The sequence below is a fragment of the Dermacentor variabilis genome, chromosome 1 (assembly GCF_050947875.1).
Source record: "Dermacentor variabilis isolate Ectoservices chromosome 1, ASM5094787v1, whole genome shotgun sequence".
In the NCBI taxonomy this organism is placed as follows: Eukaryota; Metazoa; Arthropoda; class Arachnida; order Ixodida; family Ixodidae; genus Dermacentor; species Dermacentor variabilis.
The window spans coordinates 58,754,504-58,826,592 of record NC_134568.1 but is presented as its reverse complement, the minus strand read 5'-3'; the positions used below and the strand labels follow the sequence as shown (position 1 = coordinate 58,826,592).

General features: G+C 48.1%; 1 protein-coding gene across 1 annotated transcript; it reads left to right on the top strand.

Annotated features, from left to right (window-relative positions):
- Nucleotides 1–16,433: 16,433 nt before the first annotated feature.
- Nucleotides 16,434–37,250, top strand: LOC142571325 (uncharacterized). The gene is made up of 8 exons (XM_075679592.1): nt 16,434–16,626; nt 17,672–17,980; nt 21,910–22,644; nt 27,911–27,983; nt 30,605–30,768; nt 32,458–32,574; nt 33,460–33,645; nt 37,153–37,250. The coding sequence occupies exons 1-8, from the start codon at nt 16,600–16,602 to the stop codon at nt 37,228–37,230; spliced, it is 1,689 nt and encodes a 562-aa protein (XP_075535707.1). The 5' UTR covers nt 16,434–16,599; the 3' UTR covers nt 37,231–37,250.
- The last annotated feature ends 34,839 nt before the right edge of the window (nt 37,251–72,089 follow it).

Sequence of the window (72,089 nt, the reverse complement as noted above, 5' to 3'; positions counted from 1 at the left end):
CAGATAACTGCCTCTTGAAAGCCTCCCACGTTGTCAAGGACAGCTCCTGGTTCTCGTACCAGGTTCTAGCAGAGTCTTCGAGAGAGAAGAAGACGTTCCGAAGTTTGACTTCGTCAGACCAGTTGTTGAAGGTTGCAACTCGTTCGTAACGTTGGAAGTCTGTGGTAGCCTTTATATGTATCCAAACGATGAACATTTTAAATAAAGCAAGTTCGTGTGAGAACCACACGAACAGTTATTTCAACTTCGCAAGCTCGATTAAAATGGAACTGATTCTGAAAAAAGATCGCACATAGGGCTGTGGCGTCGTTCATGATGCAATGACCCCCTAGCCACGCTGGGATTGAGGGAAACGAGACGGCAGATGCCATCGCCAGCTCTTTTCTTCCGTACCTCCCTCTCTGGTGGCGTGAACCAGCAACTCCACCAAGAACAAGTTTCAAGGCCGCAGCACACTCTGAAGTCTGCGACGCCACGTCACCACCCGGAGGCGGCCGAGCGAACCCGACTCTCCCTGGCCGTCACGCTCGGCAGGTACGCGAGCACATTGCTCCAGCGAAGCCATGGCTCGTCAAACGCCGTGGGCAGTCGCATTTGTCGAGCATGTACCGGGAATTGATACCCAGCCAGGCTTTCAGGGTGAGGCTGTCCCCGCCGACGCAATATTGGTTCGCACCTCCGCCGTGCTGCCTTGGAGCGTGCACGAAAGCCGTCGTGATTTTGTCGTAATCGGCCACATTTGACCGGGCAAAGTGAGTCATAAGTGGAAATTTGGTAAAAGGAAGCGTTCGCTTTATTAATATATTCGCAAAAAACGTTTTACCATAAAATGAAGCCCATTAGCACCGACGAAGGTAAATTAAGCACACAGGAAGGGTCAGGAGCCCCTATCGAATACATGTGAACCGAGGAATTGTTCGTCTCGGCAGCAGCTGCACCAAAGCTGAATAGGTTTATTGTGTAAAATTGAAGGTCAAACTCTACCGAACACACGGAATACATACGTAACACCCCCCCCCCCACACACACACACACGCGCGCGCGCAAGCACATACAAAAACACACACATACGCACGCACAAACACGCGCGCGCACGCACACACAAACACGCGCACACTTTCCGCTGTACGCTGCGAATTTTTTGCGAGAAATCTTCAGCGAAACTTTGTTTACATCAAGTAATGCAAATAGCGTGAATGTGCTTCTTGATGCAAGATTACTGCGATTGTCAATTAATGCAGTTCCTCCTGCACGGCGCTAAATCACCGGCGTGAGTGATTCGCCGCCACCCCGCGACGTCACAGCGGCACTGTGGACACCGGAGAACAAAGACAACTCGATCGGTGGATGGGAGAGAAAGGCAGGAGCAGCTCATAAAATGGGACGTATATGCTAGTCCCACCACACCGGAAGAGCACCGCCTGCAGGGCAGGCTGTGAAGACGGGCGCAGACAAACACTTTGCAAACACCGCACTTCACACGTTACATACAAGAGAGACATAGAAGACGCCACATGAGGTATGTGGCGTCTTGTCAGGAATGCTCACGTGTTGTGGGAGTGGCGGGGCAGCCGCCAAGCGATAAAGGACAGCAAGGCCTACCGTCCCGGCAGGACAACTCCCTGGAGGAGTGGCTGACGAACTGCTCACCGAATACAAGAATGAAGAGACCGGAAGACCGGACAAGGTTTCTTTTTAAAATTAATTTGCCTCCCTCTCGCCACCCGCCGCCTTTCGTCACATTTGCCACCGTCACCAATGGAACGGCCTCGTGCGCCATTGTGAGCAGCCCGCATTCGTATCCTCTCTCCTTTCAATATTTCAGCTAGATAATGACGTGTACGGACTGCAAACCACTCGAGTGTGTCACTTGAGATTATTGCTGGTAAATATTACAGCTCTGTTAATTAACCACATTAGGCACAAATTACTCTTTATGTAGAGGCAATCAAGCTGGACATCCAAAATGTAAACACAGTGTCTCTCATATATATCGCTCTAATTAAAAATAATACTAGAAAATATTACAGATAGCATAGACACCTTGCATTTGCCGCCTTTCTTCTTCTTCTTATCATTATTATTTTACTTCAAATGCTCCTGACAGCTGTGTTCCGCTTTTAGAGGTGGATTTGTGGAAAAGGCGAAAATTATTTCCAAGAGATATTGCAGTGTCCAGGTGCCTAATTAAAAACATTCGCTGCCTAACTTTTCAAAATAATTCACTTTATTGGAGACTTCCCAATGGCGAAATTAATGCGGAACCATAGTGAAGTCATGCCTTCTGCGCAGAACCCCTAACTAAATGTGTTCTGAAGCATAGCTGCGAGTCGGCCTAGTTGGAACAGATTCATCTTAAAACTTTTTGTGCGCAATCAAACAGGGACGAAGAAAAGAAGCAACACAAGGAAAGCGCTCCTCCTTGTGTTGCTTCTATTCTTCGTCCCTGTTTGATTGCGCACAAAAAGTTTTAAATGCGTTCGTCCTTAAAATGCGTCACGAAATCTAACACTTCACCAAAAGCGTCCCTATATAGCAGTTCTGTATATAGACATGGACGAAGAGCTACTTGAAATGTAGCTGTACTAACTGATTCATTCATTCATTATAGCAGGTATATAAGGACGATATTTTACTGCACGGAACGTCAATGCGCGCTCTGTAGCAGATTTTGGGTACGGACACTTCGAAAGATGGTGCTAGTTCTAAAAATTTCTGCTGTGCATACATGACCCCACTATTTGTCAGATTGAATTTCGCAACATTCTCACGTGTGCCCTAAAGTGAACAATCTAATATTTCACTGAGCGCTGACTAACGCCGACGGTTTCCCGTCGGTGTCATCTCGTACATCGTCGATGCGCGGCGCCTTACACTAACGGCACCCATCAAGCCAGCGTTATGAAATGCCTGGCAGCTGCCAAGGCACTGTTTCTTCTGCCCAGCAGAAGTTTCCTCGTGTGCTTCGTCGCTCCATCATGTGGCACCCGGGCATAGTTAGAACGCCGTCCGAGAAGTTCATGCGCAATGATAAACCTTCGTAATGCTGTCAATGCACTGCCATTTTGGGCGAAACTGCCATTTTTTTTTTACATTTAGGCGAGCCTCCGCAATAGCGGACACAATCAGTTTAGTGCATACCTTAAGCAGTACAGTATAATCTCGGTAAACGGAAATCGCTTAAACGGAATCGCAGGTAAACGGAAGAACAGCCTCTGAATTCGTTGGTTTTGTACTGATATGATGGAAAAAAAATCTCGTTAATCGAAACCGAAATTTTCGTAACTGTCAGTAAACGAAACTACAGAAGCAAGCTCTAAAGTATTTTTATTTTTTTTCAGGAAAATAAAAAAAAACGTTTTTGCGACACCTGTCTTTTAGCAGAAAGCCATCCTTAAAAAAAAACGATGGCAAAGACTCAAGCAAGCAAACGTTTATTATAGATAAGATACTCAGTGTTTAGTGATAAGATACATAGCATGTCCAGTCCTGGAACTTCGCGGCACCGCCACTCGCTCCATAGACAGCCGAAATAAGAACAATCAGAATATCGAGCTCTTGCAAAGCCTCCCCCCCCACTCCCCAGTGCCCCCGGGGAGAGGGGTTCTACTCCGGTGGCCCGTGCGTATGGCGCGGCCCCGCGGGCCTTATCTTGAAAGCGACCTGCGATGGGGACGGAGTGCGCCGAGTGCGGATAGCTTCGTGTGCGCTGTATTCTGGCCGCTTAGTTCGTGTTGAAGCGACAGGCAGCACAAAGGTCAATTCGCTCGCTGCTGCTGCCGTGCTTTCTCAATGCAGCGTTTTGACAGCGAGTGTGCGCGCTCATCGAGTGAGATGTGTTCAAGTTGACTTGTGCGCGCGTGACACCATGCTTGTAAATTTAGTTAGTAAGTTAATGTTTGCAAGTTTATACGGCCGATAAAGCTATTATCCTTGCTTTGTATAGCTGTCTACTAATTTGCTATCGCAATCGATGCTTCGCCTTTTGGGGCGAAACGGTGACTTTCTTTTTCTTTACCTTACATCTTGCTTCATGTGAACCAAAGCGTTGCGAACAAACAAGATTGGCCCATTTTCTAACTCTTAACTGCCGTTCTATATACTACAATACCACGTATTGATGTAATGAGTGGAAGTCATCGACATCTTGTCATCAGTATACCGCTTAAGTATAGGCCTACTAACACGATTGCGTGTCGGTGAATGTGATAGAGCGTGACTATGTGCCAGAATACGTTTGAGATGACGTGAGTGTAAACACGAGTAAACACCAGTAAGTGGACGTGAGTATGAACATGAGTGAGTGTCGGTGAGTATAAGTGGATGTGACCGTTAACGCGTGTGTGGATGAGTACGGACGTGAGTAAGTGCCGGTGACTGTGAATGAATGCGTCTGAATGGGTGAATATGAAGGTGAGTGACTGGCTTTGAGCATGAGTACGTGTGAGTGCGAAGGTGAATGAGTGCCGGTGAGTTCTGGTGGACGTGTTTATGGAGTTTATGGACGTCAGTGAATGCCGGTGAGTCTTAGTAGGTGTGAGTGTGAAATTGAGGGAGTGCGAAGACTGAAAAAAAAAGAAGAAAATTCGGTTAGAAGAAAATTAAATGTTAGTTTTTAAGGCTCTAGGCCAATTTGTGCTCAGACAAGGTATTTCAGTTTTTGGTTCCTGCTCACAAACGAAAGTAGATCGAGTGGATAAGCTATTGCATAGGATAGCTGCGAGCATACTGTATGGCACCGCTTATGATTGTTCAGACAATGACGTAAGAAGTAATATTGCAGGTGTTGAGTCCTTCTCGGATCTGTTTGTACAAGTGATACTTCCTCGTAATATTTTCTCGAATCGCCACAAAATAATACAGAGTAAACCTAAAACGCTAAGAAAAACATGCCTTTATCAGTTACCGTGTATATATATGAACTATGGTAAAAAGTATTGAGAATATTACGTTCCTTTTTATTTTAACCAGTTGCCGAAAGAAATAATTAAACAGCATTCCCAAAATGAAGCCAAACAACAAATTAAATCATGGTTACTTCATCCTCAAAATACTTGACAGGTATTGTGTGCTTATGTTTTTTTAAACAGTTCCTATCATTATTTGCACTATTGTCTTGTAAACAAAAAGATTGTGATCTTTTTTATATATGTATTTTTTTACCTTTTCCCAAAGAAATAGAGGGAAATTTTATTTTTCAAATTAGTTTTTTTTCTCACGCTTCTAACACAGTAAAATATTCCTGTTCAGTGTTCTCTTCAAGCTGTTGCGATATGTAACATATACGTCGTACTTCTTTTGCTAGCAGCGAGCTGGCACCTCATGTCTGCCGTGACCCGCCCACAAGCGACTTGCGCTTATGCGGGCACGATATGTGTAATAAGTTGTGAGCTGCTGAAATAAAGATGTATGTATGTATGTATGTATGTATGTATGTATGTATGTATGTATGTATGTATGTATGTATGTATGTATGTATGTATGTATGTATGTATGTATGTATGTATGTATGTATGTATGTATGTATGTATGTATGTATGTATGTATGTATGTATGTATGTATGTATGTATGTATGTATGTATGTATGTATGTATGTATGTATGTATGTATGTAAAATAACGGTAAGTGAGCGGTGCCAACGTATGGCACTCGGCGACCACGCGCCATGATTACCTCGGTTCCCTCCGCACTCGCCGTATAGTTGGTTATTATGTAAACAGCATATCGAAGTGTTTACATCTTTCACAAAGCACAAACGCATTTAGCATAAATTTCCGAATTCGCGCCGTAAACGTACTGTTATGATTGAACTGTCCGGTGTGAGCAGCAATTCAAACGGGCTTCCCCATCACCATCATCATCAGCCTGGTTACGCCCACTGCAGGGCAAAGGCCTCTCCCATACTTCTCCAACAACCCCGGTCATGTACTAATTGTGGCCATGCCGTCCCTGCAAACTTCTTAATCTCATCCGCCCACCTAACTTTCTGCCGCCCCCTGCTACGCTTCCCTTCCCTTGGGATCCAGTCCGTAACCCTTAATGACCATCGGTTATCTTCCCTCCTCATTACATGTCCTGCCCATGCCCATTTCTTTTTCTTGATTTCAACTCAGATGTCTTTAACTCGCGTTTGTTCCCTCACCCAATCTGCTCTTTTCTTATCCCTTAACGTTACACCTATCATTCTTCTTTCCATAGCTCGTTGTGTCGTCCTCAATTTGAGTAGAACCCTTTTCGTAAGCCTCCAGGTTTCTGCCCCGTAGGTGAGTACTGGTAAGACACAGCTATTATATACTTTTCTCTTGAGGGATAACGGCAACCTGCTGTTCATGATTTGGGAATGCCTGCCAAACGCACTCCAGCCCATTCTTATTCTTCTGATTATTTCCGTCTCATGATCCGGATCCGCCGTCATTACCTGCCCTAAGTAGATGTATTCCCTTACGACTTCCAGTGCCTCGCTGCCTATTGTAAATTGCTGTTCTCTCCCGAGACTGTTAAGCATTACTTTAGTTTTCTGCATATTAATTTTTAGACCCACTCTTCTGCTTTGCCTCTCCAGGTCAGTGAGCATGCATTGCAATTGGTCCCCTGAGTTACTAAGCAAGGCAATATCATCAGCGAATCGCAAGTTACTAAGGTATTCTCCATTAACTTTTATCCCCAATTCTTCCCAATCCAAGTCTCTGAATACCTCCTGTAAACACGCTGTGAATAGCATTGGAGATATCGTATCTCCCTGCCTGACGCCTTTCTTTATTGAGATTTTGTTGCTTGCTTTATGGAGGACTACGGTAGCTGTGGAGCCGCTATAGATATCTTCCAGTATTTTTATATATGGCTCATCTACACCCTGATTCCGTAATGCCTCCATGACTGCTGAGGTTTCGACTGAATCAAACGCTTTCTCGTAATCAATGAAAGCTATATATAAGGGTTGGTTATATTCTGCACATTTCTCTATCACTTGATTGATAGTGTGAATATGATCTATTGTTGAGTAGCCTTTACGGAATCCTGCCTGGTCCTTTGGTTGAAAGAAGTCTAAGGTGTTCCTGATTCTATTTGCAATTACCTTAGTAAATACTTTGTAGGCAACGGACAGTAAGCTGATCGGTCTATAATTTTTCAAGTCTTTGGCGTCCCTTTCTTATGGATTAGGATTATGTTAGCGTTCTTCCAAGATTCCGGTACACTCGAGGTCATGAGGCATTGCGTATACAGGGTGGCCAGTTTCTCTAGAACAATCTGTCCACCATCCTTCAACAAATCTGCTGTTACATGATCCTCCCCAGCTGCCTTCCCCCTTTGCATATCTCCTAAGGCTTTCTTTACTTCTTCCGGCGTTACCTTCGGGATTTCGAATTCCTCTAAACTATTTTCTCTTCCATTATCGTCGTGGGTGTCACTGGTACTGTATAAATCTCTATAGAACTCCTCAGCCACTTGAACTATCTCATCCATATTAGTAATGATATTGCCGGCTTTGTCTCTTAGCGCATACATCTGATTCTTGCCAATTCCTAGTGTCTTCTTCACTGTTTTTAGGCTTCCTGCGCTCCTGAGAGCATGTTCAATACTATCCATATTATACTTCCTTAGGTCAGCTGTCTTACGCTTGTTGATTAACTTCGAAAGTTCTGCCAGTTCTATTCTAGCTGTAGGGTTAGATTCTTTCATACATTGGCGTTTCTTGATCAGATCTTTCGTCTCCTGCGATAGTTTGCTGGTATCCTGCCTAACGGAGTTACCACCGACTTCCAATGCACACTCCTTAATGATGCCCACAAGATTGTCGTTCATTGCTTCAACACTAAGGTCCTCTTCCTGAGTTAAAGCTGAATACCTGTTCTGTAGCTTGATCTGGAATTCCTCTATTTTGCCTCTTACCGCTAACTCATTGATCGGCTTCTTATGTGCCAGTTTCTTCCGTTCCCTCCTCAGGTCTAGGCTAATTCGAGTTCTTACCATCCTGTGGTCACTGCAGCGCACCTTGCCGAGCACGTCCACATCTTGTATGATGCCAGGGTTAGCGCAGAGTATGAAGTCTATTTCATTTCTAGTCTCGCCGTTCGGGCTCCTCCACGTCCACTTTCGGCTATCCCGCTTGCGGAAGAAGGTATTCATTATCCTCATATTATTCTGTTCCGCAAACTCTACTAATAACTCTCCCCTGCTATTCCTAGTGCCTATGCCATATTCCCCCACTGCCTTGTCTCCAGCCTGCTTCTTGCCTACCTTGGCATTAAAGTCGCCCATTAGTATAGTGTATTTAGTTTTCACTCTCCCCACCGCCGATTCCACGTCTTCATAGAAGCTTTCGACTTCCTGGTCATCATGACTGGATGTAGGGGCGTAGACCTGTAGAATCTTCATTTTGTACCTCTTATTAAGTTTCACAACAAGACCTGCCACCCTCTCGTTAATGCTATAGAATTCCTGTATGTTACCAGCTATATTCTTATTAATCAGGAATCCGACTCCTAGTTCTCTTCTATCCGCTAAGCCCCGGTAGCACAGGACGTGTCCGCTATTTAGCACTGTATATGCTTCTTTCGGCTTCCTAACTTCACTGAGCCCTATTATATCCCATTTACTGCCCTCTAATTCCTCCAATAGCACTGCTAGACTCGCCTCACTAGATAACGTTCTAGCGTTAAATGTTGCCAGGTTCATATTCCAATGGCGGCCTGTCCGGCCTGTCAACATAATTGCCCTCTTCTCCAAAACGGCGTCACCCTTTTCTACGAGCTGACACAAAAGGGTAGAAGAAGAAACCGACGTTCAAGAAGACGTCACCTTTTTCCACGAGCTGACACAAAAGGGTAGAAGAAGAAACCGACGGTCAAGACGACGTCACCCTTTTCAACGAGCTGACACAAAAAGATAGAAGAAGAAACCGACGGTCAAGACGACGTCACCCTTTTCCCCGAGCTGACACCAAGGTTGGGCAGAGGGAAAAACAGGCTCCGGAAGAAGACGGCGACGACGCCAGGATTATTTGAGGCCGTGCTGGCCCACGTGTTAATAAGAACCGCTCGAGACTCAGATGAGAGTCACATCCATGTACCAATGAAGTGAATACAATCTTTTCGACTGTTTTCATTGTCACGATGCCCGGCTTCGCTGTCGTTTCCTGATTCTTGCGGTGAAGACCCACCTAACCCGGTCGAGATGGTATCAGTGCGCATAGTTTGCACATACCTTCACTGCTCACGTAAGCACTTACTAAGATGTCACATTCAAGGTATACGTCCGATTAATAATTTCTCATGTTTAAATTCATTCATTAATTCAGGGAAATTTCGGACCTTGTCCCCAATACGGTCGTCCGTACAGTCCTCCCCCCTTGCCACCTCCGGGAGCGCGGCGCTCGGCGAACGGCCAGCGGTCGCCGGTTCGCAGACCCCGGCGCGCCTACGACGAGGATGACTACGATGGCGGGCGCAGGAACGGCGGGTGCGACGACGACGACGTCGACTTGGAGTACGCCGAGCGCAGCCGAAGGCAACTCTCCCCTCCGCGGAGATCCCGCTCGCAGAAGGATGCGGCAGGGCCAGGTTAGTGTGCTTTATGAATTGTGTCAACGCTATCGGGAATCACTGTGTTTTTTTTTTCTTTTTTTTTACACACGAGTGAGCGTTTTGTGTCGTACGTGCTACGCGTGCAGACAAGTCGACGATGAGCCGGTCGGGCAGCCGTCTACGGATGCTGCGAATCGAGCGCGAAATCAGCGACACCGACTCAACGCGGCGGGGCGCCTCCCCTACGGCGACCAGCCGGGTACAAGACGACGCGGAGGCGGCCGGCAGCTGTGTGTGTATCTGCGGCACGTCGCGCACTCCGCCGCGCACTCCGTCGCGGGGTCGCTTGTCGGGCATCTACATCAAGCCGAGGCGTGAGCCGGAGGCCGAGGAGCTGTATGTCATCAAGAGGATCAGAGACAAGAAGAGGAGGAGGAAGAAGAAGAAGCAGCCGCCACCCGCTGCCCCACCGCAGCAGCAGGGCCTCGTGGGCTACATCTGCAACCTGATGGGCCTCGCGAACGAAGAAGCGCCGCCCCCGCCTGCGCAGGTCGCCGCCACGGAGTCGGACACGGACGACGAGGAGGAGTACGAGCTGAGGAGGCTCGACCGCGCCGAGTTGGAGAAGCTGTGTCGCCAGATGGGCGTCACGAAGGGCGCCGACGAGCCGGAGAAGAAATGACCTGCCGCACTCGGGTGACCACAGGCGGGACACATTCATGGAAAGTACACTTCCCGCGCATTTTCGGCGTGGCATTGCTCCGCCATTTTGCTCCCGGAAGCAACCACACTGCTGTGGCCGGAACGCGTGCCACGGGGCGGTCGCCAAGCAGAACAAGGCATCGCGCGGCGTAAAACGGCGGAATGATGCCGCCGGCAGCAGCGTTTGCCGAATGCTCGTCGGAAATGCGTGTGTGCCGCTTTAGGGTTTCACCCAATGCATCTACAAACGAAACACAGGTTGTGCCTATAAACATGTACGGGGAAAGAAACAGGTGGAAGGAACGAGTGAGCGCTTGTACAAGTGTAAAGAAGACCACCGGAAATCGCATGTGATGCAGCCACTCGAGTGCACAGCGCTTTTTTTTAGCGGGAGGGCAAACTAGAGTTACTGTATATGGTTCCCGAGATGACTGCCCAAAGGAAGCCATATGCAGTAACTCTCGGGCAAACTAATTCTTGCAGCGCTCCCACCCCCTCCCCATTTGGTTTCTTCCGGGCGTGCTATTGTCCACCCCATCACATTTCGTGGAAATTCAACGAGAAATGAGAAGCCACACTATAAGAGAATATTTTTTTTATTTATTCAATAACCGCTAATCACACTTCTACATTGTAGTGTACATCGGCTGTGGTGCAATGTACATCTTGTCCGTAGCTTAACAGAGCCTGGGCGCGGGCTAGTTTGTACGACACCTTCATAGGGAAATAGTGCTAGAAAAACACGGACGGCAGAAGAACACAACGACGACGTCCTTGTGTTCCTCTGTCGTCCGTGTTTTTCGAGCACTCTTTCACTATGAAGGTCCGTAGCCTACGTTAAACAACCTGCGACCATGCACCAGGCAGTATGATACAGGTTCGTGCAAGGAAACAGTATTCATGACTTTCTCTTTTGCCAACCCCGTTGGCCAAAATGTACAAGGTGTTAATTGTAACACACAATGGCTGTGTTCGGGTAATTTGTAACCTTTACTTCAGTGTAGGTCTTGTACCCTTTTCAAGCACTGAAATGAGCGTGTTGAAGCGAAGAGCGGGGCGGGGGGGAAGGGGGGCATTTGTGAAACTGTTTGCACATCGTCACACATGTACTGCGAAAACGACTGATTGTCACCACGCTGCACATATATAACGTTGAGGTACTTCAATTCCATTTTATTTTGCAGGTTACAACTTGAGATGCTGGGCACAAGGCCCATGGCTCCAAAGCTATGTGAATGACGGAAACAGTACATGGAATGCGCCAAATACGCTGGTTACCCAAATAACAGTCAAAGAAAGGCAGCTCTAACTTTAATAAAAAAACAACACTTGGCCGACTCCAGTGACTGATTCTCTCGACTCAGTTATTGTGAACAGCATTTACAAGGCTCCCGCTGCCATATGCTGCTGCCTTTTCGGCCTTGGTCAGTGGCACTCGTACTTGCAAAGGGGGGGGGGGGAGGGGGGGGGCAAGGCTGCAGCTGTTGTAGAAAATGCTCAGCAGCTATACCGGAATTAATCGAAGAGCTATAAAAAGGCAAAGCGTGATGGCGTATACTGCACTGACAGCGAGAGCCGGCATGGAGATCAAAGCCCTTTCCTTCCTACAGCGCTTCCCTCTGCGCAGCCCGGGGAACTTGCTCAGCCGGAGACGGGCATGCGTAGCCCATGTCTATAACTTAGTTACAACCGTTGGTCGCCATGAAGCGCGGACGTGGAGCGGCAAGAGTGCTCGGCTTGAAGCCGCTGAACGCTGGCTCTTAAACGTGGACCTGAATGCAAATTCGCGATCTTTGTCTGCCCCTCCAACCCTTTCAATACAAACTTTTCGCCACGCTGTATTTATAGAAGAAAATCAAATGTGGAAAATCAAATCAAGCCCGCTCCTAAATAAAGCAATAAGGCGTAAAACCAATAAAAATAAACGAAAATGAATGTAAAACTACCCAAAGCGCGAGGTTCATAGAAAAAGGACAATGTAAAAAAGAATATGTGGGCACGGCAACCCGTGGCATCCTAAGGGTCTGGTCAGCGAGCACAAAGTACTCGCGCAGAGCGTTTATTAACGCGAAACGTGATGATGAGTAATGGATGGCATTAATGATGGATGACAGGAAGTGCAGACGCCCAGTCCGTGAAAGCCTCCGCAAGGAAGACCAGGTACCGTGAAGTCAGGAAGAGCGGGACCGGGTAAAGCGGGAGCTTGAAATACCTCAAAAGATCTAAAAAGTACTGACAAAGGCCGAGCGATGACTGCATGCGCGGTCCAGCACAAGACGCCGACCGAGCAATCATCGCAGGGGAAGCAACGAGCACGCAATCACTGCACCGGTAATCCGGAACCAAGACGGTCGGAAATAGAAACATAGAAGATGCGAGGGAAAGGAATAGGTTAGGTAAGAGGTGTGCTCGACTGGTCAATGTCTATAGCGGAGCAAAAGCTGTAACCTGATAAATAAAATAGTGTCGTGATACGGACAGGTGTGGCGGAAAGTAACGAGAAAAGAGGATGCGCTAATACGAAAGTGAACATAAATAACAAAAACGAGAAAAATAAATAAAAATAAATGAAAGGGAGAGCAAAAAAAAAAGAAGGAATGACCACGATGAAGATAACAAAAAGAAGAAAGAAAGGAAAGAAAAGAGGAGGGAGAGAAAAAAAAAAGAAACACATACGGGAAACAAAAGAAGGAAAAAAGAACAGAAGATCCTCGCGCCGCCCAAGAAACACAGCGCGCTGTAAATGCCAAGCTAAGTCGGCGTGAAAGTGATAGGTGAATGATGCAGGGTTACCTAACAGACGTGTCGTTGCCCAATACTGGGCTGAGCGAGCCAGAACACAGCCAGTCGTGCGCCACGGGCTTAACCCGTGACAAAGAAGGCGCCTAATTAACACGCCAGCTAACAACCGCGTCTCCGCGCGCACCACCCACTCATCCGCCATGGAAGGAGGCTCAAGGTGAACTGTCCTCAGTGACAAGGAAGAAGTGTCAAAGAGTGAGACGCCTGGATCAATAAAAACAAAGGGCGCATTTGATACATCGGCAGGACGATGTCAACAAGGCATCAGCAACGCCCACTCCATCAAAATATGGCCGCTGCGGCGTGGAATCGAACCTGTCACCTTGTACACAGCAGCATAACGCCACAGTCATTGCGCCACCGCGTCGGATAGATTTCAAATAGACGCATTTCCCGAAACTATAGAAGGCGCTAGACGTATATCAAGCGAATAGGTTGTAGAAAAGAAAAATAACAAAAGAAAGAAAAACCTCATAACTTCTGCAACGCTGCGTTTAATAATCAGTGAGCGTTGCTTCGGCTACCTGGTATGCTGCACTCGGAGAGCACGAACGAGACAACTATCGAAGTATTTTAGCGCAACAGTTTCTAACGATACTTTATCAAATTTGTTGCGCCCATCATATCTCCATGATCATTGGCAAAAGTTTCCAGGAGCAAAACTACTTGTCCCATGACCCAATCATGGAATTAGGTGATGATGATGCTTGCTGCTGCTGCTGATACTACTACTACTACTACTACTACTACTACTACTACTACTACTACTACTACTACTGCTACTACTTTCTAATTATCATGATGATGATGATGTCTGCAAAAATGAAAATGGAATCAACTCAACGTGGGTATTCCCCTCGTAGTTGCTTTCTTTTCTTCACTATAATGAACATGAAATCGATTTAGTCACTACATGATGATGACGGCTCCTCCATTCCGCATGGCAGAGGAGTAGTCTCTCGTTGTCGTCGTTGTCGCCTTTAATCGGTGGCAGTCGTCGCTGTCATTCTTGTTGTCGTCGATTGGGCCAACTATCGCAGTTTTCAGCTGTCACTTAAAGGGAAGCTGAAGAGTCTGTCGAATTCAATAAGACGCTCATATACGGATGCGGGAACCTTATAAACCATGAAGGTAAAATTTTGGGGGGGATTTTTCACTTAGGAGCGACGCAATCGTCGGTTAAAATTGCGCTGTAGCTCCGCCCCCCGTCGAGCGCCGCGCGCTGCTGCTGACGCTGACGATGCGAGTGGAGACCGGAAACTGCGGCTTAGTGACGTCAACACTGGTGTTCCGCTCCTTCGGAGTCTCCGCGACCGTGCCTGAACGGGCTTATTTCTACGTGCGTGCCGTCCTAATCTGCTTCGCTCGACCCTGCATTCCTTTATTTGTGTGCATATAGGAGTGGTAGTTGACGTGCGCAGCATCAATTGAACTTGTAGGCCGATCATGCCGGCGTTCTGTGCAGCCTACGCTTGCACGAACATCAGCTGCCGCGACGATGTTCCGACGTTCCATTAGTTCCTGCAAGACAAGCTTTCAGCTAAGTGGGAGGCTGCTGTGAAGCGAAACAACTTCAAGCGCTCAAGAACAACAGTGTTGTGCTCTAGCTAACCACTTCTGTGACGATTACTACCGGAGTTTATCAATAATGCGTGCTTTGGGTTCTCCTAAAAAAAGATAGTTAGCACGCTGAACGGAAGGTGCATGTTTATCGCCCACCCTTGACGCAGGTTTCATCGCCAAGCGCCGCGAATTTTCTATTCGCCTGTGTGTTGTGAAACAGCTTGCATGCAGCTACCATAACGCAGTGCAAGTGTAAAGTTTGCATGTGTTGGAAATCCTGTTCACGCCAAGACGCTGCGCTCCCACTTCTCTCGCTCACATAAGAAACTGACCATCTCACGTAGCCGACGGAATTCGCCGGTAACGAGTAGCGTGCGGATGGCGCGCTGATGAAGGTTCTATACTACACGTGCTACAACAGCCGGTAAACTTTTCCCGCGTTTAAACCGTCTGCGTAGATTGCCGACAGCTTTGGGGCAGCGCACAAATGCTGAAGATCGCATCACCGCTTACGTTCTACGAGGAGACATGCAGGAACATAACACTACAGTTGTTTGCCCGGACACGTACTCACTGGAACGCTGAATGCAGCTTAGCAAAAAACCATACTCGCCAAAGAACATTTCCAACACAAGGAGATGCTAACACTTCGCCTTCGTTCGCGTGGAAAGCAGTGCTTGCACCAGCATTTTTTTTGCTTCTTGGAGAGGCCGGCTCTTCGCAATCGGCTCGTACATGTAGTATGTGCAAGTATGTACGTACGTGTAGTATGTACAAGTATAAACCCCTTACAAGTGATCTTGCACGCGACAGCGACAGCGCTACAAGCGAGGCGATGGCTTTCGCGTTCACTCGTCGTCTGCAAGGCGAACTCCACACGAACGACGACTTCCCGGTATGAGGGCAGCAATATACGCGCCGAAACTAGCGTGACGCATGCTTTATCAATTTAAGTTGTTGTATTTTACTGAAGAAGGAGCGTAAAATATATCTGACGGTCTTGCACTAGGTTCTTATTCTTGCACGTGTAAAATTCAATAGTTTGCTCGTTCCGTGCGACAAACAGTAGTATTTGAGTTATGTACATCCAGTTTCGGCTTCGCACAATTGGCTAGTCACTCATAGCATTTCCGGGCGACGAGCGACAAGTTCCAGATTTCTAGAAACGAGCGATCGAGCGACAACGCCGAGCGAATTGTTCAAGCGACGGCCCGTTTTGTCGCTCGAAACCGTCGGCCGTCACCGTCGCGCGCAAAAACGCTCTCGTAGAGTTTGGACTTAACGCCGAACTCCTCAGAGAAACGCAAGCTCTCGAAAATTTCCATGACCGTCTCAGCAAAACAGCACCAAACTACCTTGCACCGTGCTTCGTGTGTAGCGGCAGCAGTCGGTCCGGACGAGCACCATTGTTGACGTCACGAGGCGCCCGACCAATCACAGGCGGAAACGAGGCGCGCGAGCTGGGCGTGTCTGCTGCTGCACTTTTCGTCGAAATAAAATATGTTTGCGCTTTCTTTCGCTCAATTTCGATGCGATATTCGAATTCAGAGGGTTGAAAACCACGGCGTACTGCTCTTCACTCATTTTTTCTGGAATAGCTTTCAGCTTCCCTTAAAAGCTTTCCTTTGAGCGGCTCTTTACAGTTGAACTATTTCTCGTCCCTTTTGAAGCAACCTGCTCATTTGTCAAACCTGTCGCAGGGTCCTGGGGCTTTGTTGCCTTTCGTGTGTGTGCATTCGCGGTCGTTAATGCGCACGCTTACAAGACGGGGAAAAGTGGCGAGCCTTTCGTGACAGCCCTCGAAAGGGCGAGGACAGTGCTCTTCTAGACGGTAGCGCGAGCAGGCCGTGGAAGATGAGGAAGAAGGCGCGCGCTGCTCGCCCTCGGCGGTTCGATGGAGGCCACCGTGCTCCCGCCGCTATGATCCCCGGACGAGCACAAAATTGAGCCCCGCCTGGGCACCGCCGTCGACCTCTGGGAGCAGCGTGCGCTGCTGCGGGCTCCACCATGGCGGCGGAACACCCGCAGAGAACGGTGAGCCGTGCGCGAAGGGCAGCTACGGTCGGTTTCCGACCCGCCGTTAGCGCTCGATATATACCCTCTACTCGGAGAGGGTTGCGGCTAAACCACCGAGCCGCTGTTATCTGATAATGCGGTAACGTCGTTCGCTGCACTTCCGTCATTATGCACGTCGCTATACTATTGGAGCGTTTGCGGTGCCTTCATCGATACTGAGGGCGTGAAGTCCACGGCGAACTTACGGGGTACAGCCACCGCTGCCCAAGTGTTTCCTCCGTCGCGCGGGAGTTACACGCCCCGCGGGCTGTTCGCGTGTAGCCACCACGATCCGTTTGCTTCTGAGCGCGCGTTGCGAGATGTTCAAGCCACTGCCTCGCGTTGCTTCGCTAGCTGCGCGATAAAGATGGCCGCTGCGACGCACTGTGCCTTGGGCTAACACGTGGCGATAAAGCGTCCTTCGCAGCTTCGCGACTGTTCAGGTTCGCCATGTCGGAGTCCAGGGAGATACGCGCATTTAGGGACAAAAGGCACGATGCTAAGTAGACAAGGACGAAGTGATACACAAACGACATATACGGACGTCCATATATGTCATTTGTGTCTCACTTCGTCCTCGTCTGGTTAACATCGTACCTTTTGTCCCAAAGTCATGAACCAACTAGCACAGCAACAAGTTTTGTTAGATACGCGCAACGCGCTACATGCCAACGAGTGCTTTCGTAGCAGAGTTATGGCCATCTGACAGCGCATTTAGGGGGCTTGGAACCGAAGGGACGATGTATGAGCGCTTCTTCGACTCTATGCGGCCAAGTGTCGCTCGTGCAACGGAGCTCACCGTGAGAAAAAGAGACGACTGGAAAAAGCGACGGCGACCCTTCTCTTATTGAATTGGAAATGTATCGCAACACGGGGGCATGGACAACAAGGAACGATTAACACCTATAACGATGTATCTCTGTCGTTCCTGTTCGGGCACATGTCCCCCGGGTCGCGCTACACTTCATCTTGTTGTCCAATGCGACAAGCTCCCATCGCCGCCCCCGCGCTCACGCCATTGCAGAAACTGCGCTACCAGAGCAACTCGACGTTCGTGCTCAAGCCAAAATCGGCTGGCGGGGTGCAGCCGCGCTCGGCGCACCAGAAGGGCCCGTCGGCCACCCGAATGGTGGCGAGCGCGCAGGTGTCCGACACGGCCACGACGGCGGCCAACGCCATGCCGGTGTCGTCCACCATCAACACGCCGTCGGCACGCACCTCGTACATGGCGCTCGAGATGAGCGAGACGCCCGCCACCATGATGGGCGTGAGCAGCATGGGGCCCATGGGCTATCCGACCAGCGGGAGCCCCATAACCACCTTCGGCAGCATGGTAAGTCCTGCCGCCCGTGAGCGCAACGACTGTCCGTTGCAACGCGTCTATCTCGCCAGAGTGCACCTCGTCAGCGTCATACGTGTGGCTCACTGACGACAAAGTCACACGCTTGTGGGCAAAACGTGCTGGTAACTCCGTTTTGAGCGAGTAGATTTATAACCCCTTCACGTGGGCGCATTCGAGCGTGTCTGAATAGGTACAGTTCGAACTCATCGCATGACGGAGCGTTGCTGTACACGCCATTTTCAAGCACACTTGGCTTCGATTTGCAAGCGCTTCGTGCTTCCATCACGCCGTATAAAATCCGATGCTTATCGTATGGTGACAAAAACGGCCTATATGCGTGGGTATTAAAGGTTGTGCGGCGTCACGTACCACGTAAGACGACATGCTTAGGCAAGAAGGCCAAAAGGCTTGCAAACCTTCCCAAGCCAGCTGCTCCGAGTGTTAGCACTCAATGCAGGGCATGCATCCACAAAAGCTCTTACGCTAGAATTGTTCGTAAGACGAAATTGCAGCCCATCTTGATGCTCTACATATTATTAGCAAATGCGACCGGACAATGGCAAAGATCACGTACGAAGGAGACGCTTTGTTATTTGGCCCAAGAGCACATTAGTTTCGCTTAGTGCTTCACATATATACCGTATGTCACTTGCACCGACTGACTATGAATTCATATTCTCTTTCATTACGTTTTTTTTTCGCCCGGCATTCCAATAAATTAAACAGCGCGAGCCATTCATCTAGCAGGACATGAATTAAAAGAACGGTTGTCAGAAGCAGCAATTCGCTAAAAAAAAAAAAAAAATCTGAATCTCCCAAACTTTGAGGTCGCTTTGTTTGTTTTACAGGCAGCGATATTTTGGTTCGCAACAAATTTTTAGCACAACTGTGCACTGGGGACTAACAGTCGATCGACAGTCCTCTTAACCTCTGCAAAGTGAACACTTCGATTTGGCTCTGGCCGCAAATTTAATCAAAAATATATAGAAAGCATCCTGCACCGTTAAGCCTGACAGCGTCATAATTAGGCTGTATAGCGCTTCAAGAAAGCTAAGCGTTGCACCAGATGTTGATCTATCTATCTATCTATCTATCTATCTATCTATCTATCTATCTATCTATCTATCTATCTATCTATCTATCTATCTATCTATCTATCTATCTATCTATCTATCTATCTATCTATCTATCTATCTATCTATCTATCTATCTATCTATCTGTCTGTCTGTCTGTCTGTCTGTCTGTCTGTCTGTCTGTCTATCTGTCTGTCTGTCTGTCTGTCTATCTATCTATCTATCTATCTATCTATCTATCTATCTATCTATCTATCTATCTATCTATCTATCTATCTATCTATCTATCTATCTATCTATCTATCTATCTATCTATCTATCTATCTATCTATCTATCTATCTATCTATCTATCTATCTATCTATCTATCTATCTGTTTTATTTAGTAGATACTGCAGACCGCAAAAAGCACAGAAATCCCATCATTCTAAAACAAAACACAAATATGTAGAATGGAGATATATGACCAGGTATAAAGTATACACAAAGCCGAATGTGCTATTGGCAATGCGATATATGTGGTTCGACAAGGTGATTTATTCATATGCAGCGCGCGAAAATAAAAATAAAATGAAAGACAACTTATATAAGTGTCAGTTTTTGCAAAATAAGGTGTTATGCATGTACCTGAAGATGCGGTCCATGCCGTATGGACAAAGGCGTTAGATATACAGGAGGGGCGAGCGCCAACTGCCGGAGAAGGATTAGGCAAATGAACTCCAGATTGGAATTTCTTTTTTTTTTCTGGGTTCAAGTTCCGGTCCCAGTCCCGACGTGGGAGCGGCCCGCTTAGTGGTTGATTATCACTACTTGCAGGACCAAATAAAGATTTCCATCCACCCATCCATCAAGTTACTCATGTTATTTTCTGTCACGAACTGGGTCAGGGAATGAGACATTTTATGTTCGGAATAGATCTAACAGTCTTTTGTTGAACGCTGTTTATAATTTGCGTATTCCTCACTACAAAATAACATTCGAGTTTTCATAAATTAACTGTTAATTAAGTAAGTAGATTTCTAAGTCTGGCGGACAACTTCGGAGCTTGTACTTTAAAAAAATTGTTTTAATGAGATATTGAAGAACATGCGTTATCTCTATGTTGGTTCCAGCAAAAGTTTAGTGATTGTTACGCCAAACTATATACTAACCTGTTTCACTTGTAATTATCCTAGTTTATACTAGCATTCAAACATGTTGTCTCTGACAAGACAAGCCGAATTTGTTGCACCATTTGAGCGCGTTATCTAGTTCAGCTTGTATTTGGTCACGAGCAGATGAAATTTTACGAAATAACACATAGTCAGCTGCGAACATTTTAACTTGTTTTTCTGGGGCAACCGCAGTTACAAGGTCAAGATATACCAAAGGAAAAAAAAAGCAATGGTCTCAGGAACCTGTCTTGAAGAGGCACACCCCATGTGACAGGAAGGCAGACAGAGTTGCTCCCATCAAATGAAACAAACTGCACTGTGTTGGTGAGGTAGGCTTTAATTCATGAAATACCGGCACGGTTAATATCTTTAAACATATATATATATATATATATATATATATATATATATATATATATATATATATATATATATATATATAAGACTTAAAGACATTACCCGTGCCGGTATTTCATGAATTAAACCCTACGTCAGATATATATATATATATATATATATGTATAAGTTGTAAGGAAGAAGTGCGCCGTGCCGAGCTCCGCAGCCGGATCGCCAGCGCTACGGAAGTGGGGCTCGGGCTAGACGCTGTTCCTGGTGTGACTGGCTAAGCCTACGCTGTTGCGTCTTCTCGTCCGCGTCCTTCGTGTCGTCCACAGCCGTGTCGGACTTCTTTGCCATAATATATATATATATATATATATATATATATATATATATATATATATATATATATATATATATATATAACAGTATCATTAAAGGTGAATTCGACGATACGTTCTACCGACAACCTGTATGCATTTCTTTACGGTAAATTTGCGTAATCTTCAAATAATTTCTTAAACGTCACACAGCAAAATCGTCATCTTCAGTATGTGGCATTTCCAAATGTTTTGGCAAAAACACGCTAAAGTTATCCTAAGCGCCGTTTAACTATTCATAAAATCAGTCGAGGAGTGAGAGACCTCTGTTGAAGCCTTATAAAAACACGCACTGTTGACGCCCAGAACTTGAACAGCATACAACGCAGAGCTGTGTTTCAAGTGTGCTCATGTTTAACCGCGCCTGTTTTGTAATACGAAACTATACAAATACGAATACGAATACGAAACAAGACACTGACAGGAGCTCGATTTAAGTTTTGCACTAAGTTTCACATATCAAAAGACAGCGCACTTAAACAATGCCCAACCAACTCGCTCCACTCGCAGAACTGGTTGGTTTCACGCACACTGCGTGTTAAAAAAGCTCCGAAAGACAAATAGAGCATAAAAGGAGGCATAGACTAGCGTCACGTTTATAAACAAGAATTGTGCGACGTCGCTATAGCCGGCGGGCGTAGGCTGAAATAAACAAACAAGCGAGCCAACAAACACCTTTTGCTATTTCTGGTTGTACCGTGCACTTCAATTCATGACCTCAATATTCTATGGCTTAAGCAGTTTTCCTCTGCGACAATAAAAACCTGGCGCCAATGAAATCCCGCGCGCCAATTATAACCAGTTGCTGCGCGGTATAGGCGACGGACGAGTGTTTACCTGTGCGACGCCGTGGCCTGGATGAGGTAGGCGTGTTATACACACTGTACACGTATACATCAACGGCACGCATTGTTGTATATTGCACACCACCGCCGTCGGCATAAGTTTGTTGTCTGCGCGCGCCGTGCACGCAGCACCCGGGTCTCTACTCGGACATGCGCGGCGAAGAGACGTTCGAGCCCGACTTCGGCTCTGACGGTCGGCGGCCTCGCTGGCGGGGGGCCTCCGCCATGCGGTCGCGCTCCCGGCGGGCCGCGGGCTCCTCGAGCCGCATGCTGCCGCCCGACCGGGACTTCGACGCCGACGACGAGTCCGAGCGGCGCGGCGACGACCGGCGAGCGCGCCGCCGGCGCCCGGGCCGCAGGGGCCGCCGCTCCAGCTTCGACGAGGACGAGGACTTCGACGACGGAGCCGGCGGGCGCCTCGTGTGCACCTGCGGCGCCAGCAGCAGCGGCGGGGCCGCGTCCGCCGCCGCGTCCGCCGCCGCCGGGATCGCGAGCCAGAGGGCCGAGGACTTCGAGGACCTGTTCGTGCTCAAGAAGACCGGCGAACGCAAGAAGAAGAAGAAGAAGAAGAAAAAGAAGCCTCCGCCGCCACCACCACCGCCACCCCCCGGATTCATGGGCATGCTGTGCGGGCTGTTTGGCTCAAAGCCGCCGCCGCCGCCACCACCGCCTCCCGAAGAGTCTAGCTCCGAGTCAGAGTCCGAGTACGAATCCGAGTACGAGCTGAGGAGGCTGGACCGTCAGCAGCTGGAGCACTTCTGCCGGCAGATCGACTTCAAGCAGTTCATCAAGTTGCCCGAGCCGGAGAAGAAAGAAGAGAAGAAAGAAGAGAAGAAGGAAGCAAAGCCCGCCACTGATGCCAAGGTGAGCCACATGGATGCGTTGTGATCTGCGGTACTGAAGGGGGAAGCACAGGCAACGAGTAACGCCGACTAAACTGACGATTTAACGACGGCATTAACAGCTTTCGGGTATCATTCACAACCGAACGCTAGTGCGAATAATCTTTGTATCTTATATCACACAGCTTCTGCTCGAAGAATGTGCTACTGAGGCAGGTTCACTAGTTAAAGGGACAGGATAAACTACCCATTTACGTGACTTGCGCAAATTTCGAACCACGGCATACGCCACGTATTGTGCGCGCCTTCATTCTCCAAAGCGAGCTGTTAGTTAATATGCGGATTGCACCTTCCCCATCCCTGTCTCACATTCGTGCGACCATGTTTCGGAATGCGGAAACTGCGAGTTGCGACATAGCTGAAATGAATTGGTAACTCGAATGTGCCTTTTCACGGGGCAGTGCACCTCTTAACTGCATCCTTAGGCCTCAAAGTACTTGCAATTTTTTTCTTGCAGTTTCAACGTTTCAATTTTTCTGCGCAGGTGGTATACACACGAAGTGTTTGCGACTCAAGATATAAACGTCAAGAGTATAAAACTATTTACATGATGTATTTACAAGACATACATAAACAGCAGCTGAGAATCCCGAGAGGCTGTTGCCACTTCGTCGTCTTCACCGTCGTCCACATTGTCCTCTTTTCCCACCGTAACAATATAGCTTGACTAGCCAAAAATGAGCACTAACACTTATCTGCATCGTCGGCATGCATTACAAGGTGACAGCTCATTTTCCAAGTGCAGCCTTTGTCAACAGAAACGGAGGCCTTTGGGAGCATAAGCGTTGTTGAGTCCTGGCTGCGTCATACCATCCCCTGGAACTCCTGGCGCTCGAAAGCACTGGAGGTTGAGGACGAAAGTTCAACATCCCCAAAGCTTTTGAGCGCGAGTGCAACAGGAAGCTGATTAGTGCCCACAGATTCAGCTAGGTTCAAACACACAGTGCATATGGTTTAATTTATTTTCGGTAAAGCTTCTATCTTGTGTGCATTAAACCGCGAAAAAAAAAATGAGCACACACTCTAAAAAAAAGTTTACACCCTTTGGGTTGTATTTTGTCTCCAAACAATAACCGTCATCTGTCTTGTCCGCATTTCGTTTCTTTAACGCGGCGAGCCCGGTACTTGCTTGTCACGAATGGCTTGCGCGTTATCAGCTTGACGCAGCATTCTCGACAGGAAAGTAGCGAGCGCTGACTTTTCAAGAGTGGAAACGCAAGCAAGGCAGAGGACGATTATTGTTTGGGGACAAGATAAGCCCCAAAAAGTGTAAACTTTTTTTCAGAGTGCAGTCTTACACTCTAAAAACAGTTGCACTCTTTGGGGTGTATATTTGCCACACAACAATAATCGTCATCTGTCTTGTCCGCATTTCCTTTCTTTAACGCGGCGAGCCCGGTACTTTCCAGTAACGAACGGCATGGGTGTTAGCAGCATGACATAGCATTCCCGACAGGAAAGTAACGAGAGCAGCGTTTTCAAGAAAGGAAATGCGGGCAAGACAGATGACGATTATCGTTGTGTGGCAAATATACACTCCAAAGGGTGTCAACTTTTCTTAGAACGTAAACGAATTTACACCCTTGGGTCCTATCTTGCCGCACAACGATAATCGTCATCCGTCTTTCTTGCGTTTACTTTCTTGAAAACGCTGCGCTCACTACTTGCCTGTCGAGAATGCCCTGTCATGCTGATAACGCGCATGCCATTCGGGATTTGGAAGCACCGGGCTCGCAGCGTTAAAGAAAGGCAATGCGGACAAAAAAGATGACGATTACTGTTGCGTGGCAAGATACGACCCAAAGGGTGTAACTTTGTTTAAGAGTGCATTCCACTCTGTGAAGGTGGACAAGTGGAGTTGCGTAGCACACGACAAAGAGGTGACACAGACTTTTGAACAAAAGTACGAACGCATTTGTTGTCTTGATCGGTGGTCATCGTGACGAAAGGTAAGCGCACACACATATTTTTATACATCCGCGTTCGTTCGTGCTATACATTCATTATATACATTCGTGTTTTAATTTCGCGATATATTGAGGCAAAGAATTTGATACCGTCATCACCGCACCGACTGGCAGTGGGCCAGTGCCGTCAGCGACTTCGCAGAGGGAGGGGCAGTGTGGGAACGCTGGCATGATGGACACCATCGGAGCCAGCTGCGGAAGACGACGACGACGACCAACGCGCGAGCAGTGGCGTTCGCGCGTTCGCGCGGTTACCCCGAGGGTTGCCAACGAGCCAGCTGTGGAAGGAGGCGACGAACTCGCGAGCAGTGGCACGAGCAATTGCTGGTGGTGGTAGTTTTTGCTCACACACATGGAAATTTCACGGAACCCTAGCCATAAACAGCTTCGCTGTAGAAGAGGGTGTCGGCGGACGAGTTTGGAGTGCATTTGGCAGGCGTTCCCGCTTCACGACCACCAGCTTGCCGTTATTCATGAAAAGCGTGAAATGATCGCATTCTACCAGCTCTAACCTATATCGCTTAAACTCGGAGGGCAACAAAGAAGCTCGACAAGAAGCCAGAGACCGCGCGCGCAAAGAGCGATGGAAGGAGAGGCGTAACGTTGACAGGATTACGGCGATGTGGATTAGAGAGGAAAAGCCTGTACCTGATATTCTAGTTGAGATTGAGTTGAAGAAATGGAGCTGGGCCAATTACGGTAACGCGTAGAACAGATAACCGGTGATCTTTTGGTGTAACACCACGGGCGCCAAGAGAAGGGCAGCGCAGTCGAGGACGGCAGAGAATTAGGTTGTGTGATGAAAATTGGAAGATTTGCAGGCATAATATGGGGGCGGGAGGGGGTCAGTTGGCGCAAGACAAGGGTAATTGGAGATCGCTGGTAAGTAAAGGCGTCTGCTCTGCAGTCGACATAAAAGATGATGACTATGATGAAGGGGAAGGATGAGTATGAAAACAAAGCCACAGTAGGACGCTATATTTTTCCGCTCTAAGTTATAACTACCATCACAAGGCTTGGCGAATTGGTTGCTGGTGATGTTTCTCGTCAGTCCCTGGCTGCAGGGGCCCTATAACGTAAAACTATTCCAATATGTTTCTATTCCAATATCCTGACGTCACATTTGCGTAACCACCGACGCAAGCACCGGGCGGCAACCCACAGGGTTGTCTTTACAGACCAATCAAACACTCTCCTCGTCCATAGGAGGTCACTTTTGTTTGCTTGAAAAACGAATAACATTGCCTACACTGAGCGGCTTGTCGTATATAATTGGCTGACAAGAGGCGAGGAGAACGCTCAAGTGGAGAGGGATCCGCTGGGGCAGAGCCAGTGCACTGAAAATCCATAACCGGATGAAGAGGGTGGTGCCGGCGTCTGCGATTGGTCGGCTTTCCCTTACTTAGCTTGTGGTGGCTGGTCGAAAATCGCGGCGGCATGCAACGGAAGCTTAAGAATGACGCTAAAACTGACCCTCAGCAAAAAAGACTTGGCAGAATGAGGTGGTAAACATGCCGAAAGTGCTCGAAAACGTTACACGGCCACGCAAGAAGTTTTATTATACGCAAATACACCCATGCTCTCCGGCAGGTGCGAGTAGCCAGCGTCTCAGCGATCGGCGGCAGCCATCTTTTATTCCTTTCGGAACGGGGCAGCCTGCGGCTATTCCGAAGAAAATTCAGTTTTGTTCGGCATATTAATGCATCTTTAACGCGTACACGTCATTTTGACGCGGTGAGTTTGTGCGGTTTTGTGACGTCGCGTGACAGGCAGGTGAAGTGGTTGCAGCCCGAAAACTTTTTACCAATAGCCGAGGGCTAATGGGGAAAAGGGGTCGAATCAGAAATAACTTTTTCTTTTTTCTGTTAAATCATGCATAATCAGTGTGTACACGTCATATCAGATGGGGAGCTATCGCGGTTTTCGTGACGTCGCGTGACAGACAGGTGAAGTGGGGGTGGTCGAAAAAAGTTTTTGACTAATCGTGGAGGGCTGATAGCAGAATTGGAATAGAAAAGTATGGAATAGTTTTACGTTATAGCGCCCCAGTACACGCACGTAACCATGATGCAAGTGCGAATCACAGTTTTGCGCACGGTCTGCTGGGTTGCGTTGGCCTGATGGCACTTTGAAGTTGACCCCAGCTGATGCTTTGAACCATACGGTTGGGTGTGGATTACCGGCTGTTCCTTCTAGGAGGAAAATCTGGCGATAGTAAAGTACGAATTGGAGCCGTTTATTGATGAGGTAGGTTGTTTGTTTTCTTTCTTTCTTTTTTATTGCGCTCATGTCTGCGGCACTACAAGCCTGGGAATCGCGGGTGTACGTGGATTTGCCTACACTTCCTACTCCTGGCTTCAGACGACTTCGATTAACCATTTTCAACAAAAGATTGCGTTTTCATTTAAACAAATCGCAATGATATTCACGTGCTCGGAGACTTATTGCCTTCATATCATTTATAAATATACGATTGCTTGGAAATGTAGAAAAAGTAAAGCACTACAAGAACGTCTGAAGCCACCTCCACGAAGATTAGACAAATCGACGTACTGAGCATCATTCCCACTGCAACTGAACGAACGCAGCGCCAAAGATCCCTCTAGTAATTTAGTAAGAATCTTTATGCCTTCTATACATGGCCTGCGAGATCGGGCTGCTCGCGCCGGCACCGCGTACCTTCTATTGCACATGATCACGCATACATTTAGGACGCGGTACGCGGGTGCGAGAAATTTCTATCGATCTTTCCCTTCGCTCGACTCCTTGTTTCCTCAAGTCGGCGAGCGCCGTCTGCGAGGGCACCCGCGGTGTCACGCGGGAAAGACCACTTGGTGCGACAGCTGCCGTTGGTCTTGGTGCCGTCGATCTTGTATAGGAAACGCACCGTACCAGGCTTTCCTTTTCTCGCGTTGTTTCCTTTCTCTTTCTTTCTTTCTTTCTTTCTTTCTTTCTTTCTTTCTTTCTTTCTTGGGAGCGACATTTTCCAACATAAGGCCCTGCAGAAACTGTAGTCGGCGGTCAAATGAAGCTATATTGGAGCCACTTCCGTTATAACAGGTTACGGGAGGTAGCGCCGTGATTATTTTGCACGGCAGTTGACCCCCGACAGCGCGAAGTCGAGGGTATATTTTCGACAGTCTTCGTTCACCTAACCTGTTTTCCGAGAACGTGTTGAATGCTTTTTCGTGGTGAAGCATTTACATATATCTTTCTATGCTCGAGGTGCAATTACAATCTTTGTTATTCCTTTGCTTCCAGCCCGCCGCTCCGCCAACGCCCGCCGCTCCGCCAACGCCCCTCGACGTCAAGGTTCCGGTCATATTCGTTTTCGGTAAGACTTCAGTATAACACTACCAAGCAATGAGACACAATCTCTTCACTGCTATTCATTGCATGCCGAGAACAAGTATTCAAGCTATTAGACTGGAAAGCCTTCGGAGTGAGAATCAACGGCGAATATCTCAGCAACATTCGCATTGTAGATTACATTGTCCTGTTCAACACTGGGGACGAATTACAACGGATCATTGAGGACCTTAACCGAGAAAGTGTAAGAGTAGGGTTAATATGCAGAATATAGAGATAATGTTCAATAGCCTGGCGAGGGAACAAGAACGCAGGATCGCCAGTTAGCCTCTAGAGTCTGCAAAGGAGTACGTTAATCTAGCTCACTTACTCACAGGGAACCCTGTTCATGAGAAGGAAACTTACAGGAGAATAAAATTGGGTTGGAGTGCATACGGCGCGGCATTACCAAATCCTGACTGGGAGCACTGTCGCTGAAAAATTTGCAATCATTGCATTCTACCGGTGCTAACATGTATGGTGCAGAAACTTGGAGGTTAGCAGAGAAGCTCGAGAACGAGTTAAGGACCGTGCAAAGAGCGATGGAACGAAAAATGTTCGGCGTAACGTTAAGATACAGGAAGAGAGTGGTGTGGATCAGAGAGCAAACGGCGACAGCCGATATTCTAGTAGACATCGAGAAAAAAAAACTTAGGGCAGGGCAGGCCATGTAATGCGTAGGACAGATAACGGGTGGACCATTAGATTTGCAGAATGGGTGCCAAGAGAAGGGAAGTGCAGTCGAGGACGGCAGAAGACTAGGTGAGATGATGAAATGAGAAAATTTGCCGGCGCAAGTTGTAATCAGCTAGGGCAAGACATGGGGTAATTGGAGATCGCAGGGAGAGGCCTTCGTCCTGCAGTGGACATGACAAAAAAAAAAAGGCTGATGATGGCGATAATAACGCCGCCTACTCGGGCTGAAATAGGCGCGAACGCAGTGAGCCGCTAAATTCCATGTGAATTTTAACCTAGCACATCTATAGGTTTAATTTATCCGTGCAAGTGACGTAACAAACCGCTAAAGCATGAGATGCGGCTCGAACGTTTCACTTATACCTTTCATCTCATATGAACATGACATATGACTCTCGAATATGCCGTTCACAGCGCCGCCCGCTTTAACGCCATCCTGTGCAATACTACAAGCTGTTTGTAAATCACACAGTTCCTATGTTGTCACCGCCAGTGATCTTTTGCCGAACTTGACAATATGGACACTTAAATTGAAACATTATTATGAGTTTACACAGAAAAACTGTTCTTTAAAAGCTATATTTTCATTAATTTCACGGTAAGAGGTTGATTACGAAAAAAAATGGACAACGTTCCTTTTCATTTTCCTTTTTTTTCTCGCGCCGAAACCCCAACTCCTGTATGCCAGTGTGACGTCATGGATTTTAAAGTATTCTTCTTGTATTTATGCTGTTTCGTCTCAGTAAACATTCTTTAAGCTAAGGCCCTCTTGGAATGCGATGGAGTGTATTTTTACCGATATAAGGTTAACTAAGGGCGAGCAGGCGCCGTTAAAATCTGTGACTCCACGGCAGGCTGGTGCGGGCACTTCAAGGTGGCGTCGGGCCATCCGTATTTAGTTCTTGCGCCTCCTTCTGGCTCGCCAAGCCTCTTCTCATGGTAGGAGTGACCTTTTTGATATCTCGCACAGCCGGGAGATTTGTCACTACAGATCGAGTTATGTTTCTCTTTATTGTGCCTCTAACCGCCGTGCACTAGCCGCAGTGTTGGTACAGACGTTTTTCGTGGAACAGTTTGCTCCAGAGGAAGGAGATGGCGCTTTCGGCGGCGCGCTGCCTCAGGGAAAGCGCACGAATACGATACCATTGGCGCTTCTGCCAGGCCTGCTACATGCCTGCTACTTACTGTGCGATCGGCTGATGGAAGTGCTACTCGGGGATCGCTAACGCACTGTACTCTATTCATGCTACAAAATGGGGAACGGTAGGGGGAAGGCGTGTGCAGTGGTTGACTGCAAAAATAGTGACTTTCATATTAAAGAATGTGATGAATCTGTGTGACCAAGTCCAAGGACCGCGTCAACATAAGGACTGCTTGTGTTGCCGGCCACCCTTCATGATGCACGGTTTTCCTCGAGGATAAAAAAAAATCACTCTTCCACCAGCGTTGTATCGCTTAACTTCGGAGAAAGAACATCAACCCCGGAACGTTGGCAACAGTGAGTACTGCTTGTTACACAGCGCAGTTTTCACCAGTAACTATAATCATAGAGGTCACAATTAAAAATGTGCTGATGGAACCAATTCTGCATGCCTATATCCCTACAATGCTCATGAGCAGTGCTGTTTTTCATAGCCGGAAACCCATTCGAAATTGAGTGCGAAGTTTGAAGCGTGGGAGTCTACGGATATGACGCTCCGAAATTCACAGCATACTTTTTTTTTTCGAGGAGAAAAACGATCAGCGAACCAACTATACGGTGTCCATTGAATTGTTCAAGGGTTGCCAATTTCTATTCTATATTTGCTCTTTATTAAAACATCTATCTTCATATTGTAAACTTAGCTATGCCTGTAATGACCTCCGCCTCCATCCCTGCTCATTTTTTTTCACTGCTCCCTTTCCGTTCAGGCGGCCCCGGTTCCGGCAAGGGCACGCAGTGTGGCAAGATCGTAGAGAAGTACGGATTCACGCACATCTCATCCGGGGACCTGCTGAGAGCGGAGGTGCAGTCCGGCAGCGATCGGGGCAAGGAGATGAACGAAGTCATGAAGAAAGGAGAGCTCGTCCCGCTGGTATGCGCACTGCTCTCGCGCACAACTCGTTCGACACTCTGATGCTTAGCACCGACGAGTGCTTTGTGCGCATAGGGCGGCTCGTTTATTTTCCAACAGCAACAACAACCGTCACTCTTACAAATGACGAGGCGAGGATAAACAGCGCGGGCGGCGTGACAAAAAGAAACAAAACACAGGCTCTAATCAGCAGTTTAGTCTCTCGCGCTGTTCTCCCATAGACTCCGCAGATAATCAACCAACTTTCCCCCAAGTAACGATAAGTTGCCAGTTGCTTCTCTTGCATCTTGTGTCGTCAGCACCACGCGTGAAATGGAGTCGTAACTGACCTTGCGGCAGCCCAATGTCACCGATGTTTTCCACGCTCCGCAAACTTTTTTAAAAGAAACATTACAGTAATTTTTTTTTTAGTTCGATATGGAAAACGTTCGTGTTATGTAGGCAGTGCACGCTGGCTCGAACGTGCGAATCAAGTCCTGCATGCCTCAGGGAGCCCACATTCTCGCATAAAATATCGTTCGCTCTCTCCTGCAGCTTTCGACGCCCCCTGCCCCGCCCATGACGTCCTAGACCGGCGCGACAGCCCATAGACGCCGGTCGTTGGGCGATTGTTCGTGACCATGAGTTCCCCTCGAGCGAACGCTGCGAAGGCTCGTGCACGCATGCACACCTCTCTAATCTCATGCATTCTGAGAAAAGTTTATACGCCCTTTGAGTCGTATCTTGCCACACAACAATAAACGTCATCTGTCTTGTGCGCATTTCCTTTCTTCAACGCTGCAAGCCCGGTCCTTCCCAGCAACGAACGGCATGCGCGTTATCAGCATGACATAGCATTGGCGACAGGAAAGCAGCGGGCGCGGCGTTTTCAAGAAAGGAAACGCAAGCAAGACAGATGACGGTTGTTGTTGTGTGGCCCAAAGTTTACACCCAAAGGGTGTAAACTTTATTTAGTGAAGCAAACGTGGACGCGGCGGTTGTGAACGCGTCCCGCCTGTCATGTCACCGCTCCTTTATCACTCTCGGGCATCTTTGTCGTAGAGACGCCATCCTTGAAGAGTTACCCTAAGTGCACCGTAGAAGGAAAAAAAAAACGTAATCGGCGTGTCATCGCAATACCTGCACGCACCAGTTCACCCGTTTGTGTGCCCGTTCTTATTAGGGCTTTATGAGAAATTTTTATGAAAATATATTGGCTAAATGGCATCGCACTTATTCCATTGTGTACTCAGGTTTGAAGAAAAGGTGTCGCAGGATCTCTTTAGGAGTGTTGTCATCTTTTGACAGTATACTGAGCGGAGACTAATATGAGACGACTCGCGCGTCGCCGTAACGCGCGGTCGTTCGAGAGGCAGTTGAATGAATGGCATTTTGGCGTTCCACTTTTTCAGAGTAAGTCCTGGTGTGGTTTTATTTTGGCAAAGTGGTTTACTTGCAAGTCTACGATCTTATACTTGCCTCAATTACTTTACCTTCGGTTTAATTGCGGAGGATAATCTCTCGCCACTAGCGACCATTAAACGTTTCTCGTATGTCAGAAACGTTCGCTTGTATCGTATCTTCATATAACTGCGCAGTACTTGAATATAATATATTAAAATATGTCTTATATTTCCTCTAATGAAAGGGTCACTTAACGATTCCATGAGCGTCACGTAAGCCATGCTTCCTTCTTTTTTTCTTCCTCAGGACATCGTGCTTCAGCTGCTTAAAGAGGCAATTAAGAAAGACTTAGAAAAGTCTAAAGGTTTCCTCATCGACGGCTACCCCAGGAACACCGAGCAGGGAGACCGATTCGAGGCCGAAGTAAGCACGCCGAACAGTGGTGGATTTTAGTTTCCTCCTATAAGGGTGTGTGCATGCCGTAGTAGGTTGTTTCAATTAACGGAAAAGGAGAGAGGGCGGGTACTGACTCACTACTGCCAGAACGGACACCATTTATCCCCAAGGGTTTTCTTTTGGCAAAGCCTAATTCAACGGTCGAAAAATGATGCAAACGTTGTCGCTTGTGTTCGCTATACAGGTTGTCCCACATAAGTTGAGCCAATGTTTTGAAAATGAAAGGCACTCCAGACGCGAGTTGAACCGGATACATAATGTTGGCACTGGCCTAGAGTTACTCAGGCTTTTTATTTTTCCCTTAACTAAGAGATTAGTTATGTTTAATTAATAAAATATTTAACTATTGGCTGCAGACCCCAAGTGGGATACGGAAAGTTGTAGAGCACCTTGAGAAACCTCGTAATAGATTGTTTACAACGCGATATATCTCATGTGGTCCTTTTTTCCGCGTTCCAAAGAAAGCCCGCGAAATTTGAAAAAAAAATACCACGTGACGGGGCGCTTGCGCACTGTTATTGTGCTGCTCTGAAGCGTGCGATGGATGAACGAGGTCGACTGCAGCGAGACTGGCCCGCGAAAGGGCGTTATGCCTGGTGTAGGTGCCCCATTTCATGCATCAAAAAATAAAGCTATGTTCTCGTTCTCTTTCGTCTTCCTAGACGCTTTATCACTTCGGCACCGCTCAGCCAGCAGCACGCATTCGCGTTGTCATGCGATAAAGAGCCGCATGCCCAGATACCTACACGGCAGCTGCTGCTGCTGCTGATGATGATGATGATCGCCATTTAACGCGTGAACACAGTGGTATCTACCTTCCTCTGAAATTCATCATTTCCGAACGAAACGCAGGTGTGCAAGTGCACGCACTTGATCTACTTCGAGGTGAAGGACGAGACGATGAAGTCTCGGCTTCTGAAGCGAGGCGAGACGAGCGGCCGCGTCGACGACAACGAGGAGACCATCAGCAAGCGCATCAAGACCTTCCACACCGAGTCGGAGCCTGTCCTCGAAAAGTACAAGGCCATGGTGCACAAGGTAATGGCGCCCTCACGTCACGACGCTTCACTGCCCACAGCGGTCGCTAGTTATGCAAAACATTGTAACTGCAAGAATTTGAATGTCACGGTGCGTCTTGGTTATACAGAGAGAGTTATAGTAACACCCGCATATGCTTCAAGCAAGAAAACAGAAAAGGTATTTCGTCGAGTTTCTGTGTGCCCGATCTTTTCTCGAACTTTCTCACTATACTGGTTGCGAAGCGCTAAATCTGTACGTATAACTGCTTGCTTGACTGACACGTTTACTCCCGACTTTGAATACGGTCATTTCTTGGCTTCAGCAGCGTAGATATGTCACAATATTCAGGAACAGGATTGGAAACTGCGGCTCGCTTCAGTTCTTTAAGGCGCGATCGCTCAAACGCCACGCGTGCTTGGGAAGTCGCCTGGACTTAGGCTCAAGGACCAGTGGTTACTCCAGTGCCAGATTATTAGTGAGTCTTATACGTAACAGACGCAAAGTTAGCGGACGCCATCGGCCTTGCGTAGCACTGTGGTCACAGGTCCTAAGCATGCACAATGCTGCCGACGTAATCTCTTGGACACGCATATATACAGTAGGATGTTACAGCTAACCCGTGTCAAGCCTTAACAAAATTCATGTGTCCGCTACGAGAATGCAACCAACTTATAATCCGTTCCATACATAGCAGTCAACGCTGTGGAGGCTAGAGAGACTTCTTGCAGTGGCTTCTTTCTCACTTGGATATTACTCGATCTTTTTTTTTTACCTCCCTGCGTGGAGGGAGCCTAACCGACTCTGCAGGCATTTTCACTAAAGCTGTTCTCTCTCTGTCTCTGGAGTTGTGCGCAACTGTTTCTTATACGAGGTGTTTCAGCGAATACTTAAAAAAAATTTTAAAAGTTGCCTGTGGCAGCTATCACAATTCTAGTTGATGAGGTGGTCTACTCGAAGCGGTGGACACTACTTGCACAAAAAATTGAAGTGCAAAATCGACGAATTAACAAAAATTCCCTAATTATGTATTTAACTAATTACTTTATGGCCCATATTGCAATTTATAAATTCTAGCGGTCGAGTTCCCAAGGCGGATCCACTAGGAACGAATTCTCAGGACGAGACCAGTTTCGAGACATTAGTTCCCAAACTTTGGGGAGAAATGTATTGGCGTTCCAGTTACTTGTGTGCTTCAGTGCATAAAAAGACGTTTTTTTAACAAATTAACTGGAACGCCAATGCATTTATCCTCGAAGTTCGGGTATAAATTTCTCAAAAGTGGTGTCACCCTGAGAATTCGTTCCAAGTGGATCCGCCTTGCGAACTCCACCGCTGGAATTTGTAAATTTCAATATGGGCCATAAGGTCAATAGTTAGAAATGTAATTAAGTTTTGTTAATTAGTCGATCAAGCATTTCAAATTTTTTTGCAAGTAATGTCCGCCTCTTCGAGTAGACCAGCTCATCAACTAGAATTGTGATATCTCCAACAGTCAACCTTTAAAGATTTTTGAATGTGTTCGCTGAAACACCCTGTATAGGCTCAGTGTTGAATGAAACAAGTTTTAACCCTTAGAAACAAACGCACTGTGCTATACGCCTGCTAGTGTGTTGTTTTAGATAATTTTTATTTTCGTTGTTCTTTTCGGGTTCTTTTTTTCCAAACAGTCGCGAGGAGCCTCACGTACATACTCGCTCGAGCGAAGGCTGTTGTCTTGCAGTGAAGCACAGACGGAACGCGCGGAGTGATAACTTTTCTTGACCGAACTTCTTGCGTAGCTCCCCCAGCGTTGACTGCTATGTATGGAACGGAGTATATTATTGTTCACTGTCCTCTCGAGCATATGAAGGTATTTCTTTTTCTAGAAGCCTAATTATTAACTACCAATGAACTTTTGAAGTGTAGTGCGAAATCTTAAAAAAAATGTCCAAATAATGTCATGGTGATAGCTAATGTGGTTTGAATTCTTCCGGTTTCCAAAGAAAGCGCGCGATATTTGAAAAATCACCGCGTGATTAAGGCTCACTCACACTATACGCCTACCCGACACCGATATCGGTCTGCCGATTGTTGGCGATTTATCCTTGTCATTACACTGCATATTATGAAGCATATATTATTGTAAGCACAAACGAAGCTGCCGGAACAAATGAGCAGCTTGTTCTTATAGCAGTGAGGACGTTTACGAGATTACATAAATGCGAATTATCGAAGTGAGTTTTTAAAACTTAAGCTGGAAGATATCTAAAAAGAAGGCAGGACAGGTTCTGGCACTTGTCCTTTCATTTCATGTCTTTTGTGTGCCATTCATAAAGGGCCCCTCACCAGGTCTGGCCATGTTGATCTGACAAGCGCAGAGCATACACTGTGTGATAGCGATCGTGTCTGCAAAGTATTACATCGCTGCGCACCGCGGAAAGACCTGAAATTTCAAACCGAACGCCATTTTCCCTTCTCCTCGCGGCCGCCACGCTCCAAGTCGGAGGATGGCCTACACGTTCTAGTGCGCCTACGTACACGTGTTCGCAATATGACGTCGCTCGTGGTGACACGTGAATTCGAGAACTGTTCGAGGCAACATCTGTTATTTGAGTAATATAGTGCTAGAATAGACGACTTAAAGCTTAGAGAAATAATAAAACACACAAACCGAATGTCTGCATGTTTTTGCTTTACTTCGCACCGCAGCAAGAGAGACGTACTTCCGTTAAGTCGGCTTGTTCCCACGTCGTGCAGTCGCGCGTGTAGACACAAAAAATATGTCATTTTCTACTGTGTTCCAGAGCAGGATCATGCTCTGTGATCCGCTTGTGATCCGCCTCAGTATTTGTGTAGCACTGACTTATCCCGCTAGTCAGGTGTCCTCAGGCACAGAGCGCAAAATTGTGTCCGGCGCGAAACGAGACAATCGCAACAGCTCGCGCGCGACGCCGTCAGCGGAAGTGCACCGCGCCGCAAGAAAGCGAGGAGGAAAAAAATGAAGGCGGGGCCTGTGACATATGCGTCACGTGATCCTCGAGGTCCGGCATGGGAGAAGGCAGGGAAGGAATTTCGCTTGCGGAGGCTAGACGGGGCGAGTGGAGGGAGTGTCTCGCCTGGCAGTGGAGCTTGCCTCCTGAAATCATGGGTTCACGGCACTGAAATATTTCTATCTCGGCTATTAATGGAGCCGATTTGAATTTTTTTTTTTGCGGCAGAACGCTCCCTAGAGGAAACGTAACAACTTCCAGCATATAACAGAAATTTGCTATGGGGTCTGGTGAGGCGCCCTTTAAGCTTAAATCATGAATCAACTAGCCCAGCAGTGCCTATAACACACATTGTCTACGCGTGATGGGGCGAAGACTGTAACCGTCATGGCAGGCATCGCCCTACCTTGTTCTTTTTTCACAAAGTTCGTACACTCGCTTATGGTGCTATATAGGATTCCATAGGAAAGGTCTGAATGAGTGTCATGTATTTACCACGCTCACGTACGTTTGCAATGACATCCGAAGTCCGACCTGCTTGCTTTTGTTTTTCCAGGTCTCCGCCGAAGAGGATGCTGACAAGGTGTTTGAAACGATCGTTCCATTCTTCGACGGTATTACCAAACCAAAATAACGACATGTCTCTGCAGTAAATATTTTCTACTTTTTCTTTTTTTTTTGAAGAAAAAAAAAACAATTCACAGGAGCCTTATTTCTTGTGCGTTGGGACGTTTAATCGCTCCTAACTTTTGCGTAGAGATTTACACTTCTGTTTAACGCAACAACATATGACAAGCCACAACGAAGTTAAAGAATTAACTTGTAGGATTATCATGCATCCCAAATCCATACTCTGTAGACGTCCGTTTATGAGAGCATAACGTGTGGTTCTTCAAGCTAGCTTGAACAAGCTTGGTACACGAGTGTTTTTTGTGTTCTGTATACCAATTGAAATGTGGTTACAAGGACCGAAAATCGAACTGCGACATCGCGCTAAATACCAGAGCGCCATAGTCGCTGAATGACCGCTGCGATGAAAGAACGAAGTTGGACGGGAGTCGAAACGCAGGGAGACAACCTCACAAGGCTCGACCTCAACTAAACCTCCGATCAGATTTCACTGAACCCAATCATATAAGGCTCAGCTCCTTTCAGGAAGCCTCACCTCCACTTTACACGCGCTATGCTGGCTATTATATATATATATATATATATATATATATATATATATATATGGCGTAGGCACCTTCACTAATTCACAAGGAGGTAGCTTCACGCTCAGGGGGCTCACGAAACAGTATGCTGTGCAAAGAATCTTAGTCAAACAAGGGTGATGACGGTCATGTGCAGTGCCTCGTGGAAATTCATGCAGCACTATGACAATACTAGCTTTTCTGTTTTTGCTCACGCCGCATCAACCGCTTAATTGCGATTAAATAATTCGTCAAACAATTGGCGAGTCAGAATTGACCTGCACAAGGCACTGGTAACAGAACCACCTCCAGTGCTTGTCGAATGGGTATCGCAGTGCTACAGTTCACCTGCGAAGGGGGGCCGGGCCCCTTTTTGAATAATAGAGTGGTGGGGATCGGACCTCTCCGGGACCCACCTCCACCCTGATTTTAAGCACTACTTAGGTCTAAAAACTGTATGCTATTTTCTTCTGGCACTTCAAACGTGAAGTTTAGGCATTCTAGTTGCTAATTAAACATTTGTTAAAAAAAATTTAAGGACGCTTAAGCTTCGCCGTTAAGAGTGGAACGCGATATCATTCTAAGATCCCTGACTGCTTCTGACACTTCCAGGCAACTGCCACTTGTGCAACCGTAATGTTTACCGGAAAGCGCTGGCGGCGAACGCTATGCACGAAGGCGAGCTTTCTGGTAGAAACGCGGCCTCTGTTTCATGGCATTTGTTTGTGGGCTGTCAGTCTCAAAATTGCGAGTAAGTCAACGTATGAGCAACTTTAGTGCGGCAATATAACCCGCACATACGGCATGTCATATAGCAAGGCGTGGCATATACATATACCTAAATATATAAGGAAAGTTTCACTCACGGACAACTTCGCCGACACAGGATTTTCTGCGACACGAGACCCTTAACGCTAGCGCATTAAAAAGTTGATAGGTTGTTGTTCTCAACATCCTATCCAAACAGTTTAATATTGTCACAGTCGGTAATGTGGAAAGAAGACGACGCTGATGGTGCTCTTGGAGACGACGAAGAAGTGTTTTAGCAAGATCGATGCTCTACGCTTGTTGGCTCAGCCATTAAAAGCTACCTGTAAATAGACGAACGCTTCTTCCTTCCCGTAACATCATTGGTGGACGTGCGGGGTAATCGAGCAAGACGGAGCTCCGCAGCGGACGTAACCTGGCCGCCATGTCTTCCGAAGGAGACCGTTCAACCGCGGCCCCGTCGTCGCCCCCGACAGTCATCCTGGCCCAGCCTCGCGACCCTGGCATGTTTTCCGGGATTGACAACGTTGACGTCGATGACTGGTTGCAGAATTATGAACGGGTCAGCGCATACAACAGGTGGGATAACACGCTTATGCTGGCTAATGTAATATTCTACCTCCAGAAAACAGCACGGGTCTGGTTCGAAACACATGAAGAAGAGATTACGAGTTGGGACCAGTGCAAACAGAAGCTTAGGGATTTGTTCGGCAAACCCGTCGGCCGCCAACGTGCTGCAAAGAAGGACCTTGGGACCCGTGTACAGACGTCCACTGAATCGTACGTGGCCTATATCCAGGACGTCCTCGCTCTTTGCCGCAAAGTAGATAACAATATGGCAGAGGCAGACAAGGTCAGCCACGTCTTAAAGGGCATCGCGGATGACGCGTTTAACCTGCTTGTTTATAAGAACATCACAACGGTCAATGAGATCATTAACGAATGTCGCCGCTTTGAAGACGCGAAGAGTCGCCGCATAGTCCAACAGTTTACGCGCCTACCTAATACCGCAGCTTCGTCGACGTGCGAAGACATTTGTCCACCGCGTGAGCCCACCTCCTCCGAGAACGTCGTCCGTATCGTTCGGCGAGAAATCGAAGCAGCGTCTCCTGCCACGCCTGTGACGCAGTGCTTTGACGATTCCCGGCCGCTTGTGTCACTCATTCAGTCGGTCATTCGCCAAGAACTCGCGAATGTAGGTCTTCCATCCATCTGCTCCGCCAGCCGCCCTGACTTTGCTTCGTCTGCTGCCTCTGCCCCTGTTCACCGGAGCCAATACGGTCCGTATCCGAGCTCTCGCAACCCGGCCGAATGGCGCACCCCTGACGATAGACCCATCTGTTTTTACTGTGGACGTGTGGGCCACATCTCTCGCCACTGTCGAAGATCCTGGCCAGCCCACTCACGACCAAGCTTTCCCGCCTACCGCCGCTCCCCACTGAACCCTCGCCCGCCATCACTCTCCACCGAGGTTGAAGACGCACCTGACAACGCTCGAGCCACCGCGACCAGCCGATCGCCATCACCACATAGTCGCCGCTCCCGTTCGCCCCAGCTGCGTCGCTCTCCATCCCCAGCTTACCGTCGCCGCTCTCCGACGGGAAACTAACTGGGGCAGCTCCTGGAGGTGACGCTGCTCTAGAACACCGGCCTGAAATTCCTCTGCTGACCCTGCCTACTAACCGGAACCTTCTGGACGTGGACGTGGATGGTTTGCCCGTTACAGCACTCATCGACACTGGAGCCCAAATTTCCATCATGAGTGCGGAGCTTCGAACGCGCTTGAAAAAGGTACTTACCCCTGCTCCGACTCGACTGCTCCAGGTCGCCGATGGTGGAACTCCGGCTGTGCTTGGAATGTGTACTGCTCGTGTCAGTGTCGCCGGTCGCCACACGTCCGTTTTGTTTAGTGTGCTTGAACGTTGCCCTCACAATGTGATCCTCGGACTCGACTTTTTGTCCGCCCATTCTGCGCTGATTGACTGTTCCGCCGGTGTCGGACAACTTGACTTACCCCTACCTGTTCCCATTGACCTTCCTGCTCAAGCTCCAGCTCAGCTTTGTTCCGCGGATTTTATACGCCTGCCATCTCTTGCAGCAACCTTCATCCCTGTTTTAGCCAGCCCACCTGTACCTGATGGAGACTATGTCCTCACTCCCGCGACGTCAGTCCTGCTTTCTCACAATGTCTCCTGCCCACACACCATCGTTGCTGTTGCGGACAATCAGACATGTCTTCCGATCCTAAATTTCGGACAGTGCCCGCAAGTAGTTCCTCGAGGCATGTCTCTTGCCACGTTGTCACCAACGCACGAGTGCCACATTTCTGCTCTATCTGCTGCGCCGTCTTCGACCACTGCTCATTCTGCGCCTTCTGCATCAGCCCCGACCGATGACTTTACAAAGATGATTGCACCGGACCTCTCCACCCAACAAGCCGCACAGCTCCGTGGCCTCCTCCAGTCCTACTCCGACATTTTCGATCTGAACGATCGCCCTTTGCGTCAAACTACGGTCGTGACGCATCGGATAAATACCGGCGATGCAGCACCTGTTCGCAGACGCCCATACCGGGTGTCGCCCTCTGAACGACAAGTTATCCAGAGCGAGGTTGACAAGATGCTTGCCAAAGGGATTATTGAACACTCTTCCAGTCCGTGGGCGTCCCCTGTTGTTCTCGTCAAAAAGAAGGATAACAGCTGGCGATTCTGCGTTGACTATCGTCATCTAAACACGATCACCAAGAAAGATGTGTATCCACTTCCCCGCATTGACGATGCTCTGGATTGTCTCCACGGTGCCACTTATTTTTCATCTATAGACCTTCGCTCTGGATATTGGCAAATTGCCGTGGATGACATGGACCGTGAAAAGACCGCATTTGTCACACCAGACGGCCTATATCAGTTCCGAGTAATGCCATTTGGCTTGTGCAATGCCCCGGCGACCTTTGAACGGATGATGGACATGCTCTTGCGTGGTTTGAAATGGTCCATCTGTTTGTGCTACTTGGATGACGTCATCGTCTTCTCTTCAACTTTTGCGACACATCTTGAAAGACTTTCATCTGTTCTTTCTGTTTTTCGCACCGCTGGCTTACAGCTCAACTCGTCCAAGTGCCACTTCGGTCCCCGCCAAATAACTATGCTCGGACACCTTGTCGATTCGTCAGGCATTCGCCCCGACCCCGCTAACGTTCATGCTGTGCAGAATTTCCCTGTACCAACTTGTGCCAAAGATGTTCGCAGCTTTATGGGCCTTTGCTCTTACTTCCGCAGGTTTGTGGAAAATTTCGCCCATGTTGCCCGTCCCCTGACTGACCTCCTGAGGAAAGACGTTCCTTTCTATTGGGGCTCTGAACAAGCGTCTGCTTTCTCGCAGCTCATCACGCTGCTTACTACACCTCCTGTTCTCGCCCATTTTGACCCCTCCGCTCCGACAGAAATGCGCACTGACGCCAGTGGCTACGGAATCGGTGCAGTTTTAGCTCAACGCCAATGTGGGCACGACCGCGTTATCGCCTACGCCAGTCGCCTCCTCTCTCCCGCCGAGCGCAATTACTCGATTACTGAGCGCGAGTGCCTCGCCCTCATTTGGGCGGTGGGCAAGTTCCGACCCTACATATATGGACGACCATTTACAGTTACAACCGACCACCACGCCCTTTGTTGGCTTTCCTCCCTCAAGGATCCCACCGGCCGCCTCGGTCGCTGGGCCCTACGGCTGCAAGAATACACCTACACTGTGGTCTACAAGTCGGGTCGTGTACATCAGGACGCCGACTGCCTGTCTCGTCATCCCGTCGATGTACCGGACGGTTTAGTGGATGTCGCACCGATCTGCGTTCTTTCCCTCTCAGCCTTGCAAGACATTGGCGCTGAACAACGACGCGACGAGTCGTTACGCCCCATTATCGAACGCCTGCTCTCTGCTCCGTCTGACCCATCCCTTCACATGTTCGTACTACAAAATGGCATCCTGTATCGCCGCAACATGCACCCCGATGGGCCCGAGCTCCTAACCGTCATTCCGTCTCATCTGCAAACGATTGTACTGCAGCAACTGCACGACGTTCCCACCGCTGGACACCTTGGCGTCACGCGGACCTATGACCGAATTCGGCGACGGTTTTTCTGGCCGCGTCTCAACCGCTCCGTCCGGCGCTATGTTGCCGCGTGTGAGTCGTGTCAACGCCGAAAAAGACCAGCTGTGCCTCCTGCCGGACTGCTGCAGCCTTTGGATATACCGGCCGACCCTTTTTTTCGCGTTGGCCTTGATCTCCTTGGACCATTCCCTATATCCGAGGACGGAAATAGGTAGATTGCCGTCGCTACGGACTCTACAACTCGCTATGCCATTACTAGAGCCCTACCGACCAGCTGCGCTACAGACGTCGCTGATTTCTTGCTTCACGACGTTATCTTGCACCACGGTGCACCTCGTCAACTTCTCACCGATCGTGGCAGATACTTTCTTGCCAAAGCCATAGACGACCTACTTCGATCATGTGCTACTAAACATAAACTTACTACCGCTTACCATCCTCAAACTAACGGTCTTACCGAACGCCTGAACCGCACATTAACGGACATGCTCGCAATGTATGTTTCCTCCGATCACCGGGACTGGGACATTGCTCTACCATTTGTCACGTTCGCCTACAATTCCTCGCGCCACGACACAGCTGGCTATTCACCCTTCTATCTCCTCTTCGGCCGTGAGCCGACTTTGCCTTTCGAGACACTCCTCTCGACCACGCTCGACTCGCCGACAGAGTACACTCGGGATGTAATAGCCACAGCGACCCAAGCACGCCAGATTGCCCGCATTCGTCTGTCTGCTTCCCAGACACGCCAGAAGTACCGTTAGGACAAGCGCCATCACGACGTGAACTACGAACCTGGCGCTCTTGTGCTAGTATGGTATCCAGCTCGGCATGTTGGTCTTTCCGAGAAATTACTCTCGCGATACTATGGCCCTTACCGCATCCTTCGCCAGGTGACCCCTGTCACATATGAAGTGTCTCCGCTGAATGCCACGGTGCCTTCACCCCTCTCTGACATCATGCACGTCAGCCGTCTCAAACCTTACCTTTCTTCGACCGATGAGCCGCACCAATCAGGTGCTTTTTCCGACGGGGGTGATGTCACAGTCGGTAATGTGGAAAGAAGACGACGCTGATGGTGCTCTTGGAGACGACGAAGAAGTGTTTTAGCAAGATCGATGCTCTACGCTTGTTGGCTCAGCCATTAAAAGCTACCTGTAAATAGACGAACGCTTCTTCCTTCCCGTAACAATATTATTCAGCAGAGTACACGTTTGTCTTCAATTTTCACAGAGCCACCCCGAGTTTTCTATCGCCGGGGAAGGGACCTAACAAATATATTCTCGTCAGAGATAGAACAACCTGCTTCAAAACATGAAATCATGTTGAAACCGAGTGGTAAACAATGCTGCAAGGTCTGCAAGCATATGACTTCAACCTGCCTTGCTAAGACTCCTTTCCCTTATATTACATTCAAAATTAAGGAATCTCCCCAGAGGCACTACGACTCCTAAAATTAGCTAATAACCGCGACAAAAGTGTCGATCCCATCTGGACACCCTCTCACACATTCCCAGACGGCAGCAATGAGGCAGCGCCCCGCATGGCTCGAGAACTTACGGACCGAGCCTCGGTTAGCCCCGCCTCACCGACTACCGATGAGTGGGAGTGGAAAGATCGAATGACCAGATTTCACGAAATAACACAAACACCATAGATTGCAGAGGCGTACATTCCCGCCATCGTACCCAAAATTAAGCAAAAACCAGTCTGTCGAATGGCAGCAGTTACAGACCAGGTCCTATCCGAGCCCAGCTATTATGCGCCTAAAACACCCAGATTTATACACGACGGACAAGTGCAGACATTGCAACTCTGGAGCCATCTTGGAGCATATCCTATGGGAATGTACGGCTGTAATACAGAATAACGGGGATGCAGCCTCAAACAGCGACAGCCTCCGAGCGCGCTGGGAGTCTGCGTTGCTCAGCTCGGACCTGCAGCACCAACTCTGGGCCGTCCAGCGAGCCGAGGTAGCCGCCAAGGACCGACAACCCTTGGCCGAAACCTAGGCAGGTCAAGGCCCACGCCACCAAATCGCAGGGCACCGAATAAAGATATGACTTATGCAAGCACTTATGACTTATTTGAATGAATGAAAATTAATGAATTTCTAAATTGTGACAGCTGTAATGCAGCCTATATGTTCCATTGTGCTGGCTGCGGCCAAACGTATATAGACTGGGACAGCGTTTAGACTCTCTAAATAACCACAGAGCTCACGCCTACGCGCTACCAAATATTCCATTTGCAAAACATCTTAGTCTGCCAGAGCATTCATCTGACAAAATAGGTGTCCCCCTTCTCCAGTCAAGCTTCCGCTCTACTCGTGAGCGGGAACAAAGAAAGGAATATTTTATTCACAAATTTAGAAGAATCGCACACGGCATAAATGAACACATGGGGAACCTTTCGTTTCTTCATGCATGGGCTACACTGAATCATATCATATATGCAAACCAAATACGTAGCCGATGCTGAAAGAACGACCACTACTCAACTGGGGGAGCGGATAGACGGGGCCTGGCCGCACTGTTCCGGTCCACATTCTGTACAAGTTTTTATTTTCGTTTTTATTGCGTCACATTAATACACACAAAGTTTTTCTTTCTTTCTACATTGTCTTTTTTTATATAGACATTTTCAGCATCAGTTCCTAGTACCGCTCGGAGCTGACTCCGCTCTTTGCCTCGTCCCTTCCCTCTTTCTTGTTTTTTTCTTCTTTTTTATTATATTTTACAGGCTCTTCTCATTTTGCAACGCTTTTGTTTGATCAGAACAGCACAATATGGCTTGCGTATTCGTCTAAAATCTACGTAGAAACCCGCGTACCCCCAATTCCTTTTCTTACGATACTCACTTCCTGATCCCGTGACACTCGTCTTGGGGAACATGTTAGCCCTTTAACTGGCAAGATAAGAAAGGCTTGGCCTAGAACATTTTTATTGTTTTATTTCTTCATTATATTCCTCAAATACACACCAGCTGAAATATTGAAGAGGTCTAAAAACTAAGCGAGATAAAGTAGGTCAAAAATATTGTAGACCAGCTTGTTGAAGCTTAATGTATGGTTCATACTTGCTGTGGCAAGGTCAATGCGTGTTCTTGAGAAGCACCTCTATTGGCATAAAAAATAAGCGCCTGCTTAAACAAAATAAGAAAAAAATCGTATTGGCGAGAATACGACCACCATGTGCGCTAACAAGAGAATGACGAGGTCCTCCAGTTTTGTCATTAAAACGTCTGCTGCTGCTCCCGATTAACATTTTTGGGAATGCCACTGTTGAGCAGGAACATAAACAGATGTAAATTGAGAGGCACAGACTAATATTTAGATTTGTCTCCTTTTTGCAGATGTTTTTGTTAGGTCAACAATATTGTTGAACTACCAGTTAAAGGGTTAACGACCTAAACACTGCCAATGATAGGCGTGACTTTGCGAATGCGCGGTGAATACCACTGTTACCAACAAGCAATTTTTTAGCCCCCTGCTCTCTCCCACACTTTCTTTCTTTGTTATTGCCAAAGCAATTGACACTCCAGGCGTATTTCCGCCGCCGGCATCGCCGTGACGCTCTATAAATTCCAAGTGCGATAACATCATGGGTGCGTGCCATATGCTGCGGGTGCGAGTGAAAGCGTGCGAAGCTGAGCCGCAAAGGATGATGGCTCGATCTCGTGCACGCAAGGGAGGAAGCGCGCTGCCTTGCATCGTGGCAAGGCAAGAGGGGGGCGTACTACTCCGGCGGCGAGTGCGTATAGAGCGGCCAAGCGCCGTCTAGCGTTCGCGCGTGTCCTATCTGCGATGAGTACAGAGTCTAGCTGCGCCGGGGGCTGATAGCTTCGTGTGCACTGTGTTCTCGCCGATTAATTCACGTTGAAGCGAGAGGCAGCACGAACATCAATTCGCTCGCTGCTGCTCCCGCTTTTCCTCACGCCAGCGCTTTAACATCGAGTGTCCGCGATCATAGAGTGAGATGTGTTCATGCTTGCTTGTGCGTGTGTGGCACCATGCTTGTTAACTTAGTAAGTAAGCGAATGTTTACACGAGCTTGCACGGCAGGTAAATCTACTATCCTTACTTTGCATAGCTTTCTAATAATTTGCTATCGCAATCGATGCTTCGCCTTTTGGTCGAAACTGCAAGTTTCTTTGTCCCTCCCTTTTTTTACCTACATATATGAAGAGACTGAGTTCTTTTGGCACGTAAAACCCCACAATTTAATTTTTAAATTTGAAGAGACTGTGTCGCGAGAATTTGCTGTAGGCCTTGAAAAAGGTCGGTCCAACGACCAAAACTGTCGGGCAAACAAACCGCAGAAAACCGTGAAGGTGTGCTCCTCTTCCTTCTAAATACGATAGGCCCAGTGAAAAAGCCAGTCAATATATATGTAGCAGCACGACTATCACCTCCGAAGCAGGCGAAGAAGATGGGCTCAGGTGCAGGTAGCGCGAGAATAGAACACGCTAACGCGTTTGACCTGAGCGACCGCGGTGTCGGCCACTCCCGAGATCCCGCTGCATCATGGCTGGCCGGCCTGAATAAACCGTGGCTAAAGCGGCTACCTCTTCATGCCGCCGCCCACAAGCTCCCACGCTCCCACAAGCTGTCCGCTTTCCCTTCGGTGGCACCTTACTCATCACCGATACAGAGGCTCTCCCACCGGCTCCACTAGGCGCAAATTTCACTCCCGCAGGCACGGCGAGGCCACAAGCACAACCTTCGCAATGCATTCACCGACGCCCGCAAACCTGATGTTGTCGGCATTCGGCACGGGCGATAAAGAAGAAAGGCACACATACGATATGACGATAATATACAGATGAGCAAGAAGTGCATAATAAATGCCATACTTCCGCGCGAGAGCGGCCATCCTTGCCGAAGCCTCAAGGTACGGGGAATGCCGCGCGAAGGGCTTCATACGAGAAACGTGGACAACTCCGGTAGAGTGGCAACGGCGGTCAATTGAGGAAACAACAGGAGTCGCACGATAATTAACGGCAGAAGTGTTTTCCAGGACCATGTGTGGACTAATAAACCGGAACTGGAACGTCTCACACAACCCAGGAGTGTGAGCTGGTGTCCAGAGCCGCACTTCATCGCCAGGCTTGCAGAAAACTACGCGATGAGACGCGTCATAATGATCGTTGCGGTCCTGTTGTCTGGCCGGCGACACTGGACGAGGCGGGAAACATATTCTTCGCAGAAAGATGGAGATCGACTGACAGGGGCAGAGAAGAAAGAAACGTCGAGAGAGGAACTGGGCGAACGGCCATAAACAAGGTAGAATGGCCAGTAACCGGTTGTGCGTTGAACGGCGGTGTTACACGCGAAAGTGACAAATGGCAAAATTGCGTTCCAGTTTCTGTGATTTGGTTAAATATAGGCGGCTATCATGTCAAAGAGCGTACGATGAAACAGCTCAGTAAGGCTTTTGATAAGAGGACGGTAACTCGAAGTATATAGTCTTGTGAGTGGTGCCGGAGGTTCGGAGCTTTTCGCCTACCAGTTGTGAAAAGAATGCTTTTCCATGGTCGCTCAAAATGACACGAGGAGCGCCGTGATGCAGGATTATGGCTTAAAGAATGAAGGCAGCAACTTCGGAAGCAGAAGCAGAACTCCCAGGTCTTTTGCATAGCACGTCAGGTGGTCGATGGCTATCCCTATCCAACGACTACCGGCGGAAGTCATAGGAAGGAGCCCATAGAGATCGATGCCAACAACCTAGAACGGTTCCGTGGGACACGAAACTGGTAATAGATTTCCAGCAGGAGCTGATGTAGGCCGCTTTCGACGCTGACAAATGGCGCAGGAAGCGACGTATCTGGCCACGCCCGTACTTAGGCCAGGTCAGTAGAAGTGACTTGTCATGCGGTCGTAAGTTTTCTGGCTGACAAGTTGCCCAGCAGTCAAATCGCCATGAAAGGCCGGAAGGACACACGCACGAAAGCAGCGAGGCAGAACACGCACCCATCGTTGACTGTCAGGATGATGGATATGGCGGTACAGCACGGAGTTTTCCAGCTTGAATTGTGTCAGCTGTCGACGAAGCCGGGCATCGGGCGGGTGCGAAGCTCCCCGAAGGCGGTCTGTAATACGTGTGCAGTACGAGTTGGCAAGTTGGTGAGACGAAAGTGATTCACGGTAGTCTGAATTGAGGTGTTATAGAGCGGCGAAGGACAAAACCGCCGTGGGCGAGATGTCAGTCAGTGCTTCGTCAGAGATGGTTGCGGAAACATCAAGTGTGACTGTAGGAAGCGGACAGCGAGAAATAGCGTCTGCGTCTTGGTGCTTTTTACCAGACTTGTAGATGATCTCAAAGCCATATTCTTGCAGACGAAGAATCCAGTTACCAAGACGTCCTGAGAAGTTCTTGAGTGTGGAAAGCCAGCATAAGGCGTAATGGTCCGTAACGATGGTAAAATGGCGGCCGTGAAGATAAAGGCGAAATTTCGTGCGGACCGAACGATGGCTGGGTACTCTTGCTCGGTGATGGTATAGTTTTTCTCGGTAGGTGTGAGTACGCGGATGGCATATGCGACGATTGTCTCTCAAGCGAAGTTGTCTCACTGGAGGAGGACATCACCAATGCCATAGCCGCTTGCGTCCGCTCGCAAGAGGTTGGGCACAGTCTTATCAAAATGACGGACAGGTTCAGATATGAGGACGCCCTTCAGTTTGTCAAAGGCTGATTCACATTCCGGAGACCACACGAACAAAGCGCCAGAACCAAGTAAGTTGTGGAAAGGAGCAGCTATTGAGGCGAATTCGCGTATAAATCGGCGAGAATAGGAAGCGATGCCAAAGAAACTGTGCAGTTCTTTGGTCTTTTGACGATGAAGAAAGCGAAGCACCACCGTAACCTTGCAGGATCAGGACGAAAACCATCCTTGCTCACAATATGACCTAACAACTTGATTATCCTGCTTGCAAAACTGCCTTTTTTGGTGTTGAGCTGAAGGCCAGCGTTGGGGAGGCACGTGAGAACCTCGCACAGGTTGCAGTTGCTGGGCAAATGTCGATTAGAAAATAACTATATCATCCATATAGGGCGAGCAAGCCTTCCACTTCAGGCCACGCAGAATGATGTCAATCATGCGCCCAAAAGTTGTTCGAGCATTGTAGAGGCCGAAGGGCATGACGATAATCTCGTGAAGGTCATCTGGGGTTGTAAACGCTGATTTTTCTTTGTCGTCTTCGTGCATCGGAATTAGCCAGCAACCTAAACACAGATCGAGACTGGAGAAGTACTCGACACCCTCCAGGGAATCGAGAGCATCGTCAATGTGAGGCATGGAGTATACGTCCTTGCGCGTGATCTTGGCAGCACACGGCTCTCGGAGCCGTGTGCTGCCAAGACGGAGCCAACTTTTTCGGCACACGGAGGCAACTTTTTCGAACCAAAACGATGGGAGACTACAAAGGGCTATCAGAGGGGCAGATTATCTTACGTTGCAGTATGTCGGCAACATTTTTCCTTAATAATTTCCCGCTCGGCTAGAGACACGCGATACGACCGGCGACACACGATGGATCTGCCGTCTGTCGGAATCCGACGCGCTGTGATGGAAGTCTGTCCCAATCTCGAAGAATGGGCGTCAAATGAACCTTCATGCTTCGTCAACAAGGCAAGCAACGGTTGCATTTGCGAAGGGGTCAAGTCGGAGCTGATTACCGCTGCAAGAGCGGAGGCAGAGGGAAGTTGTCCAGCTGGGGGGATTTCATAGGCAGCAGCCTATAGGGGAACGACAGAGAGATACTCTGAATCACCAATGCAAGCCAAAGTGGTGCCTTTAGGAAGAAGAATTTTCTTAGGTGTTGTTTTTGTTGCGCTGTGAAGCGCAGAACCATTGTCAAATATAACTAGGCCTGATGAAATGGCTATCCCTTTTGTAAAACAACGCCCAAAAGGTAGCACTAAAACATCGCCGTGGTCTATGACGTCGGACGTGATGGTAAGAACTTCCAGATAGCCTGGAGGTAGCCTGGTATTTTCTGCAGCGAGCTAACGAAGTGGCTTGTAGTTGTCATCGCCGAGTAAATAATCGGTGTCGGTCAAACGTACGACACCTTGCCGACAGCATGTAACAGCAAAAGCAAGGAAATCCCATCCTAAAATGAGCTGGTGGAAGCAGGGCGACAGCATAGGAAACTGTATGTGGCGGATGATGCCATCGATCAATACAAGCACAGTACAAAGCGCGAATGGTCGGATAGTGTTCCCTTGGACTGCAACCAGCATAGGTTTATCGTAAGACGTCGTAACTTTCCTGAGATGCGTACACAAATCAGAATGAATAACGGATAAAGTCGCACCGGTGTCCACCGAAGCTTCAACTTGCACAACATCAACGAATACAGACATCGTATTACAAGGGCGCGCTGGAGGAATTATAGTCCTGTCGGCGAATGCAGTTCTTCCTCCGAAAAATGCATTACTGAAGTTTTCCGGGGAACGGTCAGCGGTGAGCGAGGTATGCCGAAGCGGTGACGAGGAGTGGTGGAAGGGCGAAGGTGAGCGGCGTCTGGTGGCGCGGTAACCGTTCGTTCACTCGGTCGTTTGCGGGCAGAGATGGGGAATGGCGCAAGGGGAAGCGTAACGCCGGCTTTGATAAAGAGGCCCCACCAGAAAACGCATCGCGTTCACACATGTGGTACCAGCAACGCTTGCCTTGTTGGTGCTTGCGGCAAAAATGTGATATATTACCGCGATAACCACTGTAATAGCAGATAGGACGAGACGGACGCTAAGGCGGGTAGTAGAGAGCGCCCTGTCCTCTGGGGGATGGTGCGGTCAGATGGGGCGATGAAGGCTCAAGTGGTATAGAGTGGGTATTGGCCGAAGGCGCGGCATCCACCTGCATGCATGTGGGTAGAGGCAACGTTGACCGGACACAAATTGGAGGCGCAGTAGCAACCTGCGCGTATGTTGGTAGGGAGCGAGGGGGAGGAGGATCCACATGCGCAGAGTAGACGATGGACCTGAGCTCATCCTTGATGACACCACGCAAGGCTGCACCAGAAGGCTGCGCAGGAAACACCAACGGAGATGACAAGCCAAGTGATTGGAGTTCTTCACTTATGATCGGCTTGATCATTATACGCAGGTCGGGGTGTGCTGTAGAACGGTGTTCACAGAATTCCGGCTGTAAGCGTACGCACTCGAGTTCGTCGAGGCGCTGGCACGTCAAGACGACGTCGGCGACGGCTGCCGGCTCCTTTACGGCGAGCGCATTGAACGCCACAGTTCCGATACCTTTAAGAATGTGACGTGCCTTGCCCGACTCAGACCTGTCACGGTTGCTTAGTGGCTATGTTGCAGGGCTGCTAAGCACGAGGTCGCAGGATCCAGTCCCGGCCATCGCGGAGGCATTTCGATGGAGGTGAAATGCGGAAGCACCCTTGTACTTAGATTTAGGTGCACGTTGAAGAACCCCAGGTGGTCCAAATTTCCGGAGTCCTCCACTACGGCGTGCCTCGTAATCAGATCGTGGTTCTGGCACATAAAACCCAATAATTCATTTTTTTTGTCCGACTCAGCCCTTCTCTCATTAACACGGCAATTGAGCGCAATAACATTCTCGACGAACAATGTGTGCGACAGGCCGGAGTATTATTTGCGAGCATCAAGTTTTCTTCGAAAGAGCGGAGCGAACGGCCGGTGTGCGAAAACTTGTCGAAGCTGCTGCTTCAAGTTGGTACAATCGAAAAATCAATCTCATGGTTGAAAAACCAAGTCTTCGCCATACCCGTAAGATAGAGCGAGACATGGCGGAGCTTGAGGAGATCATCCCCCCGATTAGCAGAGCTTACTCGCACGTAACCGCCCAGTCAGTCCTCAACATCTTCACCGAATGACCAGCGAAGGACCCCCGGCGCAGTCCATACTGATGATGCGTCCAAACGCGCGATAAAGAAGAAATGCACACGTATGATGATGATAATGTACAGATGAGGAAGAAGTGCATATTAAATGCATATATATATATATATATATATATATTCAAGCAATAATTAAAGAGTTCACGAATTAAAAGTAATTAAGTAATACTTCGTGATGAAAAAATACTGGCCGTAAGTAAATATGACTACAGCTACTATGCAGTCGGTACGATTTCTCTAGAGCTCTTGGGTATATTTAAAATCTCGGTCCAAGTTAGTTGGGACACCCTGTATATATATATATATATGTACGTGTGTGTGTGTTACGCGCTTCATACACATCCACCATTAGAAATTTGTTGCATTGAAAACACATCATCACTGGCGTGGCGCTCGTTGGCCAAACCTGGCTCTTGCACCAATAAACCCATATCATGATAATTCGTTACATTGCTGAGTCGACGTTAAAAGAATTTTACACATTCCATTTAGATGTATATACTTTATTATATGCTTCACTCACGCGCCGCATCCCATAGTTTCCAACATTTGTACTGGATCTGCAGAAGCGTTGCATACCTTTTTGAAGACAATGCCTTTTTAGCTGACTTCACACCGGTTTGGCGTATCTGTGACCTAGGTATCCTGTAATGAACGAGAAGAAAGAGAACCGAGGGGCCCGATTTTTATTAATTGTATCATAAGAAGCCAACAAAGATATAAAGAACAACATCCGGGAAATTATTTTACTTAGTAATTGAATTACACCAATGACAAATTAATGAAAATGAAAATGGATGTACAGCTGGGCTTAATGGAAATGAAAATGAATTAAGAACTGCGGCAAGTTGTTCATCCATTTTTATTTCCATTAATTTATAATTTCTTTAATTCAATCAGTAGGTACAATTAATTTCCCCTATGTTGTCATTGGTGTGTTTGTTAGCTTCTAAGGTATCTTGTAACCACTTGCAGAAAAAAAAATGTAGCCATTCAGTATCTCGAGAGCACCGTGACGAGTTGCAAAAGCTATTAAAATGTACAGCTGAACAAGAAAGAAGCGAGAATCAGTTGCAGAATAGGTGAAATTACCGGTACGGCCGTAATTAGCGTCAATATAGCCGAAAACTAACATTGCACCTCACGCTTGTAAAGCGTGCACCGCCGCTGATATAGACATGTTGGGGCAAAGCCACCACACTTTTCTAAGGCGGCTTAAGCTATGTCCACAAGAAGTGCGAATTAGTCGCAGCGTAGGTAGAATTCACGGCACGGGAGTAATTAGCACATGGGCTGCACTATATCCGGGATGGGGCCACCTGACATTTTGTTTTAAAAAAAAAGAAAGAAAGGGTCGATCAAGTGTCGACGAAATGAAAGATACAATATTGAATGAGATAAGAAATCAGTGAATAATGAACGCGAAAAATTTCACCGACCATTATGATATTCCCTAACACGAATTTTGAGCGCTACTGTTTAGGTTTCACGACATATTTTGGCAAAGAAGTTGATTCTGAATGACAGGGTGCTCTCGGCGGTGTTGAGAAGTCGGGGGTCCGAGCGGCCACGAAGGTTCCATGGATGGTGCCGGGAGAAAGAAAGGTGCCGAGCGACATTCGAGAGATGAGAAAAGTGCTTATATACAAAGTTACATGATCGCGATTCACAAAAACTGCTCTATGGCTCTCGGAGCGCAATAAATGCTAAAGTATTTGCATGTCCGAGCACCCCTACAACAGTCCAACTCCCTTTTTTATCCAGTTTATTTCCCCCCTTTCACTCGCCGAGGAAATTCACTGTTCTTCTTCTCGACCAATCACTATCGTCGAACCGTTTGCAAAATCCCGTCCATGACGTCGCACCGTTCCGCCGGACTTCGCCTCCAATGTTGCGCGATCGCCTCCGCATACGAGGCAACCACGTGGCAAAGTGGGAACATCATGTTGACGCAGTTCCCACGGAATTCCTCAGCGTTGACCCCTTGTATCAATTAGTGAGCTCTGCGTGACGGTCCGCCTGTGAGGGTCAGGTTCAGGTAGGTCAGGTTCCTCGCGTTCATTACCACTTCCACGTACGGCGGCGGCTGTTGCTGTCTCGAAGTGAGCTCCTTTCCTTGCGCGTCAGAGTCGGCGCCAGGTCTAGTCCAGTCCAGGTGGGCGCTTGTCTCGCCCGTCAGCTCTGGGCAGTCGAACAGCTTAAGATACGAAACATAACTGATTGTCCCTTAGTCTCAGGTGACGCTGATGTTGTCGCCAGCTCCCTGGCTTTGAGAAAACAAGCAGGCGTGAATAGCACTCCACAGCTGTACGTCTGCCGGTGGAGCATCCTTTGGCCCGAGCTACCACCGGGCACCACAGTGGCGGCATTTAGCCTCTGCTCGGGCAGCTCGTTTAGCAGCAGCAACATACGAAGCATTTACACTGGTTGCGTCGAGCGGCCAGTCGGGCGGCAATTTTGCGCGTATTAGCAGGCTTCTGTCACGCTCGGAAAAACACTTTTATGTATCACGTATTGAGCAACAGAAAGCTGTATGGGGAGTTTTTCGTGCTGCTCTACAATTTTCTCATTGACACTTTTCATGTATTTATAATGCTTGAGAAGTTGATTACTTAGACTAATTATGGAATTATGCGGAATGCAAAAAAAAATGGTCTCAGCATCTACAAACGACGGCAAACAACATTACATTGATGCTGTTCAGCTACGTGTCATTTGCACACTTTCATATCATGGTGCGTAATAGTTGGGACACCCTGTATACAAACAAACACAGAAACATATATTAGCCAGTTGAATATCAAAGGTACAGAACGAGAATTATTAAAGGAAGCAAGGAAAAAGGTACAGTACAAAAATATAAAGTACAGTAATGTGAACAAGTACCAAGAATGTCGCAGTTTCACCCGAAAGGCGAAAGACCCATTGCGATAGCAAATTAGTAGATAGCTATACGAAGTAAGGATAGTAGTTTTATCGGCCGTATAAGCTTGTAAGCATTCGCTTACTATCTAAATTAATAATAATATAATATGTAAACGCGACTGAACGAGGATGTAGAAACACACACACACAGACAACGCTGTCTGTGTGTGTGTGTTTCTACATCTTCGTTCAGTCGCGCTTACACCAAGGTCGATCCAAATAGGTCGCGAAGCTTCGGGCGAAGAGCGGTTCAGTACAGATTGTCACCGACATCAGCAAGGGGGTTGTGGGAGCAGCCATTGAAGCGCGACTATGTTTGACGGGAACAAACATTGGGAAAGAAAAAAAGCGTTTTTTAATTCAAGCGAGGCACAGATTCATTCAACGAAAATAAAATTCCTGGTCAATTTTATATATTCGTGAAGAGTTAAGAAAATACAAGTTTATTCAATTTTATTATTATTAATAAATGCATTTATTTTCGGCGCCCTTCGTTACAGGGGGCGTTGACACCACTATCACTCGCAATGCAATGCAAGTCTTGAAATGAGCAGAAAGGCGCACTCGTCAAGTTCACCTGTTGAAATACGTATTCATACCAACTATCCCGCCAACGCGTTTTAACTAAATTAACAAGCACGGTGTCACGTGTGCACAGATAAACATGAACAAATCTGTCTCGATGAGCGCGGAAAGTCCCTGCCGAAAGGCTGGAGTGAGGAATCACGGCAGTAGCATCGAGCGAATTTACCTTCGTACATTTCTCGCTGCAAGGCGAACGAAACGATGAAATCACAGCGCATACGAAGCTACCGGCACTACGCGCGCTCCGCAAACATCGCAGATCGCTTCGACGACGAGGATCGCGCGGGCGCGCACTTTTTGACCACGTCGCAGATCGCTCTTAAGATACGGCGCCCGCACGGCCTCGCCGTAAGCAGCAGCCGCCAGTAAAGAATGGGCCCCCCTCCCTCTCCTCACCCCCGTGCTTCGCGCGTGACAGGAGAAAGTGGGTCCTCGCTCGCGCACGCGATATTGAGCCGCGTTCACCGGCTCACCCTCGCACGCTTTCACTCGCACATACAGCGTACGGCGCGGCGCGACGGTTTTATCGCCCTTGGACTTTGTACGGAACCTGAAGGTGACGGCGACGCCTACGGCAGAAGTGCGCCTGCAGTGTCCACGTAATTGCTATCGCAATAAAATATTTTAAGTAAACCTGAAGATAACCAGGCTAGTTATGTAACAAAGCACACTGTGGCAACACATATCAGTAGAACAATCTACAGGCGTGGTTGCCTAGACGTCATCATCAATGAGGTGTTGTAATTTGCTGATGTTAGTTTCGGTAGCGATGTGTGATGGGAACTGGTTCCGGTCATTTATTATTCGCAGTATGAAAGCGGCATATTATCTGTTTTACTTTGTTAGGATGGTCCCGGCATGTAAAGATAGCCACTGGTTCAAGTCGTCATGGAGAGATGTGTGATGATAAAATTTATTGAAAATTGATATGCAAGGAAGTTTGCGGCGATGCGAAAGATCTGAAAATCGTGCGCGATGTTTTAAAGCAGTTACACTAACGAAACGTGAGTATTCTGAGCATATGAAGCGAACAGCACTCTTTTCAAGGACTTCAGTGTCGTTAATAAAAGAGTGTTTATAGAATCCCAAATGGCAGTTGCATTAGTCAACTTTGGGTGGGAGTAATATCGTGTGAGCAAGTTTACATAGGTGAGTTGTGTTAATGTGATACTCCGATAATAAGTCGGATTGTAAATGAAGTCCTAGGTACTTCTGAGTGTACGTCAATTCAATGGAGTTATTAATTTGTAGGAGTGTGGTACGTGACAAACACAGTAAGCAAATGACACAATCCTTGTTTTAGTTTGTTAAAGTGGCATTGGGCAGGCTGAGCATCAATCAAGGTCTGATTGTAATGATTGCTGGTCAGTGTCGCAGGACACCTTACGATATATAACGCACTCATCAGCGAATAGTCTAATCCTAGATGACAGCGAAGATGGAAGATTGTTAATATAGATTAGAAACAATAATGGCTAAATCGCGCTGCCCTGAGGGACACCAGAAGTGATGTGTGTGAATGATGAGTAGGGTCATTAACAGAGGTGAACAGCACGCGAGATGACAGGAAATCATTTAATGTGATTAGCCTATTCCGCCTACGTCAGGCGTTTCGAGCCTGAGGTCCTGAGGTACGCGACTCAGCGCGCTGCGGGCCACGTTGGGACAGTCAGGCCATGCCCGACCGCCTCTGGACAGCCCATAGTTGCGCCCCGGCATCGGGGCTCTTGATAGCGGAGAGCCACTTGTCCTCATTGATTTGTTCTGCGCCTCGTAAGGAGGGGCAACGCCAGAGCATATGGTCTAGGCTAGCGATGTCATTGTCTTTTTTATTTCGCTCCCGAGTGAAGTTACGACGAGAAAAGTTTGCCAAAGTCTGGTGCCTACTGTCAGCGGCGGGTGTGTTCGTGTACTGTGTCGCTGCGTTTCTCGTCGGAGGGGGTGAAGTGATGGAGCAAAACCATTCTCAGGAGAAATGAGCAAAGCGTGCGCGCGTGAAACAAACCTACGAGCGTCTCAACAGAAAATATTTGCAAAAGAAGCCTCCAACGCAAAGATTTGTCGCCGTCAACTTAGCGTGAACGATCGTTGTCAGCAGTGAGATAGCCGAGCGTCTAACGGCAGTGTTCGAGCGTTGGGTAGCACCGTCGATTGATTGCTTTCCACCAGTGCTCACCGCGTGCGCAAGCTGTAGAATGCGTGCTGTGGCACAGTCACGCATAAGTTGCGTTGCCAGCGCTCGATATGGTTTCCCACATAGCTTCGCGCTGCTTTTCGATTCTCATGATATGTTGCAATTAAAAATTCCCAAGACAGCGTTAAGAGAATGGTTAAAAAAAAACATAGGAGAAGGTAGGCACAGCAGCTTGTGAACTCGCTTCTATAATACCTCTACACACGTCTGTTTGTAAATGTGTGTATGTTTTCTTGCGTTTGTCAATTTTTTTTTATTTCCCACATTTCTTTATATTTGAGTTTTTCTTAGTTTTCGCGTTTGTGTGCCTGCTTCCGTGCGTGTTTGCGCTTACTCTTACTTCTGTCCTTTTATTTTACACATTTTCATTAACTAATCTAATTCAAAGCACTAACTCCTGTACACTGCAGGGCTGGCCTCTTCCATCTCATTAAAACCTTTCTCACTGGTCTACCTCGTCTTCTCAATCTGCCTACATGCTGTGTTTTTTGTCCTTGCTTCTTGTGTTGTTGCTGCAATGTGATTAACCAACTTGCTCAAAACAAATTTTGATCTCCTATGAAAACAGAAAGGTTTAGAGATACATTTTCTTAAAAGCGTCATGTGGGTTGCACAGTAACTTTGCCTCTTCACTCTGTTCTTGTTTATGCATCAGTGCATATAGCAGCTCGCCAGAAGTGCACATGAAAGCCTGCATATTGCGAAACAACACCTTGCTATCCTGTTGCATTTTTCACGCATTCAGTCTTAGTAAACAGACGGCTTCGCTGCCCATCACATATGAAGGTAAACATTTTCAACACGAATAACATTGTGCAGTGGGGTGTCATTTCCTGTCTGACGCTTTCGTCGTTGCAAAACATTTTTCAGTGAGTGGAGTCCAGCAAAGCAGTGCACTGAGAGCTGTTGCAACTTTCACCGTTTATTACTTCACAAATGTCATTGTCTGAACCTGGCCGTCGATCGCTATGGCGATGGCTTGTGAATTAAACAATTGCCTCAATAAAACACATTCAACTTCACTCAATATTTTTTAGTACAAACAATGCCAGCAGAGCTATTCAGGGTGAATAGTTGCGCTTACATTGGTGTTACTTGCCCGGTCAGATAAACAAATACAACAATGGCTGCGGCATGACTGTTATTTGACGTGCAGACTGCAAATGGTGCCTTTCATGCGTGCCCTCGGCTACTGCTATTAATAGTTACCCGAATGAGTATTTTGGGCCTCATTAAGCTAATGGTGTTTGATAATTGTTCTTTTATGTGTATTACTTGCCTAGGCCAGGTAGCCAAAATAAACAATGCCACCACATGAATGTGTGTTTGCATGCAAGCTGCTAACAGTGGCTGTCATTTTCGCGTTCATTGCTGCCATTCCACCAATAGTGGTGACGGCTTGACTGCGCTTTAACGTGCAGATTGCTAATGGTGCCTTTCAAGCGTGCCTTCGTCTACTGCTATTAATAGTTACCCGAATGAGTATTTTGGGCCTAACTAAGCCAATGATATTTGATAATTGTTCTCTTATCCGTATTACTTGCCTGAGCCATATAACCAAAATAAGGAATGCGACCACATGAATGTGCTTTTGCATGCAAACCGCTGAATGTGGCGGTCAATTTCGCGTTGACTACTGCTTTTTCACCTACAATGGCTGCAACATGGCTGCGCTTTGAAGTGCAGAAGCTAAAGGTGCCTTTCAAGCGTGCCCCAACGACTGTTATTTCATCACAGGGCCCGTAATGCTCTTAGGTGGCTGCCCAATAGAGTATTTTGGGCCTTCTCACATTGGCATTATTCATATCAATAGGCTGGAAAAAACAGTAGGGGCCTCACAACTGCGCGTAAAGCACAATGTGCTTTGGCGTGCAGGCTGCTAAGGCTGGCTGTTAATTTTGCGTTGACTACTGCTTTTTCGTGTGAAGCTGAACAGTGGCTGCCCGTATGAGCATTTTGGGCCCCACATAGTTATTCAGGGTTAATAACTGTATTTGAATTCAGATTTTCCAGCATTTCAGCACGTTTCCATGCGAATACTTATATTGAGCACGATCTGTGCAGGACGTTTGCTTTTTCAGAATTGGGCTGCCATTAAAAGAAATATGTCACCAAATGAACTGCTTATTTATTTCAGAGGTCACGGGAGAATGCTTGGCTGCCGTGCTGCTTGGCTGCTGTGCTTGACGCACAGTACAACACTTCAGTGATGGGAGATCCATTGTTGCGTGTGCCGAGGTATGTGTGGCCGGCAGGAAGTCTAGACCCCACTTCACGCAGAGTCAGAGACGAGGAGAGCTTTCTCGGCGAAGAATTCTTTATACAATGTTTACATGTTGTCGTCGATATCATGAGAGAGACCAACAGAGCAGCTGCAAGCTGCTTAAATAACACCCCTCAGTCCCCAGATTCCCCAGACAGTCCCTAAGGACGAAACAAGGTCGAGAGAGAGAGGGTCCGGGCAGCCTCCGTGGTCTTAACGCCGCTCTCGGTGGCCGGCGCTTCCTCGAACCGCGCTGCGGCGTCGGGCCAATCTGGCGGTCGGTCAGAATGGTGCGCCGGGGAAGTTTTATAGCCCGCATAGGACAAAGGGAACCAACTGCAAGGCACAGGGTCGAAACACAGCCCTCCTTTGGAAACCGTCCCAAACACAGCGGGAGTCGTTCGTGGTGCGGGCGCCGCCGGACAAAGGAGGGGGGGGGGTTGCATTGCTGCCGGTACGGGGAGGGGCCCAATAGCACTCCGTGATCCGGTGGCCGCTTCAGTCGTGGACGCCGTGCAGCCGCGAGGAAAACCGAACCGTGCACGTTGTCCTGTGCCCGAAGCAGGCACCATGCGGGGATGAATGCTGCCTCCACGGTCGACACACCAAAGCACTGGCCTTCTGTCAGGCAAATCGCAGGGCACAAACATAACACCATACGCTTCGAAAACTCGTTAGTGATCTTCTCGACCGTCGGTATCTCGTTGCGGCGATAGAAATCGTGCACACGACCTCGGCGCGCACAATGTGTCATACTTCGTACTGCGTCTTCTTTTCACCGCATTTTGTGGACGCTTTCGCGAGGGTGTGGACAGTTTGCGACCCGAAATATGCGAAGCTTTGACCTCCCTCCTCACCTTGAACACTGTGCTTTCGCTGACACCGATCATCTTGAGTTTGTAATGGTTGCGATAAGTGCATTGTTTTATATAAGTACTTGTTCAATTGCAAATGATTCATTTGAAGCTCGGAACAGGAGTAGTAAATGTGCCGGGTAAGTGTAAACAAGCGCAAAAACCATGCAGAGCTGCTCTTTCTACTTTTGTCACTTGCAATGAAGCTAAAGAGCAGACGACGGGCAGCGTTGTGGAGGGCACGGGGTTATTTTTCTGTCGCGATCCGGCATGCGCTGTAGCACATGAGAGCTCTACTAAACCACTCATCAAAATACAAAAGTCTTTATTTATACCGAGAATTGCGCGTTTCAGAAGCACGATTTTTTGAGCGGGATTATTTTAGTCGCGGAGGCAATCGGACGTCGCGCTTCGGTCATCTGGGCGGGGCCTCCCCTTTTTTCTAAAGTTGTATCCGACTATAGAACGTTTAACTTGCTCCTGCATGGAGTGGGCTTCCGTAACTGGAGCCGTGCAACTAAGCTCGTAAACCATTTTAACGCGATACCGTTAAGGCGGCCGTATCGCGGGAAATGCGGCGTCGGCGTACAGCGTCGGTCGTCGCACCAATTCCAACCAAATTCCGAACCATGCATACCCAACCACTTGTCTACCACCAAAGTTGCTCAGACCTTGTCTTTTATTCTTTACAAAGTTATTCCTCGGAATTTTGAGAACGGCAGCCCACAAACAAATGTAATGGAAAAGAAATGACGACAGCCCATGTGCTTTATGTTAGCTCTTCTCAGATTGAAATATTAAAAGTGCGAAACAATAACAGGAGATCGACCCACGCAAGAGGCCACGTTTCTACCTGAAAGCTCGCCTTCGTACATAGGGTTCTCAGCCTGCGCTTCCCGGTAAAGGTTACGGTTACATAAGCTGCAGTTGCCGGAAAGCATCAAAAGCAGTCTTTGAACGCTATCGCGTTACACTCTTAAAGGCGAAGCTTAAGCGTCTTCCAAATTTTTTCCTTCATTTTTTACAACCTGACGTAATATTCGATGGACTTGGTGGATTCCTTGCCCTAACGCCACCCGAAGTCGCAACAATATATATATACATATATATATATATATATATATATATATACGCCAACCGAGTAGCACAAGTTGTTTACCAGTTTGGGCCTGTTGCGATGGTCAGCACGTCCCAAGTTCCGTGAGGTCAGTCTCAGCGAGCGCTGACTACCACTATTGCGAAGTCGGGGGTCCGTGTGGCCAACGAAGTTTCCATCGATGGTGACGTGCCAGGTGCCGGGAGAAAGGGTTCCGAGCAACGTGTAAGAGAATGAAGAAAAAAGAATATATTCAAAAAGGTACATCGTTGAAATTACAAAACGGCTCCAACTACCGGAGCACACTATGTCAGCATCTTAGCATGTCCGAGTCACACTGTTTCCGAGCGTCCTCCTCCTCAGCCGTCTGGATTTACTTTTTATACTTGCGTCGTCATTGTTCATTGTTTCCACCAATCCGTCGTCAAGAGACAGATGGCATCAGGAGACCAATCCTGGCGTCAGTGAGCTGATGGTATCGGTGATCTGGTTGCCCCTTTCGGTGAGCCCGGTTGGAAACGCACGCACATCACTGGGCACAAACAGGGAAAGTAGGGGGAACGCACGCTGACTCCGATCCACGGCGTCGTCATGCCAGTTTGTGTGGCTGACAGGTGACAAGAAGCGTAACCTTGTACGGACCTTCACTCCGGCGTCGACAGGCTAATTTGGGCTGCTGACAGGCGTTAAGAATCCTAGCGTGAAGCGTGACAACTGCATGTCGCAGGGGTTGCAATCCTCCCCCCTCCCCCCTCCCCCCCTTCCTCTGAACGGTCGCCGGGCACAACAGGCAACTATGCAGGTGCCCTCGGTCGTGATGTCTTCGTAGTCGTTCCATCGTTGTCATTTTAGCTTGGAGCTCTGACTCTCGTGATGCCGTCGTCGTAACGCCTTCTACGCTGACATAGTGACCGAAGTTTTGTGGTCGTGGTGCCACAGTGGTTGTTGCATCATCGTCATTCTAGCTTTGTTCCCCCCGACTCTCGTCATGCTGTCGTTGTCACGCCATCGTCGCCATACAGTCGTCGTCATACCGCTCTCGTCATTCCATCGGCGTGAATCCTCCTTTGTCATTCTAGCGTGATTAAGTTGCCGTTGTCATGGCTTCGCCTTTATTGCACCGTCTTCAGACATTCGTCATCACAGACCTGTTGTCAAACCGTCGTCGTCAAGCTATCGTGATCGTGCCATCGTCATACCATTGTTATCATAAAGCGTTGTTATGCCATCGTCGCCGTGATGCATTCGTTGTCATACGGTCGTCGTGATGCAGTCGCGGTCGTTTCATTATCGTCATTCTAACTTCGTCATCCGACTCTCGTTAAGCCATCGTCATCACGTCATCATCGTCGCAGAGTCGTCATCATACCATTTTCGTCATGTCGTCGTCGTCACGTTTTTCTTTAACCACCGTCCTCGCTTCAGTAACGTCAACCTATTGTCATCCTGCTGTCGTCTTCATGCCGCCTTTGTCGTTCTGTCGACGTCATTACTTCTTTATTTCATCGTTGTCAATGCGTCGGCACCATACAATCGTCGTTATCCCTCAGAGCTCATGGGCGACCATGGCAAGTGAGTGCCATAGCAAAGTGGCACAATACCAGTGTATGCCGCATATAGCCAACGCAACTGAAGTTTCACAATGGCCACTACAGATGTTAAATAAACTGACTTCAGGAATATGGTGTGTCGCTAAATTACTCGAATGCTAATCGTATGAGCGTCGGCAGTCTTAGCGAGATTAGTTCTGCCGTAATTTTTATCCATGCCAGTACATTAGGGTGAATGTTTAAATTTTGACAGAAGCCGGTGGTGTGGAACGCGGTGGAAAGCCTTCGAGTATAGTCTCAAAAAAATTGCACCCTCCTCTGGATACCAGCACACGCTGGCGAAGTCCACCCGCACCTCACCAACATCAACGAGGTTACACACTCCGTAGCACGAGTATTAGTCAACTGTGCCGGAGAGGGTGCAGGTGCACCCGCAGGACGCGACCGCCTTATAAGATACAAAGACCTTGTGAAATCATTTTACCTCCAAAGAAGAACCGTCCCCACCTCTCACCGCAAGTTAAACAGAGAACAGGCAACCACACTTCGGCTGTTACAGACGAATACATAGCCCTCCCTCACACGCTATCACATCATATACCCCGACATCTGCCCAAGCCACACGTGCAAGATCTGTAAAACTCAATCAGCAACACGCCCACACATGCTATGGGAGTGCAAACATCAATATCCAGACCTTAATCCCGTGACGCTCTCGTCGAGATGGCACACCGCCCTGCGCAGCTCCCATTTCGACGACCAACTCTGAGCTACCAAGCAGGCCTACGAAGCGGCGAAGAGGCAAGACCTCGACGTCCCATCGTGAGAGGCTTAGGCCTAGCCGACTAAACTGCTGATTCTCATTAAAGTTCACTCTCTATCTCTACTTGAAAAACAGCATAAATTGAGGAATGAATGCTATGTATGAAGCCGGCGAATTGGGTGTCATAATAATATCCTCTTCGAAAACCATGTTCGTGCTTAAATGTAAGGTTATGTTCTTCAAGGTAGTTAATGACCTGATCATGTATAATATGTTATAGAAGTTTGTAGGCTGTACTTGTTGAAGAAATGGGACACATGTCTGGCCTGGGTCTGTCCACTCAGTGTTATTTTTGCAATGTAGCTTAATCTACTGAGCCTTTCTTTCTATCCTGCCACCGATTTTCAAGACAATTGATTTCACCAGCTTGGGCTTTTCATTAACTTCACCAGCCATTCTCCCACTGGGGCATCTTCACTGGGATTAAGCCATAGGGAAGCCTATATTGCAATTTACAGCATAATTATAGCACACTAAACGACTTCCATGTTAAATTCCCAAAATTACCTATTACTTCTTTGATTTTATATCTTCATTTCAAATGATTTGTTTCTTCCCATTCCTGCAATTCCTTTCTCGCCGATATTCCAATATTCCAAGTTTTAATGTGGTTATATTAGTATTCAATAAACACACGCACACAGTTTGAGCAAGAACCATTGTTTGGAAACAGAACAACACAAAAATTACCCCGAATCGATGGCCTGCTGTAGAAGAAGGCTTCGAAGAATGGCAGTGATGGCTAGATGCAAAGAGATGTAAGAAGATACATTTGCTCCTAATCCCAAACTCCTGCCCACTAGGCATTTAAGCGGCCTGTTATAAGATCGTTTAACGCAACTGAGAGTCAATAATGTAGCAGCTACTGATGCATCAATGTGTAAACAGAAAGCGGGCGTAGGCCTTTTTTCAAAGTCAACAGTTGGGTCTTATTCGTTACCCCTTCCTGACTTTCCCAGCTTTCCCAGCCCTATTTCAGGCAGAATTATTATCAATAAAGTTAGCGCTTCGAAAACTTCCATCAATTTCTTCAACAGCTGTTATGGAGTGGCCGATTCCTGGTCAGTGCATAGCACTTACACACTTCATCCTCAGACAATACCACTTTCAATATATTGTTACGGGAAAGAAGAAGCGTATATGTATTTACGGATGGCTTTTAATGGCTGAGCCACCATGCTTAGACAAGCGATAGCCAAAATCTTATCCGTCGTCTTCAAAGCCACCATCCATGTCCTCTTCTTCCAACATTGCAGACTGTGACATTACCCCCGGCAGAAGAAGTACTTTATGGGTGCGGCTCACTCGTCCGAGAAAGGTACGGTTTGAGGTGGTTGACGTGGAAGATGTCAAACAGAGGTGAAGACATGGTGGCATCCAGTGGAGGCACTTCATATGTGACGGGCGTCACCTGGTGGAAGACGCGGTAAGGGCCGTAGTATCGCGAGAGGAGTTTCTCCGAAAGACCAACACGCCGAGATGGAGACCAAACTAGCACAAGAGCGCCTGCTTCGTATTCCATGTCGTGATGGGGCTGATCGCAACGGCACTCCTGGCGTGTCTGTGAGGCAGAGAGCCTAAGGCGGGAAATCTGGCGTGCTTGGGTCGCTGTAGTTATGACGTCACAAGTGTAGTTTGTCGGCGAGTAAAGTGTGGTGGAAAGCAGAGTCTCGAAAGGCAAGGTCAGCTCACGGCCGAATAGAAGGTAGAAGGGTAAGTAGCCAGCTGGGTCTTGCTGCGTGACAAATGGTATAGCATTGTCCCGTTCGAGATGATTGGAGGAAACATACACTGCGAGCATGTCAGTTATTGTGCGGTTCAGGTGTTCGGTAAGACTGTTAGTTTGAGGATGACAGGCTGTATCAAGCTTGTGTTTAATAGCACATGATCGAAGTCGTTGATGACTTTGGCAAGGAAGTATTGTCCGCGATCAGTGAGAAGTTGACGAGGCACGCTGTGGCATAAGGTAACTTCGTGACGCAAGAAGTCAGCGACGTCTGTAGTGCAACTGGCAGGTAGGACTCTTGCAGTGGCATAGCAGATTGTATAGTCCGTAGCGACGGCAATACACTCATTTCCGCCATTTGGTATAGGGAATGGTCCGACTAGATCAACAGCAACGCGAAAAGAAGGGTCGGTTGGTATATCCAGAGGCTGCAGCAGACAGCAGGATGCACAGCTGGTCTTTTCCGGCTTTGACACGACTCATACGCACCGACATAGCGACGGACGGAGTGGTTTAGACGGGGCCAGAAAAACGTTGGCCGAATTCGGTCATAGGTCCGGGAGAAGCCAAGGTGTCCAGCAGCGGGAACGCCGTGGAGTTGCTGGAGTACGCTCTGTCAAAGATGAGCCGGAATGACAGTTAGCCGCTAGGGCCCGTAGAGGTGCACGTTGCGGCGATACAGTGTGCCACTCTGTAACGCAAACAGGTGAAGGGATGGGTCAGATGGATCAGAGAGCAGGCGTTCGATAAGCTGCCGTAGCGACACATCGCGTCGCTATTCAGCGCGAATGTCTTTCAAGGCGGAAAGCGAGAGAACGCAGATGGGTGTGGCGTCCGCTACAACGCCCGGTTCATCGACGGGATGACGAGAAAGGCAGTCGGCGTCCTGATGTAAACGAGCCAACTTGCAGACCACATTGTATGTGCATTCCTGAAGGCGTATGGCCCAGCGACCGAGGCGTCCGATGTGATCCTTGAAGGACGCAAGTCAACAAAGGCGTGGTGCTCGGTTGTATCTGTAAATGGTCGACCATATCTGCGACGGGTACAGAGTCCGCGCCGCACGGTCTTTTCGCGGCATGCTTCGCGTTGATGCGACCAGCTGCACGACGGTCAATTCGCTCGCTGCTGTTGCCGCGTTTCCTTACTGCAGCGTTTTGACAGCGAGTTTCCGCGGTCATTGAGTGAGTCGTGTTCGTGTTGGTTTGTGCCCGCATGACACCATGTTTGTTAATTTAGATAGTATGCCTATGTTTACAAGTTTGTACGGCCGATAAAACTACTATCCTTACTTCGTATAGCGGTCCACTAATTTGCTATCGCAATTGATGCTTTGCCTTTCGGGAGAAACTGCGACTTTCTTCTGGACTAAAACTTCTGGAACCGAACGATATTGTACAATAAAAGTTTTTCCCGCTATCGTCTGCCGACGCGTCTGGAGATTCACGCAGAAGTGCTTAGGTCTGTCCCAGTCAGATATTAGGGCACGCTATTGGGTGGTTGGGAAAGGCGATGGCAACCTGCGTGCCCAGTTAAGCAGCGCCTCTAAAATGGCCCTTGCACAAAAGGGGGCACCCTGCAAGTTTGCGTAATCTCACTTTATCCACAATGGCTTGAAGCCCCTCTTTACTTTTCGTCTTTGTAAATCTCGGGAACACCCTCCTGGCCTTCGCTTTTCTGAGGTAACCCCTGAACCCACTTTAATGAAATTTGTTGCATTTGAGAGAGAAAGTTAAATTCTAGTGACGGTTGGAAGCGGAATTTCGATTTAGGCCCTGAATTTTGTTAAAAGAATTTTCAAAAATTCGAAAGTTCGAGAAAAAAATAGAAGCGCAAAGTTTCCAAATTAATAGCTCCGTGTCAAGGATAGGTATCGCGGTTCTGTAAACGGCATTCATTAGATCATTCAAAGCGGACAAATTCGATATGTCAATTGGTATCTTTCGTGAATTCGTTACGTTGTGTACAAGGGTTTTGCAAAAGCTGTATTTCCATATTACTGCATTTCTTTAGATTCATGTGGAACACATCAATTTTGTCCGCTTAAAATGTACTATTAGATGCAATTCACATAATTGTGATGTAATTTTTCATTGCTGAGTCACAGAGTTGTAAACTTGATAGTCTCGAAAGCATATTTAGCGCCAGCAAACAAGGACGGAAGGGAGACGACAACACAATGCGCATTGTGTTGTCGTCTCCCTTCCGTCCTTGTTTGCTGGCGCTAAATATGGTTTCAATTTACCAACACGCCCAACAAATGGCAATGATAGTTTCGTTTTCTGAAAATCTGCGATTTTTGCCATTTTTAATAAAAATTTACAACCTAAATCGACAATTCGAAAACAGCAGTCCCTAGATTTTATGCATTTCTTTTAATTTCAACAAACCTCGTCAAATTTGGTGCAGTGGTGGCCGAGAAAAACGAATTCTCCTTTTAGATGTACTTAGATGGGAGCCCCCGAGTTAAACACGCCGTTGATTCCCTTGCCAGCGCACGTTGCCGGGCTAGTTGGTTTGAATTCATAGTAGACACGGAGTAGCGCTATACGACAGGGACCAAGAATGAGAACACACATACACAGCGCTAACTTTCAGCCAAATGTTTTATTCAATCGCACGTGCTTTTTTATACAATGTCAGGGGATCAAAAATAAAGCCAAGTAGACAAACATATAAAGATACAGCACTGAGCCCACATAGCTGTGTATGTGTCTTCTCATTCTTGGTCTCTGTCGTATCGCGATGCTCCGTGTCTACTACGATTCACTTGGGATCATTTGCCTCCAAAGTTAGCTTCGTCGCAGTAAAGCGGTGTATGCGGTGAAGCACATCAAGTAAGGAAAGGTGCCACTGTTACGGGACATAGTCGTTTAGCACTCGTTCCTTAATTTACACATGCACATGCACCACCTCCGGTCATAGCACGATCACCGAGGCACCAAACAGGCAGTTCTAGCAGGACGTTTCCTGCGCTCCGCTCCGCTAGCGAGCGGGGGCGCAAGTGCGCAAGCGCCAAACGCTAAACCGCGAGCGCGTGAGCGGACGGGCGCCTCCGTGAGAGCGCGTCGAGCGGAGCGCGCAAGCGCAGCGAGAGACAGACAAAACTAATAATGGATGCGCCAATGCAGCGGGACAGCTGATATGCTTGGGAGGCACTTTCGATTTTTGACACAATGCCTAAGAAAACGAGACGAGGGTAAAAAATCGACACCCAAAGCGCGGTTGGGAACACGAGGATTTGTTGACGAGTACAAGTGGCACGTCAAGCACGTTCGACTCGGCGCAGCCTCGCAGTTTCGTGTGACAATGCAACCGCGTTGTGAAGTAAAAATAAAAACAGAAGAAAGAAATAGCACCGCGCCCATTGTTTCAAAAAGTACATAAAAAAGATCACTGCTGGCGCTGCTGAAGTTGAATGTGCTGTAAAGTTTTTGCTTTAGTCCTATCTTCTACAACCAGATGGCGTGGTACGCGACTCTACTCTAAGGTCCCTGAATAAAACTTAAAGGTAGCGACATTCCTCCTCGCCCGGGCTCTCCTTCTCCTGGCCTTCTCTCAGCTAGCTCTTTCTCTCGTAGATCGCCCTCGCAGTTTGGCCGTTCGCTAGGAAGCCGCCCATAGAGTTACAAGAGGCGAGGCATTAAAAATTATTGTTGGGCGTTTACACATAAATTTTTACCGCAGTTAAGGCTTGATTATTGTGTGCTGTGCTAGCAGCGATGATGGAACGTTATGAAACTGGCGGAAGCAGATGTTTTTTCTGCTTTTTCAGCGCGTAACTGCGCGCTTGTTTTGTGGCTTAGGATTGGCTGCCTGCTTCCAGTTAGAAGAAGGTTTTTCAAACTAGTTTGGTGGACAAATTCCTTTAGTTTCGACTACTAGCACAAAAAACAAAATTCTCTGTCTAGCTAATAATGTATGCGTAATGTGCACGATGTTTATATACATGCCAGAACTTTTTTTGTGTGTTATGTCGTCCACAGTCATGCATTGTACTCGTAGGCAAGAACACTGTCGCGGCTTGCACAGATAAACTCACTTCGCGAGTTATTTCTATTGTATTAATTAGATTCTTTATTTGCCTTTCTAAAGACACTTGCCCTGCGTGAAAGGGCTGCGATGGTAGCTGCGATGGGCTGCGATGGAGGTAACTGCAGGAAGGCTCCATAATATCTTTGGATAGCATTTTGTCCACCTCCGTTTGGATAATCTGGCGTTCAGCCGCAGACACACGGTATGGCCACCGACGTATAGGAGGAGCGTCACCACTGTGGATGGGATGGGTGACGACACGGGTTCGGCCGAGCGGGCGATCGCCAAAATCAAAGATGTCTTCATAGGATATCAGAATGCAGCGAAGAGCGTCGGCGTAAGCAGGTCGTAGATCAGCAGCTATCATTGGCGTAAACTTGCCGTTGCGTGAAGTAGGAGAGGCAGAAGCTGCAAGTGTCGAATCGTGGTTCGGGAGTAAGAGCAGCTACTCTACAGTCTTCCAAAGGGGACAGCACAGCGAGAAATACACCCTCAGGAAGTACTTGCAGACCCGAACCAAAGTTCAGAAGAAGGAAGCCACGCTCGATTGTTGACAAGTGTCACAATTGAGCTTGGTAGAGCTATATGACGTGCCAGGAGGACGTCGCAAAGTGGGGACACCACTTAAGGACCATCTCGAAGTGGTGGAGAAGGCGACATGAGGACTTAAGTCGCGGCATCAGGTTGCAGTCGAACAAATTAGGTCGAACAAAGTCGGGACTTGTGGTCCTCGGTCGGGTCGACAGAGTGATGGGGCAGTTCAAGGCGAAGGGTGCCGGTTGCACAGTCAATAAGTGCTGAATGGACAGTCAGAAAGTCGATTCCAAGAATCACTTCGTGGGGACACTCAGCCTGTATACAGTGAACAGGACTAACAGTGGACGGCCGGCAATGGTAACACGGGCGGCGCGTATTCCTATCACGGCTGTTGTACTGTCATTAACTACTTGGACGTCAGGCAACTCGGTAGGTGTCAGGACTTTACGGAGATAGCTACGAAGATCTGATCGCATAACCAACACCTGAGCGCCAGTATCAACGAGGGCTTCAACGGGTACATCATCAACGAAAATTTCAACAAAGTTCGGTCGAAAGCAGGGATCAGCAGAGGTTTTGCAGTCGGAGTCGTCAATGTAGCCTCACCTCCGGGGGTTGCATTGCTCAGTTTCCCGAGAAGTGGCCCCCGTAGGATGGGGACGAGGGACGTCGAGGTGTAGGCGAATGGGAGTGTTGGCGTTGCGGCGAGGGCGAGCGGCTAGTGGTGTTTCCCCGAGAGGGAAGGCCAGCATGGGTATGGTACAGAGAGGGGCGACAGAGGCCGAGGCTCTCGGTCGTAGCGGCGATCAGCATATGGTCGAGGCGAGGAGAACCAGTGGCTACTATGGCAGTGGCGGGAGATGTGACCGACCCGGGAGCAAACAAAGTAAATTGGCCTGTCATCCGCTGTTCGCCACTCAGAGGTGTTCCGATATCGATTCGGGAACGTCTGTCTG

What these genes read in the sequence shown, in the direction of transcription:
- LOC142571325 (XM_075679592.1), top strand. Translation starts at nt 16,600, where the DNA reads ATGGCGGCGGAACACCCGCAGAGAACG. An exon ending in TAACCACCTTCGGCAGCATG is followed by an intron (nt 17,981 to 21,909) that starts GTAAGTCCTGCC and finishes CCGTGCACGCAG; the next exon opens with CACCCGGGTCTCTACTCGGA. An exon ending in TCCGGTCATATTCGTTTTCG is followed by an intron (nt 27,984 to 30,604) that starts GTAAGACTTCAG and finishes CTTTCCGTTCAG; the next exon opens with GCGGCCCCGGTTCCGGCAAG.